The sequence below is a fragment of the Ochlerotatus camptorhynchus genome, unplaced genomic scaffold, assembly GCF_037179485.1.
Source record: "Ochlerotatus camptorhynchus isolate MF236.1 unplaced genomic scaffold, CSIRO-AGI_Acam_v1.1 ptg000047l, whole genome shotgun sequence".
Classification (NCBI taxonomy): Eukaryota; Metazoa; Arthropoda; class Insecta; order Diptera; family Culicidae; genus Ochlerotatus; species Ochlerotatus camptorhynchus.
Genome location: NW_027040538.1, coordinates 235,733 through 306,658, shown reverse-complemented (window position 1 = coordinate 306,658; position 70,926 = coordinate 235,733). Strand labels below are relative to the sequence as shown.

General features: G+C 37.1%; 2 protein-coding genes across 3 annotated transcripts; one reads left to right on the top strand and one right to left on the bottom strand.

The window, feature by feature from the left end:
* The first annotated feature begins 4,555 nt into the window (after window positions 1-4,555).
* Window positions 4,556-5,569, top strand: Tango5 (Transport and Golgi organization 5). The gene is made up of 2 exons (XM_065239072.1): window positions 4,556-4,884; window positions 4,947-5,569. The coding sequence occupies exons 1-2, from the start codon at window positions 4,585-4,587 to the stop codon at window positions 5,364-5,366; spliced, it is 720 nt and encodes a 239-aa protein (XP_065095144.1). The 5' UTR covers window positions 4,556-4,584; the 3' UTR covers window positions 5,367-5,569.
* A 5,227-nt stretch (window positions 5,570-10,796) lies between these two features.
* LOC135717129 (dipeptidyl peptidase 4) lies at window positions 10,797-68,321 on the bottom strand. Of its 2 annotated transcripts, XM_065239077.1 has the most exons (17): window positions 67,850-68,321; window positions 61,383-61,594; window positions 52,749-52,852; window positions 52,013-52,211; window positions 51,873-51,947; window positions 46,934-46,986; window positions 44,390-44,604; window positions 43,611-43,905; window positions 43,017-43,146; window positions 37,623-37,811; window positions 37,408-37,532; window positions 28,118-28,293; window positions 20,162-20,372; window positions 19,914-20,099; window positions 19,514-19,671; window positions 11,641-11,846; window positions 10,797-11,104 (listed from the first exon to the last, which is right to left on the bottom strand). In XM_065239077.1, the coding sequence occupies exons 2-17, from the start codon at window positions 61,482-61,484 to the stop codon at window positions 10,967-10,969; spliced, it is 2,562 nt and encodes an 853-aa protein (XP_065095149.1). In that variant the 5' UTR covers window positions 61,485-61,594; window positions 67,850-68,321; the 3' UTR covers window positions 10,797-10,966. The 2 variants fall into 2 exon arrangements, with proteins under 2 accessions (XP_065095149.1, XP_065095150.1); XM_065239078.1 differs by lacking the exon at window positions 61,383-61,594.
* Between the last annotated feature and the right edge of the window lie 2,605 nt (window positions 68,322-70,926).

The window sequence follows — 70,926 nt, the reverse complement described above, 5'->3', positions numbered from 1 at the left end:
TTTCTGCGATCTAACCCGTAATGATAATTGGCGCCACTTTAGCAATAAATTACCAGGGTGGTTCAAATTTTGAAGTGCCTTTGGTTGTCATCAAGCACAACATTTTAAACTGACGATAAACTAAATTTGTTAGTACATGGCCATGAAGAAGAACACTTGAAACTTCTTTTTTATTCCTATCTTGATTATGTCTCAAATAAAACGCACTATTGGAACTCAGGGTTACTTCCACTCACTTGCTATAAGAAAATGTTTTCAGAATTATGAAATCATTAGACGTAATAATGATAATTAGTACTTGTAACTTACAAGAAGAGATTGTGAAGTATGTGTTTGACACATACAATTTGTCAATATTGCTTTCAGTGCGTCGCAATAAGCGATTTTATGATTCGTGAGCGCTCACTCTGAGTGAACGCTCACGAATCACACGATCGCTGATTGTGACACTCTGCAAGCGAAATTGACAGGTTTTATGAGTCAAACACATACTTTACACCCTCTTCTTGCTACTTACAAGTACAACATATCGTTACATCATCTAATAATTTCATAATTCCAAAAAACAATTTTTTATAGTAAGTGAGTGAAAGCAACCCTGATTGGAACCATGCACATATATCTCGCGAAATTGAGTAAATATTTACCCAACGTCACGTTTTCCTGTACCTTGTCACAGGTTTTTAAAGAGCAAGCTTCACACTTCTTCTTTTTAGATTTAATACGTCCCTACTGAGCCCTTACGCTGGCTTTCAACTTAGTGTTTCTTGAGCACTCCCACAGTTGTTAATTGGGCTCGTTCGATTGAGATAAATACAAAACGAATTTGCTGTCACGTAGTGATGAATAGCATAAGCTCGGTGCGTTGCCATCTAATAGCGAATTCGTTTATTATTCAGTTCCAACCTGGATCGGGTATCAGGATTGGGTCTGCTTGTTTTCTGACAAACGTCAGTTTGCTCGTTTGTTTTTAAAACCTAGCTCAGGTTGAGGTTCGCACTGACAAAAAGTTCGGTTTCGCACTGGGTTGGAACTGGTTCCAACCCCGATAATAAACGAATTCGCTATAAGCAGTACAGCGAGCTATTGGCAAATCAAAGTTGGCACTCGTGGAGAATAGATGAACTATGAGTGTGATGATGATTCAAAATTTTACACGGTGAAGTGCAATCTTAAAAGGATTTTATTTTGCAAATGAAGCATTTTAATTTAATCTGGTTAATGCTACGTTAGTAGAAAACTTAAGGACTACTCAATAGACATATAATATAGAAAAATTAATATCTTTTCAGATTTTTAGGTGTATATATAGATTTCAGCTTTTCTACCACTGTAGAAGCAACCAGAATTAAATAAAATGCTCCATTTGCAAAATAAAACCAATTTATGATTGCATTCGTATACCTCCCCGTGGAATTTTTTTTAAACCATCATCACTTTCATAGTTCCACGAGTGCCAACTTTGATTTGCCAATTATAAACTAAGCGATCAAGAGTGACAGACGGAGGTGCTTGAAAACATTGGTGACGAACCTGCAATTTTTCAGTGTACCACATGGCAACACTACTACCACAAACGAACAAGGGGGGAGGTGGCTGTCAAATACGAACAATCGTCGCCTACCTCGCATGCCTCGCATAACTGGTTCCAAAGGTAGACAAGCCATAAGAAACCTACAGCGATTGTTTACGTTTGGAGCCAGCTTCATACAAGAATGATCAGTAGGCTGATTTGACAGCACGTCCCCCCCAGCAAACGAAGTGCCAGACGACCAACTGGCGAAGAAATCCATTAAAATAATGTGGTTCACTGTAATAGAATTTTCTTGGAAGCTTGTGCCATCATCCACCAGATGGGTTAGTTTTTTTTGTTTTGATTTGAACAAAGTTGATTTTGTGTATAATGATTATTTGACAGTGTGCAAAGAGTTTATCATTTTGTCATTTTTTTATGCATTTTAGTTTTGAGTAGACTGAAAGAGATAGAACCAAAACATTCTAATAAATTTGGTGAAAATGCTAGTACAATCCAGTAGTAGTGTTGCCATGGGGTACAATCCAGTAATAGTGGTGTTGCCATGTGGTACACTGAAAAATTGAAATAGCAGGTTAGTCACCAAAGTTTTCGAGCCGCTCCGTCTGTCACTTCGTTTGTGCTACTACTGAATTGTACTAGCATTTTCACCAAATGTACTAGAATGTTTTGGTTCTATCTCTTTCACTCTACTCAAAACTACTACTAAAAAATAACAAAATGATACACTTTTTGCACACTGTCAAAGATCATTGCTCACAAAATCTACTCTGTTCAAATCAAAACAAAAGTATTAGCCCATCTGGTAGCTGATTGCACAAGCTTCTAAGTAAATTCTATTACAGCGAACCACAATACGTCTAGAAATACTCAGAGGGAGAGATAGGCGGAGAAAACAAAATACAATTCCGCAGCAGGGATTTGTTCCTAAATTATATTGCAACCCTTGCTAGAAGCTAGCATTTCAAATGACTTATATTTTTGATTCGGGTTAGGTGCAAAATAATAATTGATTGCATCGCAATATTTTGCACATTTCTTGGTGCCATTCATTAACCAACGAAGATCAATTAATCAAAAGAGTTAGAATATTGTTTTTGGTTCCAAAAACTAGTTAAATTTACGAAGCACACAAAACATAAAGGTGATTGAATTTCTGTTCGATTGCAATACTCTCAAATTTATTCTAGTAAGAATTCCTCGGAAATTCTAAGAAATTCTAATTGGAATGTCCGATTGGCTCAGATTTTGACAGTTCATTTGGCTCAAAACATTCTCTCCGCCCATCTCTCCCTCTGAGTATTTCTAATTACGACCCAGACAACCAGAAGTCATATAACAATGTGCAGACAGTATCGTAAATTGCTACAGTTTATGTCAAAATCGCATATAAGAATGAGATGCATCGCATTATGTTTAAGTTAAATCGTATGGAATGCAAATTTCCGACCTATATGCAATGATTCATTTTTCCGTCGTACTGTATCACAAATTCTAGAGATGAACTAGCCTAAGGCTAAAAATCTCTTAAATAAAGAAAAAAAAAAAAAAAAAAAAAAAATCACAAATCCAATCGGATTACATCGTAAGACTTTTCAAAGTGAATTTGTTATTACAGATTAAATCGTGTATGATGTTAAATCAACTCGTTTACAATTAAATTAAAATTTTCACGTATATTGCCTCCACTTTTGTACGTATAAGCCATTTGTTTGCATTCTATACGATTTGTTTGTTTGTATATATGTTTGTATATCACGAAAACAACTTTGAATATACGTGCATTCTGGTTGTCTGGGGACTAATTATTGTTTTCTTCGCCAGTTAGTCGTCTGTCACTTCGGTTTGCCAATACGAGTGCAATCTTGAAATGGTTTTAATTTGCGATCAAATTAAAAAATCTCTAGTAACAGTTTGAAAAGTTGTTATTATGCAAGAATGGCATGGATTTAATTAACAGCACATTGGTCAATCTATTACGTAAAACGCTGTCCAGACTGGAGAGTTATAACATGTTATAACGGTTGTCAAATAATTGCAACACAGAAAACACCATCAAGATAGCGCTATAACATGTTATAACTCGTAGTCTGAACGTACTATAACATTCCCAATACTTATGTTACAATTACTAATGCTAGCATGACCCCCTCTATGCGTTACGCAATTTGTGCACCAAGACAAATATGAATCTCCATGAAAACCGTATCAAAATTCAATTATATGTCTAAGATAATAATGAAAATGTAACATTGACTCACCATCTCTAAAATATTATCAGATTTGCAGTCAACAAAACAAGGTTTGTATTCACTATAGTGCATTTAATCGATCCGCTGGTTCTATAAATGGTCACTACATGAAATACAGTTGCTAATATATCTTATGTTTATATTTCACATGATTTATTTTATGTTATTTTCTAGCGAACACCTGTCAGAATGTTAACTTTTCTAGTGTGCTCATATTACTCCGTATGGTGGCCCATGACGCACGCCCTCTATATCATACTTTATCCATATTTTATACACTGTGCAGGATTATCAAACAAATTCCAAAGCATGAGTTGATCACTGTTATGCTACACTCATAAAATAAATCACATAACCATTGGAAAATACCCATGTGAATTTCACATAACTTTAATGTGATCCCATAATTGGAAATTGCACCACTAAATCACATGAACGTTATGTGTCCAATGAAATATATATGATTAGTTACAATTTCTGGTGTTATGTGATATTCAGATAAAAATCATTATTTTTGTTTTTGGAAAATTATTATGTGCTTTCCTAACAGAAACTAAGTGAAAACTTTTTTCAGTGTACATTTACAAATGTTTCATGTTTTATTATGTGTTGTTCTTAGAGGAACCATATTGCCCCCAGGGGCTGTCCACATACCACGAGGATTTTTTTAAATGATGTTAGGACAACCCTGAACAATAATTTTTTTAAATTAAATTAGTATGAACCGTAGACACTCGGCGTGAATAATGATAGTGGAATAATGAAGAAATAAATATATGTGTTTTTTATTTCAGAATTATGTGCCCTGAAGAACAAGTGATGTCAACCACGTATCCATCAATGTGGGCCATCATGTCTAAGGTTCGGTTCGAAGCATTTCTATGGGGAGCCGGCACCGCGCTCGGTGAGCTGCCTCCTTATTTTATGGCTAGAGCTTCAAGGCTATCGGGAACCGATTACCAAGAATTCGATGATCTTCAAGAACTAGAAAACCGGAAAATGCATGGTGACAAATTGAAACTCTTTGAGCGTGGCAAGCTGGCAATGGAGAAATTCGTTGAGAAGGTTGGGTTTCTTGGAATTCTTCTCTGTGCAAGTGTACGTATGAAATTAGTACCTATCATAGCCATAAGTTAAATACTCACTTGATTATTTCACAGATCCCTAACCCACTTTTCGACCTTGCTGGTATTACTTGTGGCCATTTCCTGGTCCCATTCTGGACATTCTTTGGAGCAACATTAATTGGAAAAGCGGTCATCAAGATGCACATACAAAAAATCTTTGTGATTATTGCTTTCAACGAAAACCTTGTGGATAAAGCCGTCGATTTTATGGCTTTGGTACCCGTCATAGGAAAGAAATTGCAGGAGCCATTCAAAACATTCCTTCAAAACCAAAAGGATAGACTACATAGGGGAACAACCAAAGTATCAACTAGCTCATCGAATATACTTCAAAATTTGTTTGAATACTTTGTTATATTTATGATCTTATTCTTCGTCTCATCTATTATTAATTCTCTTGCTCAAATTTATCAGAAAAAGCTGCAGAGTCAAAAGAAAAATAAAAAATCCTAAATGCGAAAACAATTTTATTATTAAATCAATGTAGATAATGTAAATACGGGAAATGCAACTCAAATAAACGTTACTTCGATTTTACCGCTTGTATTAATTGTTATACAACATATTTTGTTGGTTTTACACAATAAATTACGTTAAAAGTGATTTAGTCTCAGAATCAAAGAAAAATAAAGTTATTTTTTGTTTACTGACTTTTTTGAACTCCAAATTAGCTTTGCAAATAGCGTCATTCCGAATATAAACACCGAAAAACTGACGTGGTTGCCTATATCGATACACCTAACAACCTGGTGAATTAGGTATACTCCTTTTCATCTTTTTTATCACTAGCTCCACCTATTCGATTGTGTACACATCTTACTGCTTGTTTACGTTAACGTTTTTCGTACGAGTAGGGAAAGTAGTGCAATTTCGCCGTGGCCACCCGCTTAAAAATCAACTCCAGAACAACATGTGAAAAGGGCATACAAGCTTTTTGTAAACAAACCTTTGTAGGCTCTTTTCTCACCAACCGAGGGTCGCCCACGCAAACCAGCAATATCATCGGCAAGGGGAAAGTGTCCCCTACCCGGTGATGTTAAAGGTTTGCGTTGGTGTCATATGGGTGGCGAGAAAAGGGCATAAGAAGGTTTGTTTACAAAAAGCTTGTATGCCCTTTTCACATGTTGTTCTGGAACTTATCTAATATCTGTTGCAAAACAAAATTGTTGTTGACTTACTGCTTGAAGCCTACTTGAACTATCCATTTCACGTTAGACTAAAAAATTACTTTTCTCTTGGGCGTATATTCGAAAAATGTTGGACTATCTCAAAATATCAAAAATGTTATAAGATTTCTGAGTCAGAAAATAAGGTTGGTAGTTTCTTATAAGTTTTCGTTAATATTCCTTCAGCAGCTTTATAAACGGTCAATGGTTCTTATATGACACGATGTTTTTCTAGTTTTCATTTAACATTAAATATTTTCTTAGCCAAAAATGACTTAAGTCCATTCGGGGCAATATGAGCACCACTTCAAACATTTTCTTCTTTCTTCTTGTTCGCATTTCAAGCTTATTGCTTAGCGCATATTAGCTTATTGCGTGCTCTCAACTTAGTGTTCTAAATGCACTTCCACCACAGACAAACAGACGTAACTCTTTGAAATTTTTTTTCATGAAAACATAGGACCTCAGTAGCGACATCTTTCAGGCTTCTCGCGGAAAACAAGCTTGCTCGCTAACTCGCAAACAATATTGCATAAAAGTTCTATAGAATGTATAGAAACGTCAAAGTGATCCGATGCCAGCGCTGCGGCGAGTAGTTCGCGGAACTGATAATATTCAAATAAACCGTTAAATGCGTGAACGAAGATACACAATGAAGAGTTACGTCTGTTTGTCTGTGCTTCCACAGTTATTAATTGAGAGCTTTCGATGCCAATACCAATGCATGAATTTGTATATTGTGTGGCAAGCACTACTCTATGCCCAGGGAAGTCGAGAAAATTTCCAACCCGAAAGATTCCTTCGACCGGACCGGGAATCGAACCCGCCGCCTCCGGCTTGGTAATACCGTGCCTTTACTGACTAGGCTATGAGCTCGAACACCACTAAAAATTGCACATTTCGCTAACACCAATAACCCCTTTGGCCCAGACCTTATATAAACGTCATTGTACCAAACTAGCAAAGTAAATAAACATTATTGTTTTCACAAAATGTAAGCAAAAATATTAAGAATATCTAAAATATCAGTCACGCCTTTTTTGAAATTCTGGCATGAATCTTCTATTTGCTTACAAATTATGAGCTGTCAGTGGGGCCCACGACTCGCGGGCCCGCAGCGATGTTAGCTCTTTTCAAGGCAAGGCGAACAAGATAGGGATGCCACCCAGCTGAATTATCCTTTCTACGTATATCGAACGGATTGTAGCAAAAATGTAAAGTACTTACTTTTTCACCGGAGAACAAAAGAAGTTCCAAGTTCGAAATGACCGCAATGTGAATTTGACAGAAAGAAATTTGCAAAACTGTTCGGTAATTTTTACAAGAATCTGGTTCTCAACTACCGTTTTGTAAAATCAATCATTCATCACACTCAATTTTATCAAAGGCAAGTGTCACTCGAGCCATAATAGCAGTTTATAAAATAACGAACATTTTGGATGGCTCGAGTGACACTTGCCTTTGATAAAAAAAAAAACCCTACTGAGGATTCATATTTCTAAAAATCTATCAAAAAAACAGTCATCGGTCGTCATTGAAAAGCAATGCAACTATGTTCTGTCAATCTAATTGAAACTTTTATTGGCTCTGTTGTCTTGTGAATTTTAGCTATAACTGCCTCTTTTCTGATTTTTATCTCTCAATCTATGGAATCTACACGAAAACTATGTTTGAACGAAATTTCTAAAACAGTATAAGGAACGTTATGCCGTAGACTACACATTTTTATATCATATGGGTGAAAAGTTCGTAGAACAAATACTTTCAAATTCTTCACATTTTAGGATATCTTCGAGCATGAAACTAAGTCAAACTTCAATAAAATCACTTTGAATAGTCAACCTTAAGTCACAAAGTTGGTAGATAACACATTAGGCTTTGCTATGGAAGTTGTTACAGCAGTTTTCGTTGTTTCAGTCTCGAGATACAAATATTATAAGCCGTAAATTACCTTAAAACATAAAATTAACTTGAAGCACCTCTATATCATCAACAATCATCAAGCACAGAAGTTCAAATTAACATGACGAACAGTAATCACGGTTGACCCGGTGCAGCCCGATTATTTCTGTTTAAAAGAACAGGTCTAATATAGGTATATATACCTGCTCATTTTAACAGAAATGGTATAAGCAACCAAAAATATCCATTAGTACCGTTCCAATCACGCGTTCATCTAGATAAAATAGATAAATAGCAGATTTTAAGCGATGGGCCCAATATTAGATCCATAGGCCAACATTAGAGCCATTCCCCCTACATATTCATTCAGCGAGAATATCTGGGGCATCAATTTTATTGGCCAACAAATAAGCTGAATACGAATACGGCTTGCATAGTCAATCTTCTTTTTTCTAGGGTATCAATTTTCAGTAGCATCCCAAGTATGCATGCTTCATGGAGGATATATAGCATTCTACACATTCTACAAGTCTAAATCATGATCTACAGAACCCTCATAAAAGCAAAATTATTACTTGGGATACAGCGATGTTCATATGAAGGAAAATTCAATGCACCGCGCCAAGACAAGAGCCGGGAAGCTAAGCGCACAAACATCAAGATCTGTCTATGACTGAAGTATGAAATTTTGATTAAAACAAATTCTGAATGTCTGGTACTATTTTTTAAAATATTTTTTCTTTTTCCCGGACAATATGGATATAGGGGAAATGGCTCTATTGTTGGCCTATGGATCTAAGATTGGGCCCATCGCTAAAAATCTGCTATTTATCAATTTTATCTAGATGAACGCGTCATCTATTGAAAATCTTGCCGATTTTTGAATTTATGTATGGGCCCAAACTAGGGGCATTTAGGCCGACATAACATCCATTTCCCCTATGTAGAATCGTTTACTAGCCACATGGTGGTCAAATTGATCTATTGATATCAGTTTTTCACTATGCTAAAGGTACAATACATTTAGAGGAGAAGTGCTAGTTTCCAAAACTAATTCTAGAATTCCTAGCAATCGAGTACTGACAAATTTCACTTTGCTCTGAATTATATACTCTATTTTTAAAACGCAGAGCCCTGAGACCACTTTCCAAAAATGACCACTTTTCCGGTTAGTCTGGATATCTGGATGGCTGTTTTTTGCCCACCCAGTAGCAGAATTGGTTTGATGATGGAATCCTTCCTCTATGCTAAAGATTGTTTGAAAAAAAAATCTCTGATATTTATGGTCACCCTAATTTCCAGGTGAATCTATATATCCTTTTTTGGTTGCTTGTAAGCAGAATTAAGGTGTTGGCATATTTTCTCTATACTCAAGATTTTATACAATTTAGAAAAGATTTCGGATCTCTAGGTCTGCTTTCGGAATTGACCATATTTCCGGTGATCCCGGCTATCCAGAGGAACGTTGTCTGGCCACCCGGTAGCAAAATCGATTTGGTGATGGCATCTTTCTACTATGCTCATGATTGTATGCAATTGATGTAAATATGTATGTCTACTTTCAGGAATTGACTAACTTGCTGACGATTCCAGTTATTCAGAGGACCGTTTTATGGCCACCTGCTAGCAGAATCGATATGGTGATGGCATATTTCCTCAATTCTCGAGATTGCTTGCAATTTAGGAACATTAGCGGATCTCTACTTTCAGGAATTGGCCATTTTCCCGTTGAATTTATATTTCCACAGGGCAACCTCTCACGGGTTTTTCCGTTCCGACTGGCCAACCACAGGTTCAATCGGTGGTTCCCTGTCTATTCCGTTCGGAAGTAGACAGTCATACCTTTCAAATAGTGAATCAATCTTAAAATTTGGTAATCAAATAGCTGAGAACTAGTCATGTCAACATGAATCGACACGCATTTTGATCGGGACTTTTCCGGGTTTTTTTTCCGTTCCGGCTGGCCAACCACAGGTCCTATTGGATTTCTACCAGATACATATGAAAGTAGATAGCCATACCTTTTGAATGGTTGCTGAATCATAATGATCATCGTATTGCCGAGAACCAGCCATGTCAACATGCAATGATACGCATTTTGCAGCCGTGGGGTTTTGTCAGTTAATGGGAATTTTTTGTTAAGTCTTTTTTTTCGATTCCGATCTTGCTATGTCTTCAACCGTGTATATTGCAACAAAGCAGGCAAGCATATAGCATTATCCTTCTACAACTCCTATCAAGCTATATCACAAAGAGAATTCATCGTGGTAGTAGTAGCAAGCGTTTTGTTTTTATCGTTGGTTGCTTCATGTGTTTGGATTCGCTGCCCATAATAAATAATTATGCAAAGTTTCATGATAATAGAAGAAGGCCGAGATTTTCCGATTCGTCACTTGGCGTGGAACTGCTTAAGAGTAAGTAGACTGTTCTGAGTTCGGATGTGAATTAATTAAAGCCTGTTATTTAAAAACCGTTATATACAACAATATGCATCACTGGTGAATTTATTTTACAACAATTGATTATTAATTACATCATTCAAAACAAAATTTTGAACAACGATAAACAAGCCCGTCATAGCGTTTATGTACACGAGTTTGATTTTATCTTTAAGTTTATTTACAATTTTAAGGCAAGAGCATATCAAAAATCTACTTCACTAATGTTGCGAAATTTGTTTTATCATCACATTTAATTCTATTTACACGATTGGAAATTGTAAACACGTCACGTATATGCGCAATGTTTGTAATTTGTTTTGAGTTTTTTTTTTTCATTTTTGTTTCGATGAAAAAAGGAAGAACGATTTTAAAAATTTAACATGATTGCATTTATAATTGCGCTGTCTTTTCATTTTTGTCGATGTTTCCACAGTGTGATATGTAGTAGTATTTTTACAAAAATATCGCATACTAAAATAAAATCAAGTTCAAAAATTGATATTACACAGCACATGCTTAAATGATGATGAAGAACGCAGTTCGACTACTCGTTCGGTACGTGCACCTCCTTTGGTTTTTCATCATCTGAATCCAGCGATAAGCACCCTTTCAGATAATCTTCCATTGTACGATAGACATGCTCGAGAACTCCACTCAGTTCATGCCCTTCATCGGCGTAGCTCTGAAATTAAAATAATTTGTTCCGTAAATTTTATGTAAAACTTGAATGTCGAAGAATAGGTCGACTGTAGAGGTTTAGACTATCTTTAATCCCGGCTTATCAGTCAATAATTCAATATAGAACGAAAGATTTTTAGAAATATGTCATAGGGGAAATACAGGTAATGTCAGCCTAATACCCCGGACAGACTATGGTTTATATCATGTAATATAGGCTGTCTTGAAATGAGCACTCATACATAGGATTTCCAGTGAAAACTAGATGTATGAGTGCTCATTGCAAGACATTCTATATTACATGATATAAGCCATAGTCTGTACGGGGTATAAGTGTCCTTAATTTGGGTCCATACATAAATTCAGCAATCGACTAAATTTTCAATAGCAACCAAAAATTTCCATTATTAACGTCCCAATAACGCGTTCATCTAGATAAAATTGATAAATAGCAGATTTTTAGCGATGGGCCCAATATTAGATCCATAGGCCAACATTAGAGACATTTCCCCTACATAACTAATATAAACTTATACTCACTTGATATCCGAAAATTGTTCCTGATGCAGTCAGTGCTCTTGCCAGTTGTATTCCATGTTGAAAGGGCGCAGATACATCTGCTAATCCATGCATCAGAAGATAAGAGTTGGAAGGAATCTGTTTTCCTCGTTGTGTAGCATCTGCTTCAACGTATGCTTTGTAGTTTTCGGCCGGTGCGCCTAAAATCCTTTCCGTAAACACAGAATCTATAGATGAAGAATAAATACAAGTTGTTTTAAATACGTGTTAACATTTCCTACTTTGGAGGTGTAATCATAATTATCAATAAAAATGAATCATATTTCGGCTGAAAATCACTTCTAAAAAGCAATAAAAAAAAAAGAAAAAAAAAAAATATATATATATATATATATATATATATATATATATATATATATATATATATATATATATACTTTTTTCGGGGCTTAACACTACTGCGACCAGCGATTTAATCTATTGTAGTATATCCCTTGTCCTTAGTTTAGTGCATGTCGTATTACTCCATCACTATTGAGAAATGATGAAGTATTCGATTTTTTTACAGTTGTCATTCTTGCATTTATCGCTAGGATCTGACTCTAATTGAAAGGTCCCGCTATGTATAACCTTCGGAAGTATTGAAACACTCTCCACACTCTGGTTCGAGACTTCCCCCCCCCCCCCCTTTGTGAGGGGGCTTCCATACAAATGAAGCAGAAAAATATAGCATGCTTTTTTTAATCGGCGCATAAACTCAAGTTAATATTGAATTGAAGTTTCCAAATAAAGTCTGTTTGAAAGTAAATATGAACGCAGGATCCAATGTTCTGAGTCAGTTTGTTTATTATATTTTGACGAGTAACTAGTAAATATTTCATCAACATTGATCAACATGTTTCAAAGTTATAGACTAGACTGGCCCACAAAAATAAAAGTTCTAACTTTCCACGGGCCAACCTCTAGATTTGTGCGTTTAGATGAGAAAACCATTCTCTGGAAGTTTTAGATTTTGGATAAAATACATGAAAAAATGACACTCCTACACTCTATCGATCATAAAAAAAATCCTTATCCTCGATTTGATTCAGATTTTCGAAACTTGTAGTTCAGTTGCTGAAGATTTCATCATGAAACCAGTTAGTTTTATTGAGATATCAAAAGCTCAGCTCGTGTTACATCCGAATGAACTGAAATTTTCAGAGAGTAGTTTTCTCACCTAATGGCAAAAATCTGATGGTTGGCCCAATGAAAAAAAAAATTAAAAAAAAATTCCCCTATATAAATGTGGGTCTGTTTATTATAGACCATGGAACTTGAAATAAGAAAATGCATGTTGCTCAAACACCAGGAGAATTTCTTTTGGTCTGATTCCATGTTTAGAAAAAGTATTAAAAATTCCATGATCAACAAATGCATCTTAATTAACTGTTGTAAGCAAATTCTTAGCATGAGCACAGAAAATTTGTCTGAAAACGTATCTTGGGACAGATAGCTGAGGAAGAAGGTGTTACGGTAAGAGACTGTCAAAACAGGGGTTTCCATACTTGACTTGCCCAAAATATACTATGTCGGCTACTTTATAGTGAGCAGAAACATAGTTGTGGTTGGCACCGTCCCTGGCAAATCATGAAAATTACGCCCCTCTTCAAAACGGTTTTTTCGTTAAAGATATTTCATTGCTAGTATTTCACATATAGTTCTTCATTTCAAATATTTGATCTTTGTACTTCAATGAATTTTTATTATTACACATACAAGTTATGATATGTTGAGTAAAATAAATACATACAGTAATACAATTTGTTTTTATCAGTTAAGTAACGCTTACTTTTCGTTTTGGTTTTTCAGTCTTCAAGAAAAAGCACTTTGATTTATTTTCCGTCGATCTTGTTTTCCGTGCTGAGCACCAATGCTACCGACGCTAGGGAGGCAGCTCGCACACCCGGGCCCTACCTATCGACCCATCAACGCATGAACCGGGGACCAACGGCCTTACTTCCCTACCGAAGGAAGGCGTGATCAGAGATGTTATGCCTCAGAACATCCCGGCGGCGCCGACTGGGATTGAAACCAGGCCTGCTGGGGTGAGAGGTAATCACGCTTACCACTACACCACTGGTGCCGCTCAGAAATAGCACTGATTACAGTTTAATCATCGCCGACGTTTCAATCCAGCGGTGGGGATCACGATACCCTTCTCTTTTTTTTTTTTTTTAATTCTTTATTAAAGAGATTTTTAGCCTTAGGCTAGTTCATCTCTAAATACCCTTCTCTTCATCCATCTGTAGGGAATCACACAAACCACACAAGGTGATTAATAACGAGCGCTGATGATGATCCCAACCCCTGGATTGAAACGTTGACGTAATAAAACTGTAATCAGCATTTTTTCTTGAAGATTGATAAGCTGACACGAAATTATCTATTCATCACTCCAGTCAAATATCCCTAACATCGTTGAAAATCAAATAAAAATTTAACCTTACGTGTCTTAGCTGCAGAAAACTGATGCAAAATATCATTAAAAATCAAGTTCTGGAAGGGAGCGTTTGTCTTTGCCCATTTGGGAACGCAGATGTCTTTTTATAATTTTGAACTTGCAGGAAACGATAAACAATTCTTAGAGTCGTTTCGATACTAGGAAAATGTTCAAGGATACTGTTCATAATTACTGATGGAGTCGAAGGGCTCAGGGTAGATAGTAGCTCTCTCATCTATGTCTTAAATACTTCCACCTCTGATCCACTGATCCACTATAACAATATCAGAATAATACTTAAGCTCGAAGTCCATCACGACCTTCTTCAATTGGCATAGTCATAAAAGTTAGTCCGATCCACGATATGATTGTTTATCAACGCTGTTCCATCTGTTATAAAATGTTGTCAAATACGGAGCTTACTTCTTGTTGAAAACTGTCTTCAGTGAATGGGGAGCTCGATCATTTTACCTACGACCAGGATTGCTGCTAAACTTGCTCACCATGGCCCTTATTACCGATATCACTTCACGGTGAAGTGACAACTTGTCACTCACGGTGAAGTGATTCCCATTTGATTTACACGGCAATCACTTCACCGTGAGTGACAACTGGTCACTTCACTTCGTTTTCACCGTGAAGTGACACCCATAATAAGGGCCCATGTCTATAGAAAATGCGATGTACGTAGAGGATCCCACTGCTTCCTTGTATTGGATGACCTGCATCCAGAGTTGCGACCGATCACAATCACGGTCGTCAAACAGCTGATGTGCTTGTCGAAACTCTCTCCATGACCATCCATCAAGTTGACGAAAGAAGTAAAAAGCTACTGGTGAATGTCGTCTTTGGTTGTGATCCATCACCGATCTGGTCATTCCCGAAAATCACGACACTCATATGTGTTCGTTTTGAAGCAGTTGCTGCTTTACTGGCTTATGTGAGTGTGTTGGTGAGTGAGCCCAACAGCTTCCGTTTAATGTTGCCTGCTTTGTTGGTAACTCACACAGTCGCGCCTGTCGAGACGAACTTGGAATGCGTAGGCATTGTTTTCATTTTCTTCTGTCGTTTCGCTTTTTCTCATGATCGTACTGCAGAAGTCTTCACTGTTTTCGTTGTGCTTTTCATCATCAGCAGCGAGTGTAACGTTTTGCTTGTAAGCAGCGACCTTTACTGGTGATTGTTGTTTGCCATGGTTCTACCTCTCACTGCGTGACAAAACGTTCTATCAGCGATAGTCGGTTGATGCGTAGGCGAGTGTCACGTGAGAGTCATGATATTTTGCATCACTGCCTGCATCTCTTGAAATTCTTACGGATCGGATGGACACATCGTTCTATCGAGCTTAGCCGTAGCGTCTGCTGGAGTCGAAACAGGATTGCAGTTTACCAAGTTTAAACGAATATATCTTCCTGCCAGAGCTTGCCTTTCTATCAGTTGCGAGTGATTCTTAGACCTAAACAAAACTTTGTTTCTCCTAATTCCTAAATACTGAGCGACTGTTGAGGAAAGTTTTAAATCTCTTCTTCATCTCCTGATCGTTGGTGAATAGAAGAAAATCGTCCACATAGCTGGTTACAAACATCATTTGATATCCATCGAACTTGAAATAGAGGCAGGGATCCGATAACGAACGCTCCAATCCAAATTCACACAATGCTTCGTCTAACTGGAGATTCCAAACCCAGCTTTACTGTTTCAAATCGTAAAGTACTTTCTTCAATCGACAAACCTTTGACAGATCCTGGATGAAGCCCAGTCAACTTACCTTGCATGAAAGCGGTTACTGCGGCTTTTTGATCCACGTCCAAATTATGTTTGACGACCAGTGACCTCAGATATCGGATCGTCAAGTAGCGCACAACGGGAGCATATACCTCATCTTAATCTACTCCGTAGAGCTGGTAGCAACCAGTACCAGACCTGCCTTGAATCGTTCCACCTGGCCGTTTAGTCCTCGTTTGGTCTTGTGCACCCACTTATTGCGACTCGCTTTTCTGGTTTTGTTCTCCTCCAGCGCTTGAATCTCCTGTTACTTGGCCTTCATCCATTGCTCTATATTTAGTCGCTTGAGATCATCTGCCGTCTCAGAATGCCTTTCGCCGGAAATCTTTGACATGGTTCTGTGAAGTCATCAGGACAAATCTGTATATTTGCCTTGAAGTTGGTGCTCCCGACCACTGCGCCTAAATCCCTGCTGCTCATCAACTGATCTATTTTGTTGCGATAGGAGTGAGGGGGGGGGGGCGACACATCTAAATCTCAATTCTAGATGCCCAAAAAATCTCACACTAGCGAATAAATCTTCGAAAAATCTTCTTTCATTTCTCGCATCTACTTGCATTGCGCATCATCTTTTTGCAAGAAATCATCAAAATCGTGATAAATCTTCTTTTTATCTACTCAGCGTACGCGCAGCTAGCCACAGCAAAACACAATATTTCCTGCATCGTAGATAGAGTCGTCCCCCTCGGTTGGGAGCGCGACATCAGCCGTTGTCACGTTGGTTGAGGAACCGGGATCCACCTCTGTATCGGATTCTAGAAGTTGATGGTCACCAGTTTCTAACCGAGAATGCAACTCTATGAACTCTGCAGATTGATACACCACGTCCCTACTGATGATGACCTCGTTTTCAATCAGGATGTACACTCTGAATTTTCGGCATAATCAACGAAAATCCTTTCTACGGAAATCGGATCGATTTTCTGTCGCTTTTGCTTTGGACAATATACCATAACTTGGGATCCAAGCACTCGCAGATGCTTAAGGTATGGTTTTTTCACCCTCCATGATTCTTCTGGCATTTTAGATTCCAGTGCACGATTACGGCATCTGTTCACGACATATGCAGCGGTAGACACGGCTTTCGCCCAGATCTTCTTCGGTTGTCCAACACTATTTTGACGAGCGCACTGTTACTACGCTCCGCTATTCCGTTCTGCTGATGAATGACTCCGTCCCTCATTATGCTCTTTTTTATCCGGGACGGGTCTTCACAATCCAGCTTCTCACTCTTCTTAATGTTTTTGACGAATGCCCGTAGAAAATGAGTGCATGGTGTTTGACGGAGGGGGTAATTTTTTGCTCGATTTAGCGTGACATAATTAATGCATGGGCGGTTTCCGAACAGTAGTTATTGAATTTAGCTTCGACTTGAAAAATTATTTAGGCTACGAGAAGATCTAGGCACATAACTTTTTCGTGGTGAGTAACTGGCATTAAGATCTCAAAGGAACACATATTCACCCATATTCTTGTTTTCGTTTGAACCGTATTTTCCATACAAAAAAACTTTATTTTTTGTATGGAAAATACGGTTTGAACGAAAACAAGAATATGGGTGATTAGCAAGAGGCAAGGCAGCTCCTATTCATGAGCAACTTCAGAGTTGCTTTTGAGGCACCTCGAGTAACTCACATTGCTCAGTGAGCAAGATCACTTTCATTTGCTTTCTCACTTTTCGCATCACATCAACATAATATGTTATATTATGGAAGTGCGAAGCCGAAAAGCTGTTTTCAAGCAAAACAGCAACAAAAATCGGGGACTTCCGGCCTACAACTCCAGGCGAGTATGATTGCGATTCTGGACTTTCGGTCCTAAATTTCCTTCGGTTTCCAGCTCCCGGGATCGGGATCCCCTCGAATGGCCTACCAAATGATTTCGCATTACCGGCCACTAATCAGTCTACATACTGACCATCCCGCTCTCGTCGTGTCATTCAGGCTATCTAACTACGATTTCAAATAGACAAATCTACATTCTCTCAATTCTCTTCATCGACTCTCTCTTTCGTAAATAACTCGACAGTGAGCATGCATAAGGGCGTAAACGCGATGATCGATACTGTTCGTCGACTTTCTCTCCAAAGATTTTAATAGTACCATCAGATAGGGGAAATTTCCCCCTACCTGATAGTGGTGTTAGTATGCGTGAGGGAGCTACCAGTTACGCCAAATCGGCGATCAAATGCAATGTTTACAAAAGCTGATACGTCCCTTCGAAAAAGTAGTCGAGATTTGGAAGTCATATATAGTAGAACCACTCCATTTTTGAGTTCATATCCGTTCAAAAAAAAAGGTTATGTATGGGTTATGCTTAGTAGGACGGACATTAGATTCAAAACGCTACCACAATATATCAAATAACTGGTCGCAGTGGATTTATGTCCCGTATTGAGAGTTTAAGAATAAACATTGTTCCGGTTGAGAACTGAAGAACTAATGATAATTTTATTTGCATGTTTAACGCATCTAAACAATGGTTGCTACGTTCCCAGGGTAAAGTAAACTCTTGAATCGTAGATTACAGCTAAAGTACAACAGATTTTCATCAGCTAAAGTATAATAAAAATGCTGTCAAAATTTTCTGGCTCTGACTAATAGGGAGCGGTTGTACATTAAATGCATCCAAATTTACTTTTAACCAGACTTTAAACTTCAATGAACCAGTGCAGTATGAGATCAGGGAGAATGATCTGGAACCGATTGAGCTGAGAATAGTAAACACAGGATATTTTTAACCATCCTTGGAACAGAGACCATAACTGCCCTAATAAATAGCTACCATATGTAAACAACACAATATATGGTACAACCATATCATATACTGTTATGAAATGGTGGATAGGTACCTCTTTTGGTTATTTTTTTATGCGGGTGCATGCATAGCTGTCCCAAAGATGAATACTAAGATGAAACTGTCGGAAGAAAAACTTTCAATTTTAGTGTCCTCTTTCACGGTCCCTTTCATCCAATGAATACCCCCAGTATGCAAGGTGATTTAGTGGTTTAGCTGCCCCCTCGGCAGAGATGAAATTTTGCGCGCTTTTTTAACAAAACAATCACACCAAAATCAGAGATGTCCCATTTTTTAATTACTCGATTAACAACTAATCGAATATTTTTTGTTCGCTGTCCTGTCATTTTTCCACCAATGAGAGTGCAAAACTTGTTTGAAACGATCGGTAATGATCCTGTGAAGAAGTTAATGCTTATATCGGCATGATATAACCGATTAAAAATATTTTACTGTTCGGTTCGTTAATCGATTAATCGATTATTCGAATGAAAATCGGCCATCACTAGATGAATGTGAAACGTCTTTTCAAATATAAGGACCGTACATAAATAATGAAACAATTTGAAAGGGACCGGGGCTAATCACAAATTACGTCCCCAAGGTAACTGAAATAAACACGAGTGTTCACCGGTTGGCTGTCCTAGTTAGCTTGAGGTCCTATAGTTATAGTGGTACAAGTTTTGCAATACTTTTTTTATAAAGGTTGATTTTTATATGTAAATAACAGCATAAACTCAACTTTTTACCTTTTATCGATATTGAATCTTTTTGGTCTTATTTTACTATATTTCTTCTTCCTCTACATTATAACAAATATTGTTTACTTACTGTAATATAACCAGTCTGTTATTGGTGATACCGATATACCACACTTGAAGACATTTTGCTGCGACCCTAAGATCATGGCTGTTACGTACCCGCCGTAGCCCCATCCCCATACGCCAACTCTGTTCTCATCTAAAAAATTTAGAGTCTCGAGTAGGTACCTGTAAAATTTACATTTTGTTAATTGATGACAAAATCTCGTTCGTGTGTAATGCCAATAAGTTCTAATATGTCATGTCATAAATCTATTTTCTATGTTTTTCTCTGGAAGATCTACATTTTCAGAATTTGAATGGTTGACGTTAAGATCCTCCAGAAAGAAATATGAAAAGTAGGGGTTCGGTTTTGGCGATAGAGGTAAAGACGTTAACGCTGACGTTAACTGACTAATTTTTAAATGTACCTTAGTGCTGCTATTTGATCTTGAACTTCAACTCCACCAATGTGTCGGTACAAAGCTTTTTTGCCTTGCCCTCTTGCTCCACGTACATCGAGTCTTATATAGACAACATCATTATGGCTTGCCATATAGGTACCCCAATCGATTTTGAACTCGTCTGAAACTGCCATAGATCCAGGTCTGCCGTTACTAAAAAGGATTCAGCATAGATATACATTCTGTTAGTATCAGTGCAACACAGTTTTACTCACACTTCAACTAGCACAGGAAATGCCGCATCTCGAAGTTCTTCTCTCCAGCTGGGTGGAAGCAATAGTTGTACAGCTGCACGTGTCCCATGCGGCAATGGAATCTCGAAGGATCGTTGGGTTGGAAGCGCAAGTTCTTGTAATTTCCTTGTAAATGCAGGCCTAGTGTCATACAAAACGCGTACAAGCCGGTGATTTAGCGCAGTATGAACCACTGTATGGAAAAAATTAAAAAACGTATAATTTAATTGTTCATCGCTATAGGTAGTTCAAAAGTAATCGGTTATAATTAGTTTAAAAGCAACATTAACTTTCATCACATAGAAGTGGTACTTAACCGAGTTTAATAATTACTACATTTAATGCCATACGTCGACACAAATAGTAGTTTGACATTGCTGAACTGGTGTTAAACGAAGTGTTAGTAATAATTGTTTGTACATCAGCGTTAGTCAAAAACTAAAGCACTTACAGTGTTGCACATTTTTATATCTATTCCTGACAATATCAATTTCCGGAAACCTATGGCGAGAGAACATTGGTTCCATTTGGAACGGTATATGGAAGAAGGAGTAAACATTATTTTAATTATGTTTACTCCTTCTTCCGTAACACCTTTTAGAAGATTTGATAAATTATTCGTAAAATCTTAAAAGATGGCTACAATTATAGGTCTATTAAAAAGTCTTACAAAATTAAACAGGAACAAGTGTCATTATTGGTTTTGATTTAGAACATGAAGTTCCTTAATGAAAAACTTAAAATAAATAGAAGTAAAACTTAAAAATAAAGTAAAACCGCAAGAAATGTTAGTGATATGCCTATAACTATAACAATGTATAAGGAAGAAAATCCGATAATGCGACACTTTTTTCACGAGTGATGTAGAATTCGTGATCAAAAGTTGACCCTCGTGGCGAACATAATTTCAACATAATGATGGTTCCAAAATTCCTTCACGGTGAGGTATGGAAGATTTTTTAAAAAATTTCGTATTATATTATACATATCTAAGCATTTTAATTAAATTTGGTTTCACCACGGGTTAAAAAAAAGTTAAAATCTATACATCCATGCGAAATTTTTTAACCACCTAGCGCACTACTTTTCTCTACGTCGTGTACCGGGCGAAATCGAGGTAAACTGCATTTTACGCGGGATTGTTGTCTAACATTCGTACAACGTTTTCCACCCATTGTACCCTTTCAGCAATAGCGACTTTCTGGATACTGGGCCCACCCTTTAAGTTGCGCCAGTTCGTGGTTCATTGATCTCTTCCATACGCCGTTTTCATATAAACCACCAAAGTAGTTCTTAGGATGCGTCATCATCATCGAGCATTGTCCACGTCCCGTGCCCATGACGAATTATCGGTCTTTTCAGCGTCTTGTTCATGGTACACTTAGTAGGGACAAGATTAAACTGACTTCCGGCAATAGTTACGAGTTATCAAATGTCACTTATGATCCAACGTACACAAATTCATCGACTACCTCCCCCCCCTCTATTATTACACTTATGTGAGCTCTATCGCGGTCGGTTCCTCGAGCCAACAGATATGTAATCTGATGTACTGTTCTACCACAGCTTGGAACGTTCTTGCGACAATTTCCATGTCATCCGCGAAGCAAATTAACTGGCTGGATTTATTGAAGATACTACCCGCACGTTTCAACAGGATGCACAAACTATCGCCTTGTTGAAGACCTTTGCGTTTTTCAAACGTGTCCGATTACGCACTCAATATCTTCACACAGCACCGTACACCATCCATCGTAGCCTTGATCAGTCTAGTAAATTTCTCGAGAAAACCGTTGTCGTCCATTTTCTTCCATAGCTATTTACTATCAATGGTATCATACGGTATATAATTGATGAATAATGCTATGAGGTATGACGAGGTATGCGATCCCGCTGATACAACGTATATTCTTTATCAGTCAGGTCAATTTGTTGAAGGAAAATCAAAGCGGTATGATTTATGGTGGGCGGAGTTAAGTCTGGTTGCAGTAGTGTTTATAGGGAAGTTGCATAAACACCGCGTGTATTTTAAATAGGTTGGCCAACAGGTTGACGTACAAGTCGAATAGCAGATTGGATTGTGTATGGCGCAGTTGTGAAATTGTTTCTCAGTTGACGAACTGATTGAAAGGAGATCCGACAACCAGTCGTAGAATCAAGTTGACAACCAAGTTGCAGTGTATATAGGTTGCATAATGAGAATCGTTGTACCTGATTCTATCTGAAAGAGCTTCGTTTTCTGAGTACAACAATATATTTTTTCAATCCCATTTACTGTTTGATACTAAACTAACAAATTGACAGCAAAGATAGTGATTTTTTTCAAATGTAATCACACTTATTTAAAATAGTTGCCAGTGCTCCAAAATTAAAGAAATTTTGGATTTCGGTTCCATTTGACATGCAGATTACGAATATACAATTACCTTACGCATACGTAATAGAAAACTCGAACATATCAATTCGAAGAGTAAAGTCATTTCCAAATACTCATCCTCTCTAGCAGATACGATCTATCTTTTTTAGTCAAGGGGTGCGTCAATTTTAATCAAACTATTTAATCTTAAATTTTATAATTAGTAAAACTAATGCTTAATTCCTACAATCACCTCTTCGTGGTGCGTTATGGTGTAAGATCTACCAACAAACCACACCGAACCTTACTGTCGTAAGATGACAATGTGACGTAAATCTATTTTGTGAATTGTTCAGAAAACAGTTAATTTGGTTTAATCTCACGATTATAGCGCAACAAGCATTGAAACAAGGAAAACATGGATTGGTCTTCATCAAAGTGATTCTTAATTTTCTATTCGTTGTTCCCTTGCTGATGCATGGTTAATATAGGTGTCATTGCTTGATTTTGTTGCTAAGGAATCCAATTTTGACTGACAAAGGGGCGTGGCTTTGGAGGGTACGCTAACTCTTCGAAAGGTATTTATTTATTTCGTCAAGCAAGAGTAGACTACATACAATGGTTACAATGTTTTATGGTATAAATAGCAGGACCATTCAATTAGAATCGGTTCCGAATGGTAAGTATGACAAATGTAGCAAAACCGAATACTTCATCATTTCTCAATAGTGATGGCACTAAACTAAGGACACGGGATATAGGGGAAACGGATGTAATGTTGGCCTAAATGCCCATAATATGGGCCCGTTAAAAAAATCAGCGGTCGACTAAATTTTCAATAGCTACCAAAAATATCCATTAGTACCGTCCCAATGCGTCATTGCGCTAAAAATCTGCTATTTATCAATTTTATCTAGATGAACGCGTCGTTCATCTAGATAAAATTGATAAATAGCAGATTTTTAGCAATGGACCCAAACTTAGATCCATACATTAGAGCCATTTCCCCTACTACAATTGATCAAATCTGGTCAGTGTATTTATGTCCCAAACAGAACAAAAAAGCAAAACAAATCACAGTAGCAGCGATAGGCGGCAAAAGATGATCTGAAAGCACTTTGCAGGCTGCGTTGGGAATAGTGATGCTCGGTAGTTTTCACACCCTCTTTGTATATTGGGCGTAAGGGTGGGTCAACGTTACAACCCCCTGTTCCTCACTGCTCTTTCAATGCAAATTGAGGTTCCCAACAACTGTGCTAAATTTGAAAATTTGCAGGAGAATTTTAAATGTTGTAAGGGAAACGGAACGATCCTATTCACTTGCTTACCAGAAATTAAAATATTGCTCAAATTTCACCAAATCTCGGACTAAAATTGAGGATACTATAAAAAACAACTTTTCCGAAGACTGCAAAACAATTACACTACTGAGAAAAAAGTTATTATTATATTAATTTAGACTTATTGCTTGTTTAATCCAATTACTGTTAAAAACAAGGGGGAATCACCACTGCACACTGTGCCGAAACACAGTATGACATTCTGTTCGGCACGTTAAGGCACACGCTACGTATGACACGACAAATATTATATAAAACAGCAACACTGTTGAGCGCTGAAGTTTTTTTAATCGATTTACCCGTTGCTAAGGTTTGTTTACTCCAAATGAAAATGTCTGTCAATACTGGTGCAATTTTTGTAGCAACGGCTTTAACGATGGTAGGTATCCAAGGACGTAGCCGGGTTTCGAGCTAGGGAGGGGCGAAAAAAAAATCTACGGAAAATTTAGCCAAATGCCATTTTACCGCACGCAATTTCACCGAAAGCCTTTGTGTTGCTGGGTTTAAGGGAGGTTAGAATCTTGTTATATTTCTAACATGTACATTTTTTAGCATATTTATAGTAAAATGGTTGTCCTCCCTGCCTTGATCACTTGGCTTCTATATTTTGGTTTGGGTTCGCCTTGGCTAACCTGGTTAAGATCAGTTCTGTAGGCCATACTGATAGTGCAAAAATCTAGGTATAAGCCTAATGATATTTTTTTTTTTCTAATTCTGCCTTTTCCGAGATGAATTTAAAGATTAAAATCGATGTTGAACTCTGTTCTATCATCATTGACCCAAGCGGAATGAATGATCTCACCACACGCGTATTATGTTATGCTCGTTTTACTTTCAACACTCGTATATCCTTAATATTGAAATTAATGTTCACATATCCGTTTTCCATTTTTCAATGAACCATCCATGAGAGCTTGAAGTTGTAAACAAACAATCTCAAAAGTCATAACTGCAGGGTTGCCAAACTCATGGTATACTGAGACTGAAAAATTGATTGCGGCTCTTCGGCACGTTCGGCACAACGCTTGGCACAGCTTTTGGCACAGATAAAGTACTCGGCACGAGGGGCGCGTCCTTCCAGAAATAAGTGCGTGATATTTAAAATACATCGTAGTAATTTAAATACTTTGAAGACAGCAATAATTTGAACTTAAATACTTTAAGTGGTATTTAAAGTAATCAACAAATAATTAACGATAATTTATGCAATGACAAATAATTTAACTATATTGAAAATAATTTAAATATAAAATTTTGTGAGTAATTAAAGTATTCATTGAAATTAAGAGTGTATTTAAAGTATTTAATGCAGTCATGGCAAGATATAAAATATTTGGTCAGCAGGCTGTGTAGTATTGAAAGGCTAGTGCGTGCCCCTCGACTCGGCACTGATTGAGATGTGTAGAGTTGAGTACCCCTTGGTTAAAAACCTAAATAACCCACTAGCAGCAATCGATTTTACTCTCATTCTGTACTTTAAACTTAGAGTCGGAAGTAGTGCCCTGTAGTCGCAAAATGATGCGCTATACAGCGCACTAGTTCCAAAATTATGTTCAACGTACAGAACGAGAGTAAAATCGATTGCCGCTAGTGGGTTATTTTGGTTTTCAACTGTATTGATGATATTGAGTTGGTGTCTCTCATTCGCTTTCACGTTTGTTATCAAAAACGATTAAAGCAATTCTACATAAGGGAAGCCTTCTGTTCAAAGTTAACGTTGAGTAAGTGGTGTACAACTTAATATTGAGTAGTTTTAACTTCAGTTGAATGAAAATAACTTACAAGTAAGTACATAGACTGCTTACATGCGACTAAATGCTGATGCTGATTAAATGAAAACAACATCAAGTGTGTTAACGTAAAATTAAGTTTGCGTACGGAACTGTTGACCTGGGTGAATGCTGGTGTATGGAACTCAATATTAGGTACTTTTTATATCAGTTTAGAAGCAATGATTTTTATCAGCACTGGCCACAAGAATAGATGGTTGCGTAGGAAGGTGCTTAGATTACTAAACCAGTAAATTTCGCAATATGATCGTTGTTCTTCTGACACACAATGAACTGATAGGTGCGATACATATCTTTGTTATCGTTATGTTGATAAAGAATAAATCGACAAAAAAATATTATTCCTAGAAGTTAAGAAGTTTACGGAAGCTACATCGATAGCGAGCACAGTGATAAACGATGAAGTGGTGATATCACCATGGAAACCTTGAGTATTCCAATGAGCATGAGAGTGCGATCTAGCCATCTTTTTCGCCATCCATAATTATATTCTCGAGATTAAAAGCTGTGGTCTTCTTGAGTGACGTACCGATTGCTACTTCCTATTTGCATCATTTCGCCTTCCTATACATGAGCTTTACGAGAACACATAATTTTAGATAAAATAAAAGTAACCACTAAGAAATAAGCAGTTCAAAACGTAATTCAAAAATAATATAAATATGTACAACTGTATTACCTGACTAATAACTGTAGTATATGTGACATTAGACTGATGCAAAATTTGAAATTTTCGCTCCACAGTGTTCAAACGGTTTCAAATCGGGTACTGATTAGCCTCCGAAAGTTTAAACTCATTTGATTAGAAACTGACATGGCACAAACCATTTGAAGTTTATATAGAAATTACTATGTTAAAACAAAACTTCTTGTTCATTGTCTTTTAGCCTTTTTACATATTGTACTGTTAACAAATTCTATTGCTATTCTTATGGGAACTTTTATCAGCTACAACTTTGCAGAAAATTGTTTTTCAACCAAATGTCAAATAAAATAGTTATTAATTGTTTAAGAGATTGATAATCTTATGGCAAGATTAAGCAACTGTATTGTGAGCAACACTGTATTCTGCAGTGTGACATAGTAGCCATGATTTTTGTCCTCTATTCTACGCGCCATAAACACCAATGTTGCCTGCTGAACATTTGATTGAGCATAATCATACGACATCAGTGACTTGAATCATTAATAATTTTTGTTCCTTACATTTGATTGAAAAGTGGTCTTGAACAAAGTTGTAGCTGAGAAAATTTTCAACAAGCGCAGTTATCATTTTCTAAAGTAGAGTGAACTGGTAAATTTTGAGATAGATGTGAATCGAAATTAAGGTGTCTCCATAGTAATTCCCATATAAACTTCAAATGGTTTGTGCCAAGTCAGTTTATCACTAAATGAGTTCAAATTTTGGGAGGCTAATCAGGGCCCAAATTAAAACCTTTTGAGCACTGTGGCACGAAAATTTCCAATTTTGCATCAGTCTAATGTGACATGCTTGTAATTAAACGTTGTATCCGTGAGATCATATACCTCGCCTAAACTACGTTCATTGTGCTATATGCTACAAGGTACCGTAAAAGCTCGAAAACCGGACACTTAGTCCATAAATCCGGACACCTTTAAAAGTTGGCTATCATTGCTTGCTGTGCTAAAACATATTTCGTACATATTTATTATTTAAAAAAATGTCCGGATTATTTTGAAAAAAGTGATGAATTTCTAATAGGTCACCCTCTAGTTCGATTCATAACCCCAAAAAAATTTAAGATTTGAATTAATTAGTATGGAAAATTATTGCTTTTCATCTTTGTTGGACCCTACCTGATGTTGGCCGTAACTTGAATCGTTCCACTATTTGACAAGTCAATTGGTTCCCGAGATTCTATCCGCCAGACTATAAATACAGCGGTTATAGTTGTCATGACAATGACCAACAAGCCAGTTGTGGTTATGATGAAATTGGCGTTTTTGTCTTGCACATATTCATCTGCCAATTTACCTACTTAATCATTTATTTGCATTTCTATCTTTCTTGATGCTGTAAAACTGATCGTAACAACATAATAATTTTTGGTTATTGCCATAGCAACAAAATATTGAATTTTTCCAACATTTAAACAAGTAGAAGTAAAGTTAGAACGATATAGGTGATTTTTGAAATTCTTCCATAGTAATTCCCATTTCAATATTTAAGGGTGAACGGGAGGGTAGCCTATCATAAATTCATCACTTTTTTTTTTCAAAATGAAGCACCAAGTCTGGATTGACGAACCGTCCGGTATTCGGTGCATTACGGCATACGATCCCTCGGATATAACGTTTATTCGTTATGGGTCAGGTGACACAGTAGGTGAAGACCCTTTCATAACGGTAACCAAAGTTTGAAGTCTGTTTTTTTTTTCAAGATTGACAAACTGAGGTGAGCCGCCATAATAGAGTGTATCATAGATCATACCTGCTAATGGTAATCCTGGTCCTTTACATTCTAAAATGTAATGAGTAATTCCTGAATTCGTAGCTGCATAAGATGGAGGGCTCACATAAGCGTTGAAGTGTGTACAATTACTATAATAATATCGGCTACTCCACAATACTTCACTCAGATCGCAGGTGACACACGTTGGCTCAGACCTGTAGATGGAATGATACAATAATGTAAAGGTTTATAATTAAATTTGAAATAAGAGCTTCCATAGTTAGTTAAGAATTTAAAATAAAAAAATGCACATAAAACTAAGTAAATAGACATTGTGCAGGGAATAAAATTAAAAACTATTTCATCAAATATGTATATCAATGTTCATTTAAATTTCCACTCATTCTCGAGGCTAATCAATATGCATCACTCGAAACCTTTTCCGAAATGACCATATTGAGGCCATGCATTTAGTACGCCATGCCTAAGTGCATGCAGTAAGTGCATATGGTGTGCCTCAAATAGCCTAATCAGTAAAGGCTCAACTTCCCTGGACATAGAGCTGCATTGTGCTTGCCACACAATATACAAATTCATGCATTGGTTGGAATAGAAAGCTCTCAATTAATAACTGTGGAAGTGCTTCAAAGAACACTGAGTTGATAGTGGGTGACAGCTCGTATTAATACGAGCGTCAAAGCCAAGTAGCGAGATTAAGTACGTCACGCTCTAGGGAGTGAAGGTTAAATCCCTACAGGGAATGTAAGGATGTCTGTCAAATGTTGTTCAAATCGAACTTTAGGTAGGACTTTAGTGAAGGTAGGGGGAGCTAACAAATTTGAGACATTCAGTATGCCTTTTGTACCAAAGTAGACTAAAGTAGTACCTACTTTGAAAATTATTATTTTTTTAATTTTTACTGGCCTGAGCGAAAAAATTGTGAGGGATTATTTTCAACGGAGTTCCCAAAAAAAAAAAAAAAAATCCGTTCCCATATTCGTGAACGGCAGCCGTGAAACGGTCCACGCGTAGAAGGAAAAGTACACGGCTCTTATTCACGAATATTGGAACGATTTTTTTTTTTGGAGAACTGCGTTGAAAATAATCCCTCACAAGTTTTTTTTTCGCTCAGGCCAGTAAAAATTAAAAATAATAATTTTCAAAGTACTACTTTAGTCTACTTTGGTACAAAAAAAAATATAGCACTATGTTACATTCAAAATGATTAATTTTTAGATTTACTGGCTTAAACGAAAAAAAAACCAAGGGATTGGTGGAAAAAATGTAGTGTACGTTAGGGCCAAAGGAAGGGGGGGGGGGGGAGGTTGTGTTAAAAACCAAAAACCAGTGGTGATCATATTTGAATCGGGATTCTCTTGACATTAATATTACGCATCGAAAACGATACAATTCAATCACGTCCAGAAAGTTGGAAAATTGTGCATCTGTTCAACGTACTAAAAATATAGCGAGTAACGTAATAATTTTTAATTGGTTATTTTTTAATGGAAAGTGAAAATCGTGATTCGAAAATCTTGATTTATAACTTGAGCTTTGATGTCTGTGCTAGGGAAGCTAGTTTACACGACCAACATACTCCTAAAACTAAAGTGACATGCTTGTATCCGTCAATTTAGATACACTCAGGTCTTTTTTTACACGGGGGATACGTATCGTGTAAAAAAAAACTGCGTAGAAAAAACCTACGAGATTTTGATTTTTCACATGCTTAAATGTTTAAAAAAAATCTGATTTTGATGCCATTTGTAATAATAGCATGCTATGGTCCAAATAGACATATTTTAAAAATTTCTGTATTTTCACCAAAAATTGTGATTTTTTCTAAGTATGCCATTCGATTACCTATAGCTTGAAGCGGATAATGTGATTGGAATCAAGTCGATAGGTTGTATCGTTGTCGAGAAATCGTTAAAAACGTACCGTGTAAATCGCGAAAAACCGTGTAAAAATAACCGTGTAAAAAAAACCGCGTAAAAAAAACCGTGTAAAAAAAGACATCAGTGTACTTGAAATCAGCGACCGTGTTGGGGAAACCACTACCAACTGTTATTCTCTCATTCAACTTTGATCTGACTTCGACGATTATTGGACCGCGTTTTAATTCTATTTTATAGAAGTGAGCGTATTCCACGATCTATCTGTGTGTGGAAATCATAATTTCATATTCCATGCAGATTACATTTAATGCAACTACGGAGGAAACATAGAATTGGTGAGCATTGGCCAGATTTGGATTTTTCATATATAATCCTAAATAGGACCTAGATTATTTAATACTCTAGTTACCTCAAGTCCGTGCTCTGTCACAATGTTTCATTGTGATTAATCAACACTCAAAGGGGTAAAATATCAAATTTTGGGTAAATTTGAAAGAAAGGGAACTTGGAGTGTAGAGCGCACTGCCCACTGGACGATTCTGAAGCCTGGCCAAGTGAATGGGGTATGGGTTTATTTGATTGAACATCATTTCCAATTTATATATTGATACATTCAAACCATTGGCATTTGGTATTTGAGATAAGACACAGATAGGATGCGGAGGGCCCGCTTAGGGGGAGCATAAACCATGTTATGGTTTCCATTTATTAAATAGTTCAGGTAGGCTAGAAATGACAGGTTCATACTGAGAGAATGTACAATATGGTGCCCGTTCACTGATCAAAATCAAATTCACATCGTCAGTCCCTGCCCAAGAATAAGGGGATTGACGACGATTTGTCAAGTTTTATTTTGCATTTGCATATAACTGTAATTTAAGGCTTGCTTTTGTTATTTTAAGAGGGGCCGGCAGGGCTGATTACGGATCAAAACTAACATAATTCTAACACTAAAATGATCCCGAAACAAACGCTCATTCATTGCACTGTAAGTCATAAAGTAATTTTATTTAGTTTCGATGGAAATCGACCAAAATTGGATTTTTTATATATATATATAATCCTAAAAGGGATCTTGGATCTTGTCATTTGTTTTTGTATAATTTTAGGTATACCGTACGGATCAGCCATAGCGATGGACCTATGAGGCAACTAATATTTTCGTTCTTTATGTTCTTTTCTTTCACCAAATTGATATATCTTACTCTTTCCCTCTCCATCTCTTTCTATCCCTATTTAATGTATTGGTGTACTAGTTTGGACATTTTGCGCCGGATAGTCACGATTGCGGCATGCTATACGGTCTGGCATGTTTTAACGCTTAAGGCCCAAGCGCAATGTGGGCGGAAGTGGAACGGAAACGGAAAGTTTGAGAGTTGTCACGAATGACATCAAAAAGCCTAACCGAAGTCGATTTGGTTCTAACTAGTTTTCAATCCGACAAGTAGGCTTACTCAGATCGGGCTTTTCTGCTGCCGCTGCCGTTCCGCTTCCACTGTCATTGCGCTTGAACCTTTAGCTTGGTAGGTCCTCACCTAACACGATGGGTTGGCAGTGGCCACCAGGGTGAGGGCTGATAAATTACATTACAATTACAATTACTACGGAGGAAACATCGAATAAACGTTTGTTTTGAATTTCATCACTACTGCGCTGTTCGGAGTCAGTAAAACCCTATTTTCAAGATGCACAGCAAAAATAAATTTTAATATTATATCCAAGAGGATGCACTTCTATCATGTTGAAAATCTCATGTAATTTTTATGGCCACAAAAATAAACAAATCCAGTAAAAGCAGCGTAATGTCAGTTCATGCACTGTATTAATGATATTTTTTTCCTTTTAGGCAAACACCATATTTTTGACACGATTGAAGTGCATCCACTTCTATGTGCTATCAATATTAATGTTTTGCTGTGTATTGCCAGTAAAATACAGATTTACAAATTAATCATCTCCCCTCATCTAGATTCTTGCCCTTCCATTTCATTTCTTTGACAATGAAACACAAATATCGAGATAACAGTGCTTGCAGAATAAAATAATGGGTTTGATTTTGAGATGTAATAGATTCACTTCCTCAACTTTGATGCTGGACGCCTTACAATGGTTGTCGGTGAAGCAAAGAATTGTATATTTGACTATGTTGTTCATTTTTAAGGTAGTTTGCTGCCTCGATATGTGTGTGATCGAATTGAATGAGGAAGTGATTTTAAAAGATATAATACCAGACACGCGGATGAAATAAAAACACCTCATTTGTTGACTTGAGCTTCGCAGAATTAATTGTATTTTAATGGAATAAATCTTTTCAATTCGATGCCTTATTAAACTTATTATTAAATTATTAAATTATTATTATTAAAGAATTATTAAAAGTGCAACAACATTAGCAGAATTTAAGAGACATTGCATGTCACACGTTTAAACTGTCTTTTGAATATCTTATCTTATCTTTCTTTATTAAAGAGACATTTAGCCGTCGGCTGGTTCATCTCTGATCTTTTGAACAGTTATCCAGTGATTTTTTTTATGAATTGACAAATTATGTATTTTGATGAAGTTATCCCTAACGGATTATTTTGTATGGATAGCTGTCATAACGATTTTTTTTAATAATTATTGTTGCACTGCAAACACTATTTTGATGATGGATTTTTAATATTTTATTTAATAGGAGTAGTTTAAAAATATTTTTTTTGAGTGGTTTACAATTGTTTGAGCCTCGCGTGCTTTTTATGGATATAGAGGACTGAATTTAACATTTGATAAAAAAAAATGCATTTTTGATGCTTATTTGGAAGATACCTTGAGTTAGTAATAAGTTTTCTTGCTGAAAGTCGGGGGTTCGTGAGCATTCCTGACATTGCTGAAAATTATGATACCATCAGATTCCGGAGTTGCTAATTTATAGGATGCTTTGTTGATTGGTCATTAACTTTTGATCGCTTGTAATACTTATGAATATTTTAGGTGGACAAAAAGGTGAACTAAGAGATGGACGCCTAAGTTTTTTCTCATTTATATTGCTATGAAGCAACTGTAGACTCTAGAGGGAATTTATATCTGTAACTGTAACCAGTTCGTTTTTGTTTGCTAACCTGGTTAAAATGTCATATTTAAAGATAAATCGTCCAGCTCAAACCTTTGTAGGGGTAAGAGGTGGGACCATCATCATCATCATCATCATCATTTGCATGAAACTTTCTATAATTGTTTTTTTATGGGCATTCATTCCCATTTATACTAACAATTGGGATCTCTCTTTTTTTCAAAGTCGGGTATTTGACATTTCGCAATAAATTGTAGCACAGTGGCGCTGGTGGTACGCGTGATTACCTCTCACCCCAGCAAGCCTGCGGCAGGTCGGCGCCGCCGGGATGTTCAGAGGCATAACATCTCTGATCACGCCACAGAAGGGAAGTAAAGCCGTTGGTCCCCGGTTCATGAGTTGATGGGTTGATAGGTAGGGTCCAGGTGTGGGTGCTGGAAGAACTAACAACTTATTTCAATAATAAACCATTCGTTTTAGGTAAATCTTTTGATGTTCAAGACATTAGGGCGGTCCTTACACGGGAAAAAATCCGTTCCAAAATTCGTCAACCTCCAGTCACGATTTTCGGAACAAGTAAATTTTTCGTTTACGAAAGTACACCATGAATAAAAATCATGAAATCGTGAACATTGTTCCACAAAATAAACGTAACGCCTACAAAGGCAACAAAAGTCATAGAATCGTGAACTCTGTTCGTAAAATCATGATCTAGTTCTGGCAAACGTGATTTATGTTCATGCGTTGTGATTGATACCGTGAACCTTGTACTCGAAAACGCGAACATGGTTCATGGACTGTAAAATGTCAACTTCATTATAATTACCAATATTTTAAATGGATTTTTGATGATACGGCTCAGCTCACTCACTAATAATAGAGACACTATTCTCGACGGATCCGAGCACTCTATTAGGATAAAATCAACAACAACTGAAAATGACAGCTGCAGCATTGCATGTGATCCAAGTTCACGATTTCAGGACCGAAAATCACACTTATGGGTTCATGGATCACGAAATCATGATTTTATTTTGTGTTTTCTGTAGCGTTAAGAAATCGATGGTCGCGCTGAACAGGCGTGACTTAAGTTCATGAATTTGGGATTTATTTCATGAAAATGTTATTTACTCGATCACGTTTACGGGAACCAAGTCATGAATTCAAACGAACTAGCAGTTCATGCTTTCGTGATTTGTTGTTCATTAATACCGGAACGGTTTTTTTTCCGAGTACGGTTGATGAGCTCTAAATATCAGCTTTTTATTATAGTTATTTGTGATATATCGGCATAATATTCAACTACCGTGGCATCACTTCGCTTAGCGCTCTTGCTAAAATGTTCGAACTCGTTGTTATGGAACCGTTACTCGCTAACTGTGAGCCGTATATTAGTATCGACCAGCACGGTTTCATGGCTGGTCGCTCCACTGCCACTACCCGAGCAAAGTCGGTTTACAAAATGAAAGCAAATCGATATTAAAGTTTGCAGTTCCTATCATAATGAAAACTCATTTTGATTTCAATTGTCGCGACAGAAGTCTGATCATATTGTGCTTCCATTATGCAGTCAACACTTTTTAAATGAAAGCAACTTAACTTGAAATTCTGCTGTTAATTTTTTGTTTAAAATTTGATTTAAGTTCATCTGTCGTTAAACTAACGATTATTGTTTATTTGTTTTGTTTAACACATTTTAGGTCATTCGTGACTAGCCCGAGGTGACATTTGAGCTCAAATCTTTCAACGTGAGAAGCATGAATGCTAACCATTTACGACAGGTTCGTATTCAGTCAAACATTATGAATGCAAAATCAGTAATCAAATTGATTTCATTGAAAGCAGAATTAGTTTTCCGTTTGATTCAACAGTGTAAAATTTTATTCTCATTTTTGCTGTGTTAACCGTTAAGTCAACCAAAATGAGATCAAATGGAGTATTCAAAATAAGTTACGTCATAACAGCAAATTCTGATTTCAATTTGATCTCTAACTTTGCTCGGGTAACTTGCTGTGCCTTACTTCCTAAATCTCTAACAGTATGTCGGATCTGCTCAAACGGATGTCATTTATACTGACTTATCTGCAACCTTCAATAAATTGAATCACCGCATATCTATCGCAAAACTGGACAGGCTTGGTATCCACGGCTGTCTTTTGCTATGGTTTCACCGATCGCTATCTTACTGTTGTCATTGGTGATCACCAATTCCGTATGTTCGCTGCCACGTCCGGCATACCCCAGGGTAGTCACCTGGGTCCGCTGATTTTCCTGATTTACTTCAACGACGTGAATCTAGTAATTGAGGGACCACGATTAACTTACGCAGATGACCTTAAACTCTTCTTTCGAATTCACTCAATTGAAGACTGTTGCTTCTTTCAACGTCAGTTGAATGCTTTTGGTGATTGGTATTCTGAATCATATGTAGGTTAACCCGTCCAAATGCTCGGTTATCTCTTTTTCGCGCAAGAAACAGACTATTATGTTCAAGTATGTTTTGTTATGCACTGAAATTGAGCGCGTCAACCAAATTAAGGTCCTAGGTGTGATTCTGGATACACAACTCTCTTTCAAGCAGCACATCTCGCACGCCGTCGACAAAGCTTCCATAATTTTAGGGTTGCCAAAGATTTCACGGATATCTACTGCCTTCAATCGTTGTACTGCTCCTTGTCTCGCTCCATATTAGAATACTGTCGGTCCGAAGAGATACAGCAAGGGCATTGCTAATTGCAGATATTTTGCTATCACTTTTTGTTGAAAAGTAATAATCGATTTTCATTTAAAAAAAACGTTATTTTTAATGTTTACATCTGAACGTGGCGCAAGTGAATTTTTATGGTGTTAGTTGCATTTATAAGTTCGTACCTTGGGTACGGTGCAAAACTGTGAAGCTATGTTTAACTCATTTAATTAACTTTTGAAAAGGCGTTTTTTTAATCGATTATAAGAACAAACAATATATTCCACCTAAATACGGCATCAGGACTAGTATGATCGATGTTTTCTACTCGATGGAACGGAAATAGGCGATTTCCACGAAGTAGTGCTCTATCCTACTTAATACCTATTAGGGTCGATTTCTTCATCTGCGCATAAACCATAAATAAGGTTTGACTAAATGGGTAAACCTAGTGAAAGATTTAAACTTCCTAGTGCATTGGGGTATTGTTTTTGCCTAGAAACACTGTGTATTTTTTTCTTTTTTGATAATGGATTAACCTTCCTATAAGCGGAGGTGAATAAATTGGGCCTTGATATCATGCCAACTGAACCTGAACCAATATCGGTTCTCCCCGTGCAGTAAAGTTAATTTATATTTTGCTTTATCGTTATATTACATTTTGGGATAGGAGCAATTGAGTTTTCTGTTTTAATATGTTCAAAAAATTACACCCCTCGCTAAATTCACTTTGTTTTAACAAAGAAGATAATAACCATAGTTTTATTTACTATGAATTGAATCAAATCTAAATGATTTTGGAAAATAAAATGGTGATTAAATGGTGATATTTTGCATGCAGGTCGAGTTCGACGAACGCCTGTGATGGATAAAACGGGAACTTGCATAGCAGTATGTTTAACGTTCATTTTACAAATTCAAACGTGGGGTGGCATCAATGAAAATTGTTTGAACGAAAAAAAAATTCTGTTGATTTGAAATTTTGCTGCAGATAATTGGTAAAGTATAAATACTGTCTGAAAATTTCATTGGAATCTTAAATCAGAAAATAAATTCAATTATAAAACTTGAAAAATAAAAATAAAAACCTTTTATTGTTCTCTAAAAATACAAATCATCTACAGGGTGATTACAAAATGACGTTCACTCTTGAAGATGGGACGGGGTCCTAGAAGTTGTGCCAGTACATGTAATAAGTATAGGAAAATGCGTGACACACGGGAAAAGAGGGTGATAAGTTCGAAAAAAAAAAATGCAGTCGTCATTTTTTAATCGCTTCTACAGAGAAGTGTTCATCTTACCCGACTAGGTCACACATTTTTAAAATGAATGAAAGTTTCATTATTGCATAGCAAACATTAGGTAAAACCATCATGATCAAACTGTGGCGAGAGTTTATCTTTTGAACCTTCTTGTTTTGCATAAAGTTGTAGGTCCCACAATTTGAAAAATGGTTCAAAGATTTTTCTAATGAACTATAATTTTCATGATTATTTCAGTACTGCAATATGAAATGTTAGTTCTTTCTATTCTGTGCACCGTTTTATTACAGACAAACAGACATATCGTTTTGCATACTGATCATCGTTGATTCATTCAATGCGATCATTGAATAGATAGATTATGATTTATTATCAAACATATTCACAGTGGTATGTTTGTTTGTCTGCGATTTAACTGTAACTATGTTTACCTTTTTAGTTCCTCGTTAACGGGATCTTTCACAACGTATAGATGTTGCTGCCCAGGACGTTTACCATGCGTTCCGAGATAATAGACCAGATGATTATATGTATCCCATGCCAGTATACGTAGAACCTGATAATTTGAATTAATAAGGATGATGAGAATTTTTTTAATTATTTTTGATGTTTATATGAAATATAAGTTTTATTGGATGAATCATACCTCATAACGTCCGTGCGATATCACAGCTATTCGTTGTTGTGTTATTGTTACATGTTTTATATGAGTAAAATGTTCAGTTCCCGTTTCCTGAACACTAGCCATCATTAGAAAGCTGTCCCCATCTGGAGCAAAAACAGGATGAGGTAATATATCCAGCCATTCGTTCTCGGGTGCTCGTTCGGAATGATGCTGCGGAAAAAACAAAAAAGAATAATATTTCACATATTATTTTCCGTAACCTAATGTGCATTACCTTAAAATATAATGAAAAAATAAAGACTTTTCAGTTAGTTTTCCTTAAAAAGTTTAAAGAATAAATCTCTGTCATCGAGCCTGAAAGACGTAACTTGGCCAAGCAAATATTTATTTACCGGTCAGCAGTGTTTTACGCTCTTCGACCGGGATTAAATTCACAATATAACGTATTTTCATGGAAATTTGGTATGCCTGTTCTGCCAAGTTGGATTTCTGCGGAGCCGACTGGGATTGAACTCAGGCCTATTGGGGTGAAAGGTAATCACGCTTACCACTACACCACCGGCACTGCAGTCAAATAAACATTAAGTTTGAGTAAAACACGATACAAGGGTATTGTTAAGTAAAAAAAAAAAACAATTTTGGCAGTAAATGGCTTCAACCATATAGAACTGTGTCAACATATTGTGAAAGCATCCCAACAAACAATTTGAGTTGATCAACAGCTGAATAAGCAATTTTTTAGCTGAAGAAGCTTATTTTTGCCTGCATAAGCTCTTATTCAACATTCAATGTTTGTTGGGATTATTCCACCATTTTTTTTCTCCAAATTGGGACTAGGGACATCTTTCATCTAGATGTACAGTTCCCGACTCAAAAACGAAAAACAACACATACCTAGCTGATTTTTTGTTATTTCGTGGCAAGGAAAAATATAAAAAACATATTGCGCCCTCTGTCTACAAACCATGAAAACCTTAAAAAAACCAATACAATCAAGGGGCTGTTCATAAACTACTTAGACAGTTTAGGGGGGGGGGTTGCAATTATCCACGGCTCATAAAAAATTTAAAAATTGTGTATGGACTATTGTCTACGTAGGGGGAGGGGGTCTAGAATCCCAAAAAAATGTCAACATGATTAATGAACAGCCCCCAATGTTTTTCAATACAAAACCCGAAATTTTAAAAACATTATATTTTTTCTTTTCATTTGATTTTTTGATCTCTAATACCGACTTACAGGTTTAAATTTTTGAAAAAGTGGATTTTTTTGGACCACTTTAATGGAAATGGTTACCCTAATGACAAAATTAAAAATAAAACGGTTCTAATATTTTGCGAGAAGGAACAAAACTATCAATTTTTACGTTATTTCTCCATCTTGCTCGCAAAACTTCTCCAGAGGCCAATTTCAGATCTGATGAACTCTGCATTGACTCGCTCGAATCCCAAGATCGGAACATTGGTTATGGCACACAGTCCTAAACAAAGAAGATCTTCTGACGAAAAATTCTGTCTAAAAATGAGAGAATATTTCATAAATCCTTAAAGCGAACCTTGTAACAATGATGACGATTCTGATGAATATGAGAACTATAGTGACAGCCACGATGAAGAATAAATATTAAATATATTACTAATTATAAGTATGTTATGGAAAGTCCTAATTGATTTTATGATTTAAGAAAATTCATACGGAAAGAATACGAATTTTATATCAACTTTCCGCATCCTAACCCTGTCACTGTGAAAAAGAAAAACAGTCAAGGCCCAACCTTGAGTAAACAGAATCTATTTGATCAGCGGGGTTAATATATTTCCTTATTTTTCATCAAGTTCAATATTTTTGCAGCTTCAGGGCGTAAGAATGGATCCTTGTATCTCTTTATTAGTTTTTGTTTGTTTTGTCCCCCATCGTCGTCGACTGGTCACCATAGCCGGTCGAACTCCAGACGAATCTAGAACCACACTACCGCGACATCGCTTTCATGAGACAACGAAACCCTACCCCCAAGCTCCTCCCCTTATCCTATCCTTCGACAATGTACCCCTCTAACTTCGGGTAAGCCGTGAGTATTCGGCCCAACTCCTACTACACATAGAACTAAGTAAATTTTGTTACAAACAAAGAACAATGAATTATCGGCTCCGTAAAGCTAACGCGATTGAGCCTTCCAAATAAACGAACTAGATATAAAAAAAGAATGGATCATATTTCAACATTATTAAACATAAACAGTATTATATCTTTAAAAAATAATGAGTAACCTTAGTGATCAAATATACTTTGATCAATTTGATCTCGTTTTACGGTAGTAATCGTTGTTTTCTAAAAATATATAAATAAGTATTCCTGGATAATTAATTAATACCATCGCCGATTTTTAACAAACGAGATGTATAACACCATCAATCCTCCATGTATTGGAAATTATTATGGAAGATTTCATCAGTAACAGGGGAGAATCGAGAAAATGGGCAGTTATCTGAAGTCTGCACAGATTAGACAATCACTATTCGATTCATCATACATTTTTGCAAATGGATAATGAATGAATGTTGGGACCTCCCTTAGCTCAGTCGGTAAAGGCACAGCTACAAAGCAAGACCATGCTGGAGGTGGCTGGGTTCGATTCCCGGTCCGGTCTTGGAATTTTTCGGGTTGGAAAATTTCTCAACTTCCCTGGGCATAGAGTATGATTGTACTTGCCACACAATTATACTAATGCAAAAAAATGGTACAGGCATCGAAAGCTCTCTCAATTAATAACTGTGGAAGTGCATCTAGAACACTAAGTTGAGAGCATGCAATAAGCTAATATGCCATACGCAATAAGCTTGAAATGCGAGGAATAAGAAGAAGAATTAATGAATGTTCAATACAATATAACATTAGACTGGCCCACATTTATATGGGAGATGTTTCATTATCATTTTTTTCAACGGACCAACCCCCAGATTTGTCCCGTTAGGTGAGAAAACCACTCTTTGAAAATTTCAGCTCATTTGGATGTAACACGAGCTCGCGCTTTTGGCTTAAAGTTGGTATGGGGATTTTTTTCGAAATGTATGTAGGAATAACATCCCTTCACTCATTCGTGCATCAAACTGTTTTAAGCTCAGAATTTGAGCACATGCAGCTTAATCTATAAGAAACAACTTTGCTGAAGACAGCATCAGGATTCAAGTTAGTATTATGGTGATATTCATTCTTGAATTTCGTTGTACATTGCAACAAAATTCAGGCGGCTTATGCAACGTATCAACTAGATTACCACTAAAAAATAAAAGTTCATATCTTCCACAGGCTAACTTGTGTCAGTAGGTGAGATAATCATTATCTGAATGCTTATGATTTAATGTTTATATAGGGGATTTGTTTGAAATTTTTATATACAAAATGCTCATATACATTCAGAAGCGAATCTATATATATAAAAATGAATTTCTGTCTGTCTGTCTTTCTGACCCTTATAAACTCGGAAACTACTGAACCGATCGGCGGGAAAATTTGTATGCAGGGGTTTTGGGGCAGGAAAAGGTTCTTATGATGGTTCGAGACCCCTCCCTCTTCTGTAAGGGGGAGGGGGTGGCTTACATAACAATTAAACATAAATTTCTGCATAACTCGAGAACTAATCAAGCAAATGGAACCAAATTTGGCATGTGGAGGTCATAGGGGGTAGCCCCTTAGATAAGGGGGGGGGGCTTCGTACAATAAAGCATGTTTTTTTTTTAATTGGCGCATAAACTCAAGCCAATATTGAATCCCGAGCAAGGCCGGGCACACTCAGCTAGTATCTTAATAAAACTAACCGGATTCATAATGCAGTTGTTACTCATTGTTTAAACTACAAGTTTTGAAAATCTGAATCAAATCAAGAATAAGAAAACTTTTTTATGATCGATAGAGTGTAGGAGTGTCATTGTTTCATGTATTTTTTTTTCCAAAATCCCCATACAAAATTCAAACTGAAAGCGCCAGCTGATCCTACAACCAAATGAGCTATAACTTTCAGAGAATGGTTTGTCACTTAAAGGCACAAATCTGGAGGTTGGCCCATGGAAAAATAGAACTTTTATTTTTGTGTGCCAGTCTAGTATTACATGCGTGAATCCGAATAACCTATGATACTGCTTGGGGAAAATCGGGAAAAATGTGTAATTAGGTGATGTCTGCACAAAATAAGACCATCACCATTAAATATGTATAAAAGTATATCATGACTTGTTTCCTGCAGTAAAAGGGGGAAATTGGGCAAAATGGTAATTTACTAAAATTTCCCACAAGACGAGACCATCACCATTCGATTCCTCAGTACTCAGCTTACCTTATGATGTAATCTAATCTGTAATTTTTGGATCCCTAAGGTGTTTTCCGTCACGAATGACTATCATTGGACAGGTTTTCTCATCACTGACTACAGTCTTATAAAAAAATATCGAAAATTAGGTAATAGGGGCAACATTTATCAAAATAAGTAGTCTGCACAGACTGGTGATGCATGAAACTATTTTTAATGAATTCTCCGAATGTTTGCCATAAGAGTGACAATATTTCAGAACGTATCTATTATGGTGGTATTTTTTGAGTAATTTATGCAAAATTTCAAGATATTTGAGTAAATTGGTATTCTGCACAGGATGAAACTATTTCCATTGGATTTCTGAAACTTTTTCTCATACGAATGATTATATTTGCGGTAATACATTTTGCTCCTTTTACGTCGATTTTTTTTCCCACTGTGCGATAGTACAACACGTCAAGCATATGAAAAAGGCTTGTACACAGGAAAACTACACATTTCTCTAATTTATTTTCTAAATATCTCGAAGCATTTAGAAAGATAACCACGATGCACATTTTTGTTCAAAATTACATCAGAAATCATTATAAATGGAAACAGAGACTTTTATAAATCCATGAATAACTAGTCTTCTACAAAATCTGTTAATAAATTTTATACCATCTCATAATTATTTTTGAAAGTTTTTAATTGACTGCTATTTTTGCAAGAATTTTTTTAAATAAAAAATCCTGATATCACTCATTTAGCATGAAGTTTTTATATTTAATTAAAAAATGCTCAAAATAGGAAGATACACCAAATGGTCTAAATGGGAAGATACGCTGCTGTTGAAACCATAGACAAAGTTTAATTTAAATCGGAAAGATTCGTGTCAGGTTTTAGCTTTTTAAGGAAGATTTCGCATGGAGCTGCTTAAAGTATCCGGGCTTTTGACTTCTATGTTCCTGCTGCTACGACACAAAATATAAAACCATAGAAATGAAAATGGTCTTAAATTTTTAGAAAAAAAAAATCAAAAATACCGCTGATGCCGGTGACGGTGACAGATGCCTGAAATGCGTCTATTCAAATGAAGGAAATAAAAATGTATCGTTTTCTTATCTTACCTCTTCGCATTGCCAATGTGGACTTTGACAAGATGCCACCAAAGATAAATTTTGAGGTCGAGATATCCAGACTGTCGATATATGCATATAAGGAGCTTTCATCCAGTTTGCGGATAAAAAATAGTGATCCCTAGAAAGAAAATTTAAAAAAAAATATTTTAATGGTATGGGCAACGAAAGTCTTAAATAGGGGGAAGCCCTATAACTAGCGTGGGTTGTTTGAAGAAAATTTATCGAGAACTCAGCTAAAAGATGCATAAAGGGATCTAGTTCACTAGCAAGCACGATAAAACTCTATGGACTAGTGTAATAGTACTATTCAACAAATTTGGAAGCTCAAAATAAAAAAAAAAACCAGTCAAACAATTTTTACTAGAAACGTGTAAATAATAATAATATGAGTTGGAATTTATTGGAAAACGTATGAAGAGTATCATCGTTAACGTGTAAACTCTCGTAAATGCTTAAACTTAATTGCATTTGATCTGGTTCTTATACTTGCGATTGAAAATACCCCTATAGTAAATTGCTTTGTAATGGAAACAATTCTTCGGTAATATGTGCAATTTTGATTTTCTTTAATGAAAAACTTACTGTCCTTCTAATGCAGCTGGCCGACTTAATTCCGAAGTTACTATATTGCTAAGGTTTCGTATATCCACAACCCATAAAGTTACATCCGGGTTAATCGAACCCGGCGTAGGATATCGCATTTGCTTAGAAATAGGAAAAAGTGTTCTATTATCATCTCTGCCAGCGGATAACGTTGTAGTCGATGTAAACCACGGATACGTCATTTGCCCAACGCGTGAATCGTTAAATGTTGCATACAATATGTGAGATCCATCTGGCGAAAACCACATTGCTTCGAATGATGTAAAAATTTCCTCTGAAAGTAAACCAATAATGACAGTTATGTTACTGATGAGCTGGCCATAGGTAAGGTATTATGTAACAAACAACTCAATTATTCCCAGATCAGGTCCGAATCTTCCTTAAAAAATTTGAGCTCATTTATTCGTAACCTTTGATCATTTGAAGAATGAAACTGAACCCTTTTTTTATTTCGTTGTAGGCATTGACATGTAAAGCTGGGTCAATTTGCTATCAGTACGTATTGTAAATTGTATCAAAACAGTTGTAGCGTCCCTTGCTGCTTTTCGTATGGAACAAAACGCTTACACTATCTTTTTCTCATCAATATACTGACAAGATTAATTACGATCATGACCCGATTTGGAATATATTGAGCTGGGTTACATATCTATCTATGATGTTTTTATTTTAATTATTTTTATGTTTGGGCATTGTATTTTTTAAAGTTAATACTGTGAGGTCAGACACGTTTAGATCTGTCATACAAATGCAATTACCTTCATACAACCAATCAGGTACACCGTTGTATATAGTATTTTCTTCTCCTGTAAATGTTAGCCTATGATCCTCCTCATCCGATGGTGATTGTCTTATATATATGTCGTTAGCGGCTACTATTGCTATTGCGGTAGTATTTCCAATCCAAGACACATACTGCAAGCGAGCGGTCTGCAGTTTTGGAGAGCTTTTAAGTCTTATAGGCATATGATGACTGGAAACAGAGTAAAAAGTACCTGATAAATTATTCTAAATATAAATAATAAATAATTGCATATGTGCATCCATTTTCAAAGTAGCTTTAAGGAGTTTTTATACTTAACAGCCTAAGTAATTGACTATTAGCTATCGGTTTATTAATTCCAGACTGATTCAATAATTCTAATTAAATTACTATAAAAATGCCTAAGTTTTATACACACTAAAATTATTTTACCGAAAACTGTGAAATTCTACCGAAATCTCAACAACTGAACGTTCGGTAAACAGTTCGGTGATTTTTCACAGTTTTCCTGTAATTTTTCTACGAATATCTGTGAAATCAGAACAGCTGAACGTTTGGTTAAACTTTGACGTTCATTTTAAGGTTCAATTTACTTTGATGCATTTTGGAAAATTTCAAAGCAGTTTTTTCCGACGCATTATTTCAGATTGCAAAAAGCTCGCACTATTCGATTCCTTTTGATATTTTACACAAAATGACGCGAGCTTTTTGCAATCTAAAATAATGCGTCGAAAAAAACTGCTTTTGAATTTTTAAAAAATGCATCAAAGTAAATTGAACCTTAAAGGCTATTGAATTTGAAAATAATATCAAAACATGTTCAACCTTGCTGAAATGATCAAATCTTGTCATTTTAGTGGAGATTTAGTTTCAAAGTAGCTGAAAAGCAATTGAATTGAATTGCATAAATTTTACCGAAAAGTTCAGCTGTTCGGATTTCGGTAAAAATTACCGAAGTCGGCGATTATTTCTAAGTGTGTAGGACGCTCTATTAAAAAATAAAATCGAGTGAATTCTTGGCGGTGGGATTAAGAGCTACACATAAACCTTACTAGGTTAGTGCTTTGTTAAAAGACCGTAGAGATGAAGAACATATGCTTAGATATTGGCCACTCTACCGACCTAACTGCCCTAATGTTCTTCTGCAATCTGACTGTATATGTGAGAGTTTTGACGTAGGATTTCGTGTTTCGGCATCATATTGGGGGTGCAATTTCAAAAAACCAAAATCGACCGCGTTACGAAAAGTGGTCAGGTTTTGTCTGTCAATATCGGATGGATTTTAATTCTAAACAAGCGAATCGATTGGAAATTTTTTTACAAATCTGCTTAAATGAACACTAACACTAGGTCACTATTGAAAATTACACAAATGTGCAACTGTTGCAATGGTGATCAAAATTATCACCGAATGTCTGCAAAAAGCGCTTTCCCTGTAACAGATTTCAATATCGAATTCCATTCGGTCTCACTGAACGGTGTTTATTCAATCAACGTGTGTGCTGGTGTCCGGTCAGTCGTCATCATCATCATCAGCAGCAGCAGCAGCAGCAGCAGTGCTTTTGGTACATGGCGTTGAACATTGTTCTCCAGTACACGACGAAAGGCGCAAGCAGCGAACTGCAGCCCACATGTGTGTCCATTCTCCGAAGGAGGAAGAAGCCGCACCGCTACTGACCGCTGTGGGCCATCTATGCCAAGCGCGTCACCCTCGTTCCAAACAACATAGAACTCACCAGCCTCATCTGTGTTGATATGATTGATCTTTTCTGATCGATAGAACGGAAATGGGCGATTACGGTGAAGTAGCGCTCTACCATACATAAATTCAGCAATCGACTAAGTTTTCAATAAGCTAGTTTTCAATAGCGACCAAAAATATCCGTTAGTACCGTTCCAATGACGCGTTCATCTAGATAAAATTGATAAATAGCAGATGTTTAGCTATTGGCCCAACCTTAGATCAATAGGCCTACATTAGAGACATTTCCCCTATCACATCAAAGTGGCTGCACTTCAATGTGCTGTGTTTAATATCAAAAAATGGTCCTACTTGCCCCGATGAACGGGTAAAGTGAGTCCTAATTGTGCATTTATTGAGTATTATTTCAGATTGTTTTAAGCTGAATATTTGGTTTCTTTTTATGTGCATACACTTGTGCAGGGATGCCAACAGGAAATTACTGTGCTTTTTAAAATATGAAAATAATGAATAGCACAAAATTCTGAACAACCATTTTTTTAGGTCCCACTTGCCCCGGTGTAACTTATACTGTGAGTTGGCAACATTGATATCTAACTGTATAACAATTTCGATAAGCAATTAGTTCAATCAAATTTCACGAAATGTGTTTCAGATTAGGTTCTCAGTTATTTACACTCTTGAGGTAGGTCTAGTTTATCGAAATTTTCATTTTCTCGGAAGCTCATCCGCAAATCTCGGGCCAACTCGGGCTTCTGCTCGTTGGCGTTATGGAATCAGTCATATTCTTCTCTATACCTGGTTTTGAACCCTGTTTTAAAGTTTATTCATACTTACTCATTAGCGACATCATACACAGTATATAGTGCAGTGAACGATATTCGGTAAACCTGAAAAATTAAACAATGTTTGATTACACACTAGGGTGGGTCAACTTTACAACCCCTCACTCCCCACAACTTATTCGATTTGTATTGAGGTCCCCAAAAACCGGGGCAAATTTGAGCAAAATTGGATGCGATCTAGATTTCCGGATGATTTTTAAAATTTGTATGGAAAAACATATGAGAAAAGGAAAAAACAAAAACTAATGCCGATGCAAATGTTATTTTCATTTTATGTCCGGCATCACTCAGATAGATTGAGAAGGGGAGTAATTGAAAAGCAAGGGACAGCAAGAAATAAATATTTCTTGACTAAATTAAATATATAGGGGAAATGTCGGATTTGGCAAAACCTTAACCTATTATCGTCAGGGGGTAAACAAAGTCCTAGAGCACTCAAATTTGGTCAATAAATGCTCTGAAACACAATGTATCCACATGCCAAAATTGAACTCTAAAGAACGTTGTTTACCACCTGACGATAATGGAATAAGGTATTGCCGAAGCCGTCATTTACCCTATTCATTCAAAATTAAATAGTTTTATGCTAATATTTAAGATATGATCGCAAAACTTATTATTAAAAAATATATATAATTCTTCCGGTGTAACTTTTTTCCCATTCCATATTTTGCAATTTTAGGAATTGGGGGAAGGGCATAACATGAAAATAAAATTTGCATCAGTCTAATTTGTCTTATTGTCCACACCTGAGGTTTATACTAAGTGAACTATGCAGGACAACCTTTTACATAACCGGAAATCGATTCGAACAATGTAAAAAGTTATTTACGATATAGCGTTTATCATTTAGCGGGATACCCTAAGCTGCCCAGTATGTTCACATACGCCATATAGGTACACGCAGGGGGTGACCCCGGCGTAGTGGTTAACATCCATACCTCTCACGCCAAAGTCACGAGTTCAAATCTCACCCCCAGACAAGTCACGAATGACCTAAGGGCGTTAAAGTGACCATAATAGAAAAAAAAAAAAAAAAAAAAAAGGTACACGCAGAGCAAAGCATAATTACTTTTTACACAGAAGTCGAAACGATTTGCGGGCATCGGAAATGTTGCTCTGCATAGTTTGCCAAATCTTAGTCTCACATATGGGCAATACATTAATTGCGCAATTTTAAAATTGTATTTTTTCAAAGTTAAATTAAATATTTTCTTTCTGTTTCCTATAAATTTTTCCATTCTAACTTTAAAATTATCTCGCTAGTCAAACTCGTTCAAATTACGCACAGCTGTTAGAGATCTTAAATTCATTGGGGGGAGCAGGGGGTTGCAGACCATTATACAAAGTTGACCCACCCGCTACACACATTTAGACAATCACCTGTTAATAATATCAAATATCAAAAATAAGTATAAAACTAAACGTAAGGGTATCTAAATGTTAAGACGGCCTTAACAAATATTATAACAAAATTGTCAGCCCCCACTCCCCTTCCCCTTCAAACCTGACACAAAATATCAAGAAGCTCAAAAATATTTATTTTCATAAAACAGCAAAAAAGGTTATCTTCCATTTAATTCCACTTAATAAATTTTGGTATCCATGACAGATACGTATTTCGACTACAATGTGCAGTCTTCATCAGTGTCATTCCCACTAAAGAACTTATCAAAATCTAACCCCCTTAAGTACTCATCCCCTAGGTAAAAAAGTCAAGATCATAGGTATAAAAATGAAACTACAATGTGTTGAATCGGAACCTACCTAACTAATAAAAACCAAAGATTTAAGTAAGCTAAAGGAGAAAAATCTATACAACTCTCTAATAAGGAAAATCCCCAAAGGCTTGGTAGCCATCATAATGAAGTAATGAAATTGGGTTGTTAGCGGAATGCTAAATAAAACAGCAAAAAAGGTTATCTTCCATTTAATTCCACTTAATTAATTTTGGTATCCATGACAGATACGTATTTCGACTACAATGTGCAGTCTTCATCAGTGTCATTCCCACTAAAGAACTTATCAAAATCTAACCCCCTTAAGTACTCATCCCCTAGGTAAAGAAAGTCAAGATCATAGGTATAAAAATGAAACTACAATGTGTTGAATCGGAACCTACCTAACTAATAAAAACCAAAGATTTAAGTAAGCTAAAGGAGAAAAATCTATACAACTCTCTAATAAGGAAAATCCCCAAAGGCTTGGTAGCCATCATAATGAAGTAATGAAATTGGGTTGTTAGCGGAATGCTAAATAAAACAGCAAAAAAGGTTATCTTCCATTTAATTCCACTTAATTAATTTTGGTATCCATGACAGATACGTATTTCGACTACAATGTGCAGTCTTCATCAGTGTCATTCCCACTAAAGAACTTATCAAAATCTAACCCCCTTAAGTACTCATCCCTAGGTAAAGAAAGTCAAGATCATAGGTATAAAAATGAAACTACAATGTGTTGAATCGGAACCTACCTAACTAATAAAAACCAAAGATTTAAGTAAGGTAAAGGAGAAAAATCTATACAACTCTCTAATAAGGAAAATCCCCAAAGGCTTGGTAGCCATCATAATGAAGTAATGAAATTGGGTTGTTAGCGGAATGCTAAATAAAACAGCAAAAAAGGTTATCTTCCATTTAATTCCACTTAATTAATTTTGGTATCCATGACAGATACGTATTTCGACTACAATGTGCAGTCTTCATCAGTGTCATTCCCACTAAAGAACTTATCAAAATCTAACCCCCTTAAGTACTCATCCCCTAGGTAAAGAAAGTCAAGATCATAGGTATAAAAATGAAACTACAATGTGTTGAATCGGAACCTACCTAACTAATAAAAACCAAAGATTTAAGTAAGCTAAAGGAGAAAAATCTATACAACTCTCTAATAAGGAAAATCCCCAAAGGCTTGGTAGCCATCATAATGAAGTAATGAAATTGGGTTGTTAGCGGAATGCTAAATAAAACAGCAAAAAAGGTTATCTTCCATTTAATTCCACTTAATTAATTTTGGTATCCATGACAGATACGTATTTCGACTACAATGTGCAGTCTTCATCAGTGTCATTCCCACTAAAGAACTTATCAAAATCTAACCCCCTTAAGTACTCATCCCCTAGGTAAAGAAAGTCAAAATCATAGGTATAAAAATGAAACTACAATGTGTTGAATCGGAACCTACCTAACTAATAAAAACCAAAGATTTAAGTAAGCTAAAGGAGAAAAATCTATACAACTCTCTAATAAGGAAAATCCCCAAAGGCTTGGTAGCCATCATAATGAAGTAATGAAATTGGGTTGTTAGCGGAATGCTAAATAAAACAGCAAAAAAGGTTATCTTCCATTTAATTCCACTTAATTAATTTTGGTATCCATGACAGATACGTATTTCGACTACAATGTGCAGTCTTCATCAGTGTCATTCCCACTAAAGAACTTATCAAAATCTAACCCCCTTAAGTACTCATCCCCTAGGTAAAGAAAGTCAAGATCATAGGTATAAAAATGAAACTACAATGTGTTGAATCGGAACCTACCTAACTAATAAAAACCAAAGATTTAAGTAAGGTAAAGGAGAAAAATCTATACAACTCTCTAATAAGGAAAATCCCCAAAGGCTTGGTAGCCATCATAATGAAGTAATGAAATTGGGTTGTTAGCGGAATGCTAAATAAAACAGCAAAAAAGGTTATCTTCCATTTAATTCCACTTAATAAATTTTGGTATCCATGAGCCTTTGGGGATTTTCCTTATTAGAGAGTTGTATAGATTTTTCTCCTTTAGCTTACTTAAATCTTTGGTTTCTAACTCACATACAAACGCGCCCAACAAACCTAAGTTAAAATTTGTTTTTTTGTGACAGGACATCTTTTTTTTTTAAGTATTTGTAACAGCCTAAACTGACCTCATATGTTTTTAAGAAGGAAAATAATTTCAAAATCGAGTCTTAAATTCAAGAGCAAATTTTCATTACTTCGAAAGTAACAAAGGTAAACAAAGTCGAGCTATCAGTGTCAATCGATGCTCCTGCTATTACACAATATACTGTCCGAATATAGGATCACATCCCATTTTTAAATTTATTTACCAGTCAAATTGCTTTTTGAAATAATCACCTTCCGATCAAATATTTTTCGATGTTACTTAAATCACCCGATTTCTATGGGGATGTCGTTTGTCTTAAGAAACAGTGCAGAGAAACCCTTGAAAAGTGTACGTTCGTCGTTTCGCTTTCTCATTATTAAAGTGAATGAATCGAACTGTTTGTTGCTAAGATGATTTTGGTGGTCCTTAAATGATGAATGGGCTGCACGTAAGAAGACGTGATTGATAATTCTCTCGAATATGCTGGTAAATACACTTTGAATTAGGTAACATTAGAGGGCCACCAAACGATGTATAATAACTTTTAACTCAAAAAAACAGTATTTTTTAGCATAAAAGCTAGCAATCTGCTTTGTATGATTAAAACCCTGATTAAACTATTAAACATTGCTATCATTATGAGATTATATGTGTTTAATTGGAAATAGCAATAACTTTTCGGTCATCAAAACAAAATTTTATTTTTCCCGGATCGGTGCGAACGTTACTTTCGACATAATGATAATTTTCTCTTGAATTTAAATATTGTTTCTTCTATTTTGCTGCCCTTTGTCCTTTGTATTTTAGAAAGCAAATGGGTTTGGATAAAATTTCACTACGACCATATTCAGTTTTGAACCTGAGCATGGACGTCACCCTACTTTTACCATATTCAGTTTTAAACTAAAATGCACACACTATTTAAAACTTTATAATAAATGGAGCATAATTGAAGCAACTATAAGATAAAGAAACAATTAATAAGAAATATATGATCTAAATCTGTTTAGGCTAATTCTATAAACAACTAATTTCAAGCAGACGTTTTGTTTATGTACTTACTTGTTTCACGTTATGCTTGAACAGTACATATCGCAAGTCGTGTGAACATTGATAACCTTTCACGTTAATTTGGCGCTGAAAAATAAATAAAGGTTAAACAACTAAACAAAACCACAAGCACGAGAAACTCTTCTACTTACTATGGTATGGTTTGTTACCAATGTTGACACAGTATTCGTGGCAGTGTCTAGTACAGCGAGCCCTCCATCATCAGATTGAAAGACGAATTTTTTACTATTTATCCACATAGAAGGAAGCCTCTGTGGTATTATTTCCTTCTGAAGAAAATCGTCTAGTTTCATCCGCTTGCCAGACCAATATAGCAATTCATCAACGTAGCTGTAACATCATAATAACATTGGTTTCTGAAACTTAAACTGGACTTCCTCAAAAGTACAAATACTGTGATTAAAATGCACTTTTCGCCTTCGGACCACTTATTTCTGGCCTTATAAATATAAGTACACCCAGATAACCAGAAGTTGTATAATAAATTATGCATATGAAGAATCGTAAAGCGCAACAGATCAAGTCAACATCGCATATAATAATGAAATTAATCGAATTATGATTAAATGCAAATTTACGACTTATATTCGATGAGTTATTTTTGTATCATGCTACAATTGGATAAAATCGTAAGCTTTGTCAAACTATATTTGCTACTGCTCTCCTTATATCAATTGTATATCTTGAAAATTAAATGGGTTTTTGTGCATTTACAGATACGATTTATTTTTTGTTATACATGTTCACATATCGCAAAAACAACTTTGATATACATACATTCTGGTTGTCTGAGTTAGTCGATTTGATGTAAACTCGCACATTCTTCACAGTAAAAAGGAGCTTATTTGTCCAATGCACAATACTTACCCTAAAAGATATATAGCTGTAACAATCCCAGATATAACAAATCCGATTACTAATAGAGAAAACACTATACTCCTCCAATTATGACCTTCAGGTGGGAAAAGATCCTAAGGGAAGTCAGAAAAAAAGGTCTCGTTTCAGTGAATATAATGGCTGCGGATTTTTTTTTACCTAGCTTTGGAAAAGCTGACACACACACACACACACACACACACACACACACACACACACACACACACACACACACACACACACACACACACACACACACACACACACACACACACACACACACACACACACACACACACACACACACACACACACACACACACACACACACACACACACACACACACACACACACACACACACACACACACAGTGCAGGGACCTGGACGAGATCACCACAGAAGAGGAGCTAAGAAGTGCGTTGAGAGTGCACTGCGATCTGGGAGATGTCCCGATGTCAATCCGCATGAGGAAGGCGTACGGCGGCATGCAAACGGCGGTTATACGGCTTTCGACAGTTGCAGCGAATAAGCTGTTGGAGACGGGCAAGGTCAAGGTTGGCTGGTCATTGTGCTCGCTGAAAGCCACTCCTCGGGTTACCAAGCAATTGGAGCGATGCTTCAAGTGCATGGGATTCGGTCACCAGGCGAGGAACTGCAATGGCCCTGACAGATCTGATCTGTGCAGGAAATGCGGAGAGAAAGGCCATATTGCAAGAGGCTGCACGCAGCATCCGAGGTGTATGCTCTGCAAAAAAGAGGACGGTAACGATCATACGACGGGAGGCTTCAAATGCCTAGCATACAAAAAGGCGATGGCAGGCCAACAGTAATGGAGGTAACCCAAATAAACCTCAATCATTGCGACATTGCTCAGCAACTGTTGTGGCAGTCGACAACAGAAACAAAGTGCGACGTTGCAATCATTGCGGAACCGTATCGAGTCCCTCCCGATAACGGTAACTGGGTTGCGGATAGAGCTGGGATGGCAGCTATACAAGTTATGGGCAGATACCCCATTCAAGAAGTGGTTGCGAGCTCATACGAAGGCTTCGTGATCGCCAAAATCAACGGAATCTTCATGTGTAGTTGTTACGCACCCCCCAGATGGACGATGGAGAAGTTCCACGAGATGCTTGATGGACTTACCGAAGAGCTGGTCGGACGACGACCGGTAGTCATCGGAGGAGACTTCAATGCTTGGGCAGTGGAGTGGGGAAGCAGGTGTTCCAATGCAAGAGGGCACAGTCTGTTGGAAGCTCTGGCAAAACTGGAAGTTATGCTGGCCAATAAAGGCACCAGCAGCACTTTTCGCAGAGATGGCCGAGAATCCATTATCGACGTTACTTTCTGCAGTCCGTCGCTGATGGCAAACATGGATTGGAGAGTGTGCGAAGGATATACCCATAGCGACCATCAGGCGATACGATATGGCATCGGTCAACGGAATACTGTGGCAGTACGGAGGACGAGAACTTGTGACCGAAAGTGGAAGACGAAAGCTTTCGACAAGGATTTGTTCGTTGAGGCACTTCGTGTGGACGGGAGTCCCGTAGATCTAAATGCGGACGAGCTGACAGAAACGTTAGTGAGAGCATGTGACACGACCATGCCGAGGAAACTGGAGCCAAATAACAGACGGCGTCCAGTCTACTGGTGGAACGAGGCACTTAGCACTCTCCGCGCTAGTTGTCTCAGAGCCAGAAGACGTGTTCAGAGAGCAAGAACGGAAGCAGACAGAGAGGAACGAAGAGAAGTGTTTCGAGCGGCCAGGGCCGCTTTTAAACGAGTAATTAAGCAGAGCAAGTCGAACTGTTTTAAGGAGCTGTGTCGAGACGCTGATGCCAACCCCTGGGGCGACGCATACCGAGTCGTGATGGCGAAGATCAGAGGTCCAACGATGCCCGCTGAAATGTGCCCAGAGAAGCTGAAAGTCATCGTGGAAGGACTTTTCCCGAAGCACGACCCAACAACCTGGCCACCTACACCGTACGGAGAAGGAGAGGGAGATAACGTCGAAATCACCAACGAGGAGCTCGTAGTAGTGGCGAAAGGATTGAAGGTGAAGAAAGCTCCCGGTCCGGATGGAATCCCCAACGTAGCGTTGAAAGCGGCGATCCAGTCATCCCCGGACATGTTCAGGATGGTGCTGCAGAAATGCCTGAACGAGGGTCACTTCCCTGAGAGGTGGAAGATACAGAAGCTAGTGTTGCTGCCGAAACCAGGAAAACCGCCGGGGGATCCAGCATCATACAGGCCTATATGCCTGCTGGATACACTCGGAAAACTCTTGGAGAGGATCATCCTAAACAGGCTGACGAAATACACGGAGAGTGAGCACGGATTGTCGGAGAGGCAGTTCGGATTCCGGAAAGGGAGATCGACGGTGGATGCAATTCGGACAGTGGTCGAGAGAGCTGAAAAGGCGTCCAAACAGAAGCGGAGAGGAGATCGATATTGCGCCGTGATAACGATCGACGTCAAGAATGCGTTCAACAGCGCCAGCTGGGAGGCCATCACCGAAGCACTGCATAGAATGAGGGTCCCTGACTACCTGTGCAGGATCCTGAGGAGTTATTTCCAGAACCGGGTTCTGGTCTACGAGACAGACATGGGACAGAGATCGATTAGGATCACAGCGGGAGTTCCACAAGGCTCCATCCTTGGTCCAACGCTCTGGAACGGGATGTACAACGGCGTGCTAACGCTGAAACTGCCCAAAGGAGTTGAGATCGTTGGCTTTGCGGACGACGTCGTCTTGACGGTAACAGGCGAGACGCTGGAAGAGGTGGAAGTGTTGTCAACCGAGGCAATCGACATGATTGGTAACTGGATGAAAGGAGCGAAGCTGCAAATAGCCCACCACAAAACGGAAGTGTTATTGGTCAGTAACTGTAAAGCGGTACAGCGGGCAGAAATCACCGTCGGGGAGCACACCATAGCCTCGAAGCGTGTGTTAAAATACCTGGGAGTGATGATCGATGACCGGCTAAACTTCAACAGCCACGTCGAATATGCCTGTGAGAAGGCTTCGAAGGCCATCAACGCGATAGCTAGAATCATGCCGAACAACGCTGGTCCCAGCAGTAGCAAGAGGCGTCTTCTGGCCAGCGTGTCATCATCGATACTGAGATATGGAGGTCCAGCCTGGGTTCCAGCGCTGGAAACGAAGCAGAACCAAAGGAAACTGAGCAGTACGTTCCGGCTCATGGCCATGCGAGTCGTTAGTGCGTACAGAACCATCTCGTCGGAAGCAGTATGCGTTATCGCCGGTATGATCCCTATCGGCATCACCCTGGCGGAGGACAGCGAGTGCTACAGGCAGAGAGAAGCCGGAAGAGTACGGAAAGTTGTGAGAGTGGAGTCATTGGCTAAGTGGCAACAGGAGTGGAACACGACGGAGAACGGTAGATGGACACATAGACTAATACCGATTCTTTCGACCTGGGTGAACAGAAAACACGGAGAAGTCAATTTCCACCTAACGCAGTTCCTGTCTGGCCACGGCTGCTTCAGGAAATACCTGCATCGGTTCGGACACGCAGCGTCACCCCTCTGTCCGGAGTGTGGCAACGTCGATGAAACGCCGGAGCATGTGGTCTTTGACTGTCCAAGGTTCGAGGCAGTGCGAACGGAGATGCCCGTCCTTAACGTGGAGAATGTCGTCGATGAAATGTGTCGAGAGGAGGACGCTTGGAATGCCGTCAGCAGGGCAGTCACGCAGATTATGTCAGAGCTACAGCGTAAATGGAGAGAAGAGCAGCGATCTAGCAACGCCAGCTAGCGCTGAGAGTACGACAAGTGCATGAGCACAGCCACCCCCCGAAGTAGTCGCTTCACAGTGGTCCCGGGGGGATCCAGGCAGAGGAGAGAGTAAGGAATGGGTTTTAGTGGAGCTGCACTAGGCAACTAGTGGATACCACACCGTGCCACCTTCTCTACAGGCCAGGCTTCTTGAAACTTTCCTAAACCTTACTATAAAAAAAAAAAAAAAAAAAAAAAAAAAAAAAAAAAAAAAAAAACACACACACACACACACACACACACACACACACACACACACACACACACACATACACATACACACACACATATAGATATATATATATATATAATTACATATAAGCAGATACAGTCAGAACAAAAGAGCCACTTGTAATAGTATCGTCATAAAAACATTTATATTCCTGTTATTTGATAGCGAATTTTAATGAAATTTCAGACATTGAGGCACTGTGCATTAATCTTGAATATTTCATGAAAATGGGATGTCAAATTACAAAGAAATACCATGTTTAGTGATGGTACGATTTCTACTGGTTATATTTCGCTAACACACACTGTATAAGCAATTATGAGCGATTTTTGAATACTAAAAGCAACAAAAATAATTAAAAAGCGAAACAGCGAGTTTAAATTATTGATTTTATGAAAAGTTGATCCCTGACTCCTTAAATTCGTATTTTAGGCAAAGTGCAAACAATAATTTTAAAACTGACTGCTTGGTGCAGTACTAAATATTTATATATTATTGCAAATGTGTAGATTTAGCTTTTCCTCTATCCTTCAATACGTATACTGATTGCGACGAAATGGTGATTGAGCTGTATGCAATCATCTGTATTTAAACATTCTAATTTACGTAAATCTCCACTTAAGTAACTGAATTCATTAATTGCTTTTGTAGCTATTTATTCCAAGAAGTGACGAACCAGCCAGTGGCTGAAAGTCACTCTAATAAAGAAAAAAAAATATTGCAATTATATGTGCATAATAATAAATAATAACTATTTATTCCAATTATATGTGCATAAAAATAAAATTGGTTTTTTATTCATTATGCAAAGCAAGTTCGTACCATTTGCGAATGAGAACAACATATTAGTTCAGAAGAAAAGAATATGCCGTCCCCTTTAATTAGAAAACCTGACACATAGGGTAGGTGTACCCGTAGTAGACTGATGCAAAATTTGACTTTTCGCTCCACAGGGCTTAAATGGTTTCAAATCGGGTCCTGATTAGCCTCCCAAAGTTACAACTCATTTGGTTAGAAACAGACTTCGCACAAGCCATTTGAAGTTTACATGTAAATTACTATGGGAAATCTCAACTTTTTGTTCATTGCCTTCTAGTCTTTTTCCATATTGAGCTGCGAAACAGTTCGGTAGCCATTCTTATAGAAAATTTTTTCAGCTACAACTTTGCTCAAGATCGTTTCTATGTAAAACGAGACATGAAAAAGTTATTAATTATTTAAGAGATTGGTAAACTTATGACATGATCAAGCAGCTGCTCTGTAGGCAACAGTGTATTTTGCGGTGTGACATAGTAGCCATGATTTGTGTGTCCTATTCAATGCCCCAGAAACACCAATGTTGCCTGCTGAGCAGTTGATTGAGCATGATCATAAGACATCAGCGCATTTAACCATTGATAACTTTCGATCCTTGGATTTAATCAGAAAGTGGTATTGAGCAAAGTTGTAGCTGGAAAAATTTCCTACAAGTATAGTTGAAAGTTTTTGAAGCAGATCGATATGGTGAATTATTAGATAGACATGAACAAAAATCTTGGTTTTACCATAGTAATTCCCATACAAACTTCAAATGGTTTGTGCCATCTCAGTTTCTCACCAAATTGGTTCAAATTTTGAGAGGTTAGTCAGAATCCGATTTGGAATCGTTTAAGTACTGTGGAGCAAAAATTTTAAATTTTGCATCACTCTAACCCGTAGGGTGCTTCATTTTATACAATACAATACCATAGGCCATCCTCCAGTGTGATTCATGACCTCAAATTATATGTTTGTGCCAAATATGGTAAATATTGATGAAGGTTTAGATGTCATACAAATCGTTTGCAGTTAGAATTACTATGGAAGCAGTTTAAATTTAATTTATATTGCTCTAATTTTGTTTCTAGCTGTCTAAATGCTTTAAAAATTTGATATGTGGTCGTTATGATAAAGATCATCAAAACTGTTATTGTTACGGTCAGATTGCTAGCTATCCCAGAAAATGCGAATAAATCTATACAATTTAATACACTCAGGTCTTTTTTTACACGGGGATACGTATCGTGTAAAAAACCGTGTAAAAAAAACCTACGAGATTTTGATATTTCACATGCTTAAATGTTTTTAAAAAATCGGATTTTAATGCCATTTGTAATTATAGCATGCTATGGTCCATATAAACATAAAATTTCTGTATTTACACCAAAATTGCGATTTTTTCTATGTATGTCATTCGATTGCCTTGAAACGGATAATGTGATTGGAATCAAGTCGATAAGTTGTATCGTTGTCGAGAAATCGTTAAAAATGTACCGTGTTAATCGCGAAAAACCGTGTAAACAAAACCGCGTAAAAAAACCGTGTAAAAAAAGACTTCACTGTATGTGCCTGACAACAGCACAAAAACTACTGGCTTGTTTATCGTTGTAATGGCAACCAAATATAACCTTTTTACAAAATTCTGACAATATGAACCAAAGATAGAGCGATAGTGGTGAAATTAAAAAAATCTTTATGTATCGAGCTAATAAGCTTAAAAGACACGCTTTCAGCTTCTGACTTAATATGTCCTTCCAACCTCATTTATATTTGCTGTTAGGTCGTTATCAAGCACCTGCCAATGCAAAGAAAATTTAAATTTTCTCACCATTATTTCTATTCTCCCTCTAAGCTACAGCTTATAATTTGGAAGTCCCATCCGTCCATATGTCTGTACGTGCACTTAACCTCTACACACACACACACACATCTACGCGACATCTACACCTTCATAAATCTTGACAATTCAAGCTGAACATTGCATTAGGTCCTAAGTAACATAGATCGATTCTCTTCGACGACTTTCTCTTTCGTTAATAACTTGAGCACATAACTGATTCTTGTTGTGTTTGTCGTATTAGATGCTAGATAAAAGCTTCTTTTATCGATCTGTGTGCTTTACATGGCCGTGGGGATACAAAGAAAAAGTCGACGAAGAGGATCTGTCAATGCTACTTAGGACCTAATGCAATGTTCAGCTTGAATTGTTTGTGCTAGCTCATATTTTGGGATTATCAATGACACTGGATGGTGGCCCTAATGATTGCAAATACTTTTTTTCAAAATGAGGCACTCTAATGCACGTTCCATTTATGGTGTGTTCCTATCATGGCTTATAGAATTCCCATATACCATAACTGGAACACACCATAATATGATCGTATAGCCATGACTGGCACATCTATCCTAGCTAAGAATTTTATTTTCTAATAATGAAATGGATGCAAATTGCTTAAATCGAATGCATATTTAATATTTTTTTTCTTTATTACAGAGACTTATAGTCATTGCATTGGCTGCTTCGTCTCACAATCATTATTTTAGGTTTTACAGAAGCTGATTTGTGTTTTGGAACAAACTTGCAATGAGCGACAGTATAGACAACTCTATCTATCACGATATTCATGAACACGTCTGTTTCCGCGTCGATGTTTTTTTTTTTTTTTATTTATTTCAGTCCGTCTTAATGATTTAGCATATCCGCAATGGGTCGTATGAATAAAATAGTTTACTTTACTTTCGCCAGAAGAAAAACACGGGGAAGTAAAGTAAACTCATTTTACTCATATAGGCCAATGCGTACCATTAAATTAGTGCAGTTTTTAATTAAGGCCATTTGGTGAATTTTCAAATAAATTTGACAGATGTGAAATTTTCAAATAACCCAGCTATTCCAGCGTACTTATTTTTTACACACAAGGAATTCATTTCGGCAAACACCTAGTCGATATCGGTCGATCAACAAAAGAGGGATTTTCGAACATTTTAATTTATTTTCGAAGTGTCAATTTTAAGTGAACTTTCACTACACATCACAGCCTAAAAGTTCAAAGCGTATACAATCTTTGCATTCAGATATTTGCTGTTCAATTATACCAACTTGGTTAATAGAGAAAATTTCCTCGACCAAACCGCGAATCGAGTTAGCCTTTTCCGTCATGGTTCCAAATACATTGAATATTGACGTTGATTCGCTAGTTGTATTTTCACAAAATATAAATTTATAAAATCTTCTATATACACAATAATGGCGAGATGAAACATTATGACTGACGATTTTTGAGAATTTTCATTTATTATAATGCAATAAAAATTTTGAATTATAGTACTTGAATCAAATTTTGATTTTAAGAATTTACAAGCAGAATCTACCCAGAAACCTCCTTTCGGTATCCAAAGCTGTATGCCAATTTTAAATTTTGATAATTTAATAAAATGAACAGGTTTAACAATTTTAAAATTTCAATAAATGTTTTACTTGTGAAAGAAAGGAATTGATTCTTCCCTGTCTTTCTCTTAACGGATCAATAATGGTAGTCTACTTGAATTCATAGAATCATTTTGTGTGTGTGTGCATGGAGCGTGAAGAATTTTAAAATGCATGACACGGTGCAAATTATTTGATTCGTTCAGGTCACATTTGTCTAAAAAAATTTTGTTGTCACCTGTGTGGCATTTTCAAGCACATTCTTGCATACTAAATTGATATAGCTTTAAATTAAAAAAAATTAAGCAAGCGTGCCAATTAGAGTAATTCTAAACGTTGGACAAGGGTGGTCCAATATTTCTTACCTGTTCTTCTTTTTGCTTCGGATCCGCCACCTGCAAGGTTTCATCTGGAGGTAACCGCCAAGATCCACCCCCGGCCCGATCTGTATGCACATTTGCGTGCATTACAGGATCCCGAGGTACTAAGACTAGCTTGATTGTACGCCGCCACGATTATGTGTTTTAGAAGCCTTGTGATTTTTAGATTTTTCTCTCAATCTTATACAACCAAACAGCTGTAAAAATACGAAAACTTGAATTAACCTATATTGACTTCTAACACATTACAAGCTTAATGTTTGATTTGTTCAATGATTTTCTAAAGAGATTAATTTTTGGGAACCAAACATTTTGTTGGTCGTAGCAGTATTCTTAAAATAATACATTATATAACTATACAACTACTAAAAGTATCTCGACTTTAAGCTGCGCTACACAAAAAAATATGAAATTATCAATTTAAATCGATTAGGATCAGCTGACACGATTTCAAGTGGAATGACAAACAATTGTTCAAAATATAGAGCCTTGTAAATTAAAAAAAAATTGGTTTTTCTTATCAGAACACGGTGTAAGTGGAGTTGATCAATTGACAAGTTGCAGATTTACTGTGCACTATTCTATTCTGCTTCTAATCACTCTATCAGGGCTATACCAGGGAAAATGGGACCGCGGTGTGGAACGGCCATTTATAAATGTTGGGTACGATAAACACTTGTCCCGGTGTACCTTAAATAATTGTAATCAAATTCAAAGACTTAAAAGCATGTGTATCTGCAAAAAATTATTTTCTATCTTGTTGCATCACGCAGTCATAGCGATAAACAAGCATAGGACTGAAAATAAAAAAAAAACATTGCAGTTATCATTGTTATGAAGTTTGAAACATATTTCTTTGAAAATAAAATTTACGATTATAAGAGCTACTCATTTCAAACTTATTCACAACAATATTTTAAAATCCACGCTTGGAACACTATTTTGCAGCTCATGCCTAAGGGCCGATTTCTTCACCTGCGCTTAAGACTTTTAAACATGTACTGTACATGGTTAAACCTGGTTTAAAGTCTGGAACGCGCAAAAATTGGTCAACTTCAAATTGGTGTATTTCTGTTAAAAATGCATAAAAAAAACCTGAAATGCTGCATTTGGAAGTTAAGTGTATGCAATGGTTGCTATGATGAGTTTTCACCGATTGCTCTCCAGCAAGAGGAGCAGCGTGTCAAAATTTTACTCACGCAGCAAGAAAATCCGACGTTCTCACACGCCAAGTTGGCAAAATTGCTGGTTGTGGCGAAATCGACCGCGACAAAAGTGTTCGGGGAGCGTCTGTCGACCGCCAGGAAGCCTGGAAGCGGCGGCAATCGTAATCCGGACGTGGCAGCGACGACGAAGAAGGTGGCGGTGAAATATCAGCGGAATCCTAACCTCTCCATCCGGGACGTCGCTGGCAAGCTCAATGTCTCCCATACTACTGTGCAGCGGGCCAAGAAACGAGCCGGGCTATCGACGTTTAAGAAGGTGAAGGTGGCGAACCGAGATTACAAACAAAACACCTCGGCAAAGCAGCGGTCCCGAAAGCTGCTCACAAAGTTCGACTGTGTCGTCATGGAAGACGAAACTTATGTGAAGGCGGATTTCAAGCAGCTTCCGGGACAGGAGTTTTATACCGCATCAGGAAAAGGGAAGGTGGCTGAAATTTTCAAAACCATCAAACTATCGAAGTTCCCGAAAACAATATCTCGTCTGGCAGGCCATATGCACGTGTGGTCTAAAAATCGGCATTTTCATTACTACGGGAACCATCAATCAAGAGATCTACGTCCAGGAGTGCCTGGAAAAGTGCCTGCTACCATTCCTAAAGCAACATAATAGACCTGTGCTGTTCTGGCCGGACTTGGCGAGCTGTCACTATGGGAAAAAGGCAATCGAGTGGTACGATGCGAACAACTTGGTTGTGGTACCCAAAGACCACAACTCTCCCAACAACCCAGAACTCCGCCCTATCGAACGGTATTGGGCCTTGGTCAAACGGAATCTCAAAAAAACTAATAAATCCATAGAAAACGAGCAGCAATTTAAATCTAACTGGCGTTTGGCGGCGAATAAGGTCGATGAGAACACTGTGCAAAATTTAATGGAAGTGCTTAAACGGAAGGCACAGCAGTTCGATATTTGACAAACCAAAAGAGTAAACGAACATTTTTTTCCTTTAAATATATGAATTGAACTACCAAAAAAAACAATAAAAAGATTTTTGTGATATGAATTTTGACTGAATGAAACGATTTTTTGGTCGACCAATTTTTACGCGTTCCAGTCTTTAAGGCTCAAACAAAAGTGGACATTTTTTAAAAACTGCAAAAAATTTAAAATTTCTAAAAATTGCGAGATTTTTAACTAGGTATACGAAAAGCTTCAAGCTGTTGGAGATAGAAAAAAACCATGCATGAAAATTTTCACAAGGTTATTAAACTTTTTAAAGCTTAATATTCAGGATTTATTTAGATAAAGTAAAGACACCTAGCTCGAACAAAATCATAGTTATGAGATACTTTAAATTTTTTGGATCTCAGTCTTGAAAACAGCTCAAGCTTCAAAATAATGAAAAATCTCTCCCGAACTTGAAAAAATGAAGATATCTTCAATTCCCAGGATCTTTGACTTAGAAAAATATGCAAGATATCAAATTTGAAAATAAAATTTTAAAGTTTAGAATAATTTGCTTCAAATCTTGCAACAATAGCTAAAATTGTGGGACACTTTTCTTTATTTTGTTACAGAGCAATTCCCTACGAATTCGGAAATCGGTTTATTTTTGTATTTTTGATTTGGTTGAAAATTTGCAGAAACGATCCTTATGACCGACTTTGTCATTTCGCATCTTCATATCGCCAATTTGAATCCAGCCTATAGAAAAATATCAAGCTTATCTTCAGAAAATTTTTACTCGAAAACTGTTTGCCCGATCGGTTTAGTGTTTTGAGCAATATTTCAGATAATGGATGAGACTATTTGAAAAAAAAATAAGCACTTTAAAAAAAATACCCTACTTTTTTTAAATTTAAAATAAAATCTTAAAAACAATTTTTCTTGAAAAAAGAGTTTTTTGTATTTTTTTTTATTTGTTGATATGTTTTAGGGGACAAAAAATGCCATCTATTGCACTGTAGGTCAAGATGAAGAAGTGATGGACAAAAAAGTTCCGATTTTTAAAAATACTCAAGTTTTGGAAAAATATCTAAAACTTGGTCCAATTACTGTTTCGAAAGTACACTAAATTTACAATAAAATTACAAATGTCTTCTAAATCACACAATTTTTGAGATGTAGCGGTTTGAAAGTAGCTATTTTAAAATGTTGGTAGTTTTTGGCCATTTTTAAATGTATTTCGTGGTTCTCCAGTTTCAAACATATTTTCTTCGCAAAGATCAGAAAATTTTACAGCCGGCGCCGGTGGTATAGTGGTAAGCGTGACTGCTTTCTAACAACCCAATGGGTCTGGGTTCAATCCCAGCCGAGGTCGGTGGGATTTTTCTGAGGCATAAAAATCTCTGGTCACGTCTTCCTTCGGAAGGGAAGTAAAGCCGTTGGTCCCGGTCCATGTGTGTTGTGAATGGGTGCGATATCCTACGCAGGTGTGGAAGCTGCCTTCCTGCACATTCGGTTGCCGTTAATGGATGGCAATCGATGTTCGTCGGTGATTGGCACTAGATTGCGGAACAGAGACCGACGTTAAATTAAGGAAAAGAAGAAAATTTTACAATAAAAATGCTCTTAGTAGCTCATCAATATATTAAATGTCTTCAAAAAATATAAAAATAAAACAATGCGACCTTTTTTCATGCAACTCATAGGTATAAACTTGTTGCTAGAATGCTAACATGCTACCTATCGCTAAGCAATTCATGGTACCAAGTGGTTTGGTTTTGAATTACCTATCCCAAGTAATATTGCAAGCTTTATAGAGGTTTTATAGCATTCTACAAGCCTAAATCATGGTCTTCATAACCCTCATAAAACCAAAATTGTTAGTTGGGATTGCTCTACACATATACACACGCATCCCCCGAAGTAATCACGTGGTCACGCGGGATTCAGACAGAGGAGAGAGTAAGGACTGGGTTTTAGTAGAGCTGCATTAGGTGACTTATTCAGGATAGTGCTGCAGTAATATTGGGATGGAGGTCACTTCCCAGACAGATAGAAGATACAAAAGCTAGTGCTGCTGCCAAAACCAGGAAAGCTGCTGGGGAATCCAGCATCGTATAGGCATGTATGCTTGCTAGATACACTCGGATAACTCTTGGAGAGGATTATCCTTAACAGGCTGACGATATGTACGGAGAGTAAGCATGGATTGTCGAAGATCCAGTTCGGGGGATGCAATTCGGACAGTGATCGAGAGAGCCGAGAAGTCGTCCAAACAGAAGTGGAGAGGAAATCGTACAGTACGTTCAAGCTTGTTGGAAGCAGTATGCGTTATCACCGGAATGATCTCTATCGGCATCACCCTGATGGAGGACAGCGAGTGCTACACGCGGAAGAAACCAGAGGAGTATAAAAATTTGTGAGAGTGGAGTCCATGACCAAGTGGCAACAAGAATGGGCACACAGGCTTATACCGATTCTCTACCAGGGTGAACAAAAAGAATGGAGAGGTAAACTTCCATCTGGCGAATTCCTATCTGGTCATGGTTGCTACAGGCAATACCCACATCGGTTCGGACACGCAAGGTCACCCCTCTGTCCGGAATGTGAAGATGTGGAAGAAACACCGGAGCACGTGGTCTTCAACTGTCCTAGATTTGAAGCAGTGTGAAGGGAGATGCTTGCCCTCAATGTGGAGAATATCGTCGATAAAATGTGTCATTAGGAGGGCATCTGGAATGCCGTGAGCAGGACACTCACGTGAATTCTTTCAGAGCTGCAACGTAACTGGAGAGACGATCAGCGAGCTAGCAACACCAGCTAGTGCTGCTATTTTGAAAAGGGCATGAGCATCTTTTCCATCACTGGATGTCGATGAATTATATTTCATGGTTACTTAACATTTTGTTTTTTTTCTATGCTCCACACATATTCAGACTGGTACTTTTAAAATTCACATGATTTCGAAATTTTATTTTTGGTATTAAATCTGTGTATGACATTTTGCACAGTTTTGATTTTTGCTGCAGTTATGTAGAATGTTAGAATTAATTTAGCAATCGAGAAAAATCCCACCTCGCAAAGTTTTCATTATTTTCTCGATTCCAAGCGAACAACGTACAACATTTAAATGCACACGACATAAACAATACCCTTCTTGTATTTATTACTGTTACATCAATTGCACGTAATAACATGCGGTGTTGAAATGTTTCTGTCATGTGAAAGTGTAAAGCAATGAAATGCTCACCGTTTGTATGTTAAAATAGGATACTTTATGTGAAAAGAAAGATCGATGAGTTAGTAACTACCATTTGGTTATTGACTTTGTTCTCCTTTTATAGTTATTTCATCACATTTAGATGACAACGATCACTGGAATACTATGCATAGTTTAATACATCAATTGCTAATTATTGTTGATCATTCATCAACAGACTGAATGTATTCCGTAGTTTTGTAAATATCTTAACAAACGGCAAAAGTAACCTTTTATAATTCGAATCAAAATTTAAAACATAATTCACAAACAACAATGTCGACACCACCGTTAAAAAAGTTTCCTCAACGAATGTGTTTCACGCAATTGCACGACTGTCCAGTTTGGCAGCGCAACGATATTTATGGTAAAACTGACAGCAGGGTGCTGATGCTTGCAAACGACTTATGCACCTGCAATGCTAATTTTGGATAGATATGACAAGAACACGAACATGTAGCATTTTCATTCTTTCTAGCTGAGAATATTTTTAGAACACAACGAGGAATTTTTTCCAGCGTGCTTCGAAATTTATCAAACACAGGTAAATCGGATCATACGTCTGAACAAAAAGAATTCTGTAATTTACTTTCACATGGGATGATTTTTTTTTTTTTTTTTTGTAAGGCCGCCGAGATTTATGACTGCAAAATTGCGAATCGATACAGCAGTTTCCAATATATTATCATCAAAGACATTGTACGATACACTCTAGCGTATGCATTATAGCTATCACTACTGATTCATTGGCTGCAGATCATGATATATTATATTTGTGAAAACAGTACTAATTGTTGAAATTTTGCTCACTTAACACTGATTAGTACATTTTTTTTCACTTCACAATAATCTGTGATTTAATACCACTTTTGTATTTTATTCTTTTTTTTTTTAGTTTCTGACTTTCGCCTATGTGCTTATTTAAATTATTTAGGAAGTAAGTCAATTCTGTTTGATTTTGAAATCAATCCGTATCTTCTATAGAATACGTTTTTTTTGTGGCATGGAAAACCACATAAGAAGCATAAGCTGAATTCAGGGACTGTCTACCTAGTTGAAAAAAGTTGAATTTTACAATTACCGATTTCATTGGAGCGCCGCACACTTCAACACCAACACGTATTTCAGACTGACAAATTTGATTATTCTTGACTATTCACTAATTCGAGTCCAACGAATTCTTCGCTTCATATTGTGTTATCTATCGCTGAAGTCACCTCATTTTCGAAGTTGTTTTTAGCGCACTCGCACCCATGTGATTTATTTTTGGTGTTACATTACTTATCCCCTCAAGCATTAAAATATACACTAGTAATATCGAACTCGCGAACACCTGCAATGTTTCTCGATTATTATGGAAAAATGAAAGTGGTAAACTTGGACGCATCGGAAGCCTTTCTCCATCTATCTTGCGCAAAACAAAATATTTTAAAATAATGAGTCGTACAAATGAAAAGGTGAAAACATCAGCATCGGTATTCCGAATCAACAAACAGCAAAACAGAATGTCACTCGTCTCATAATTTCAAACATAACTACTTTTACAAGCAAATGTGTGAAAAATACTCAAGCAAACATTATTGAAGAGCATGCGCATAAAATCCTTTGACGCTAAAATATTTTGTTGATTTTGACGATTGCACTGCAATATCCAACACGGAAAGAAAGCCCTTGAGTACAATCATGAGCATAAACTAATGAGTTAAAAATGCTATAAAATCGCACTAACAATTGCGATAACAATTATGACGATGCCACTACACTTTATCAAATATGATTTGACAGCATTTTGCGATGTTTTAAACACAGTTAGGTCATTACATATTATTCCTGAGTGTTTCGCAAACCATGAAAATCGTTTAAAATTTAACTACACTGCAAAATTACATTTTTGGAATGTTTTGCACGAGTGAACTTTTTTGAAAGCAAGTTGCAAGCAAAATTGTGAATGTGTCTTATTTCCCGTTTGAAGTTCACAAGCTGAAACACGTTAACTAATTATATACCGATCACTGTAATATTTACGTACTTACTGGAATGAAAACATTCCACGAAACTAATTTCTGGCGATAAGAATTCCATGTAACGAACAATCCAGTTCACTGAATTTGATCGGAGAAAGGATTTTGCTGGGCTTGTTGATGCGAACTTGGGTAAGTTTGCATGATTATTTTTGGCAGGGAAGATCAGCAGGTGGAGTGTTAGGATTTGTTCGGGTGAAGAAGAAATTGTAGAAGGGAATAGAATCGATCTCCTGTAGATGGCGGTTGATGAGCAGTGCTTGGACTTTCAGTGCAGGTAGTTGTAGTCCTCCTTGGTCCCACTTGGGCCAGTTGTTGCATTGGCACACGAGGTGGCTGTCTTCTCCACAAAAACGTCCCCATAGTTGCTGTGATTTTAGCTGTGTGGACACAATACAGTGGCAATACGGATGTATTGGCCGTAATGAAAGTGGTAAGAAGAATCACCTTTTGGTGAAGGGTAAGCGAGCGCATTGAATGCAGTCACACTTTGTAAAATAAATATCCGTTCCATTAAAATAAACTTCAAATCTTCTAGCCGAATAAAAATAGAACGGCACATGGATTCTTAGTGTAGCCACAGAGAACAGACGTTGAGGCTCGTACAAAATTTCTTTAAAAACTAGTGTAAAGATTCCTATTCGACTAACGGTGACTACCCCACATAAAAACCCTCTTTGACAACATGATGGCGCTGGCGTTGCAAAATTTACACTAGACACTAGCGCCAAGTGGCAATTTTCAACAGAAAATTTATCGATACTAGCGCCAAATTGGTCGAAAGTGCAAAATTTATAGAGGAAATCAGGAGATGCTAGCGCTACGTAACGGCGACGTTTCCACTTAACACAAGTTTTTGACCGAACTTGAACGTCTGTTCTCTGTGGTGTAGCGTCAAGTCAATACTGATACATGTATTGTTTTCCTTTTTTACATGTGCTGCCTTCTAGTTGTGGATCTTCTCTGCATTGAAATATTTCAGCATGAATGTAAATTGATAATGGTCGCCATAAACATGTGCAAATAACGAAGCATACTTTAAAGCAAATCAACCAGACTAATTGTTCCTGCAGTTACTGCACAGTTTTCCACTGAACTTCAAACAAATAAATACCTAAAAATAGGCAGTTTCGTATACTGCTGGCATGAAAAACCTTTACAATATCTCGCTCTCCAGAACTAAACAATAGAATAAAAGAATAAATTCCCACTGCAGACCATTGGGTAGTTATTGCGTCGTAGTTATTAAGATCGAACCACTTTGCCTCGCGATAGCTCGTTCTTTCTGGTGGAGTACGTTATACAGTTCACAAGAGTATTTTCGCTGTGCAAATTTTAAGAAAAAGATTAAAAAGATAATTCCAAAATTGGAATAGTGATTTAAATTAACTAAATTCGAAGTAAGTTTTCGCGAGTTTACTTTTAAATTTTTGTGTGTTTTTAGTTGAATTTATAGAGTTTGTAAGGAATTGAAATTTTTTAAACAAATTGGAATTTGATAACGGCTAACAGTAAATCAGGTAAGCCTCAGTGATATCAGTTAGAATTCGTCAGCCAAATAAGAATTTACTGCGTTGTTTAGGCACGTCAGGCCCAAACAACGTGGGCTGCTTATCTGGGGTGGAATTTCCCACCGAGGACGCCAACCGTCCACAATCGGTTCTCCGACGATCAAAATCCGATCGTTAGCTAGTGGTGAATTTCTCTGCGACACCACCGTTACAACTCGTTTCGTCAAGTCATGTGGCGCCGAGCAACGCAACAAAAAGCTCTGACTCAACCAAACTCCGGGGACGCATATACCCCGACGATTATCGCACACGCACGAGTTGGTATTTTGCGTGCAAGCCGATTTCGCTGCCTGAAGCCTGCCTGTTCGTCGAGGAACATCTTTCAACGCTGGAAAGACGCCCGAGAACATCAGGCTTTGGACCAACGCCTGGAAGAATAAGGTCAGACATTATTGGTCCTTCTTTGTTAAAGTCCTTAGGACAATTGCAGCTCAATTAGCTAAATTCAAAAGCTAGGTTTGCCCTGATTAATAAAATTAGGAATCGAACTGTGAATAAATTCTGAATATTACCCTAATAAAAAATTACCATAAACGAACGATAACCCAAATGATGGAACTATTCCA

Coding starts and splice junctions, on each gene's coding strand:
- Tango5 (XM_065239072.1), top strand. CDS start 4,585: ATGTGCCCTGAAGAACAAGTGATGTCAACCACGTATCCATCAATGTGG. Junction 4,885..4,946: donor GAATTCTTCTCTGTGCAAGT/GTACGTATGAAA, acceptor ATTATTTCACAG/ATCCCTAACCCACTTTTCGA.
- LOC135717129 (XM_065239077.1), bottom strand. CDS start 61,484: ATGCACGCAAATGTGCATACAGATCGGGCCGGGGGTGGATCTTGGCGG. Junction 52,212..52,748: donor ACAGCTATATATCTTTTAGG/GTAAGTATTGTG, acceptor ATGATGTTACAG/CTACGTTGATGAATTGCTAT. Junction 43,906..44,389: donor ACCTGATTGGTTGTATGAAG/GTAATTGCATTT, acceptor GTTTACTTTCAG/AGGAAATTTTTACATCATTC.